This window comes from Delphinapterus leucas, chromosome 13 (assembly GCF_059928025.1).
Source record: "Delphinapterus leucas isolate spDelLeu-1000000601 "Yukka" chromosome 13, BTC_Dleu_Yukka2, whole genome shotgun sequence".
In the NCBI taxonomy this organism is placed as follows: domain Eukaryota; kingdom Metazoa; phylum Chordata; class Mammalia; order Artiodactyla; family Monodontidae; genus Delphinapterus; species Delphinapterus leucas.
The window spans coordinates 17,663,444-17,735,532 of NC_143141.1; positions in this window are offsets into that span (position 1 = coordinate 17,663,444).

The following is a 72,089-nucleotide window of genomic DNA, read 5'->3' on the forward strand; positions in this document are numbered from 1 at the left end:
ACATAATTTGCCTTTCTTTTAGTCCCTATTACATTTTAATAACTCTCATGGTACTTACTTTACTTCATTTTGTAATCTTTGTGTTTACTGTTCACACCTCATTAATTTTTTTTTTTATTGTCGACTCTAATATCTAAACATCTCAATAGTGTTTTGGACCAAGTGTTGAAAGCATATTAACTGAAATATATTAAAGTGCAGTCTAAACCTCACATGGTATGCTTTGTATTAAGCTGCCTCTGACTTCACAGAATGAAATTACAGTATGATATTAGTGTATAATAATGTTCATAGAACGTAGGATCTAATACAAACTGAAACTGTGAACAAGCCTTTAGTAATGCATGCAGAACCTCCAAGAACAGTTAAATAATCTGGGTTTGACTGCATGGAAAATCAGCCTGCTAGATGGTCTCAAGGAACCTTGCCTTTTGCCCTTTGTGTAACTTCTCACGTTGAACAGGATTAATGTTTGTAAACAATAAGGTATTGCAGATATGACAGAACGTGAAGCTATAAAAAGAAGTCAGGAAAAAACTTTACGGATTCTGTCTTCTCTCACTGTATTGTTTATTCTGAAGAAGCCCTATGGAGAGTGCCATGAGAAGAGGGACAAAGCCTTTCACCAAGAGCCAGCAAACAAGTCAATCCCTCCTGCCAACAGACACATGAGTGCACTCTATTGGAAGTTGATCTCTGGCCCAAGTCAAGCTTTAAATGACTGCAGCCCTGGCCACCATCTTGACCGTGACTCCTGACAAACCCTGAGACAGAACCATCTAGCTAAGCCACTTCGGCATTCCTGATCCTCAAAAACTATGTGAGATAAACATTTGTTGTTTTAAAATGCTAAATTGTGGGATAATTTGTAATACTGCCATATATAAGTATTATGACATTTGATCTATCAATCAGTATAACTAAATACTGAGTGTTTATGATGGGCTAAGTGCTAAGCTAAGCACTTCCTTTGCCTTGTATCATTTATCCTTCACAAAATAAAAATCTATCTGGTATTAATCATATTTTACAGATAAAAATTATAAACACTTATAATTTCACCTGAATATTATGCCCCCCAAAAGCTGTTAAATGATGGAGATAAAGTATAAACATGGTTAATTCTTGTCCTAAGCTCTAACTGTAGGAAAGGTATTTTCTTTGGGGTAGCAGATGATGAAAATGTTTATATGGTGTCATCTCTGATTTAAATGTATAATTCATTAGGAAGATAGCAGAGTTATTGATGAGCATTTAGTAAAACATAAATGCCAAAATGAACGTTTGAGTTCTATATGATTTCATAACTATGAGAGATAAATATATGCTGGAAATATTCGTGAAATTTCATTAGAAAGAATAATTTTTGCTGAGAAAACTTGTGATAAGACAGAGGAGGATCCAGATTCATATTTCACAAATAGTTATTTGTTTTGGTATCAGGAATAATAATTGCTTATATGAGAGAAAGAGGATTTCAAAGTGTGTGTTCAAAAGTAGTGACAAGACAAGATGGAAAAGGTAATTTGAAGTAAGGATTTAGAAAGCACCAAATAACAGTTTAAGTATTTTATCTTACACTCAATAAAAAGTTGAATATTTCTCATCAGAAGAGTTATTTGATAAAAAGGAAATTTTAAGATCAGTGCAGATATGCATGTGAATGCACAGAGAAAATTAAATTGGAGAAAATAAACATAAGTGTGTATACAAAATATATTTTACCCGCTATATATAAAGGACTCATCTGAGAAAGAAGGAAGTGGAACATAAATGATGACCAAAGAATGAATTAGTAATTCAGTAAATGATTAAATGACCTAATAAATAAATGAGCAAGTTGGGTTGTCATCACTGAAGTATTTGGGCATGAAAGAAATACATCTCTTCAGTACTTAAATACTTCAAAACAGGTAAGATTCAATCCTAAAATAGCATTGATAAAATTGACCTGTTTCAAGGTAGGAACAGAAAATCAAAATAATTACATGTGCCTATGATAATTTGTTTTCTAAAGGAAAACGTATTTGTTTAATCATACATAAAGATTTTACCCATTAATTCAAGTATTCTGTTACAAACATAAGTACAAATTTCAAATGTGTCTACAATGGAAAATGTGGTATTGTGTTATGACATCACCAATATGTCACATATTATCTGTTTACTAGTTGGAGATTAATGACTCCACAGAACAAAAATTAATCTTACATAGCCATTTATTTTATCTAGCTACCTGCCTCTACATGTGTATGCCTACAAAAGTGATAAAATATTCTGTTCTTAATCATTGTAAGAAGACAAGGATCAATTTATTTCACTGAACAAAAGAACTAGAAATTCTAAGATTTATGTTTTCTGTAATGTTATTCCTAGTAAAATGAAAGCAATTTACAATTTTTCAAGATATTGCTAAAGATGGAATTGTAAATTTCAGCTTAACTAGTCTTATTAGTTCAAGATTAATTTTGAATATGAGGAGGTTTGACCCACCAGGGACTGTCTATGAGGTTTCTTTCTTTTATGGTTTCTTCTGTGTCAGGTCTATATATCATCAAACTCTGTGATTACTACAAAGAGTCTTGGGTAATATTACTAATTTTATGCAAACGCTCATTCCCAGAGAGTTCTTTGGGCCACTCAGGTGGCCCAAAGATGTGTAAAGTATGAAATATAATTTTTATGGAATTGTTTTAACAGTTAATAATGAGACTATCATGGTCATAGCTGGCAATATCCTTAATTAAAATGTTCTGATAGTTCAAATTAAATACCTCCCATAAGTGCCTAGTTAAATAAATGATTTATTTACCTTTTCAGTGAATCAGGCCTCAGATTCCTAAATGCAGTAAATGGAAAATTATAAATGTAGCTAAGTTGGTTGTTTCTCAACTATTTGCCAAATAACTTGCACAAAATTGGTGGTTCTCTCTGACTTTGTCAGAAGTGACCCAGAAATGACACACAACCATTTATTCCCTTGTATATCTGTTCCACAAGACAAAAAGTAAAAGTAAATAAATAAAATAGAGAGAAGTAGAAAATATGAGAATTTTAAACAAAATATATATTTACTGGTGTTACCAAATTCTAAAACTATCTCTGTCAGAATTTTCTTCATAAATTTCTACAAAGAAGTATAATTTTTATTTAATATGAAGAACTATGTAGCTTCAAATCCTTACTCTCCTCTACCTCTACTTTCATTTACATATATCAAAAGATATTTAATATCATTTGTAAAACAAAGAACTTGTCATTCCTAGTAGTTCAACTCATTTTGAAGATAGATGTGTTTTCATTTTGAGTTTATATGTTTTTCTTCTAAATATTCATTTACCTATGGCTCATCATTTCCAGTTCTGATTATATATGCCAGGGGAACTCTGATCTGCAAAAGGACATCTACATGGCAATTCATCAAAACCTTCTTTGTGTAATGAGGAACTGGAGACAAACTAGGTCACTGGTATAAAAATGGATAAATGAAATATGGCAGGTACCTACCATGGAATGCCATGCAGGGCTTAGAAGCAAAGGAATAGATATGTGAAAAACAGTTTCTAAGGTGGTTCCCAGTACCCTCTGTCTCCTGGTGTTTATGTCTTTATATAATCTCTTCCTCTTCAGTGGGGTTGAATTCTTTTCTGTCTTAGGGTGTGTGTCTCACTCACACACTCTGGGGAATGCAACTGCCATGTTGTAATTAACCACATGGAGAGGCCTATGTAGCAAAGAACTGGTATCTCTCCAGAAGCCAATGCGAACTTGAGAACTGTCAAGAGCCCCATGTGAGTTTGAAATTCGATCTTCTGAAGCCTGCCAAGAGCCATGTGAGTGAGCTTGGAATAGAAATTCCCAGAGTTTAGCTTTGCAATTACTGTAACCTAGGACATCATCTTGATTGCAGCCTTGTTAGAGACCTAAGTCACACCTTGATTCTCAATTCACAGAAATGTAAGATAACAGGTATTTTAAATTTGAGAGGTTAACTTGTTACATTGTAGTTGATAGCTGTGTAGATACACGGTATAATCTACCAAACTGAAGGAACTTGTAAACTTTGCTTGTGAGTGTTGATGTTAGTGAGATTTTTTGTTTGTTTGTTTTGTTTACCACTTCACTACTATTACACATGTGACAATCAGGGGAAAAAACATATATTTTTTTTAAATGTAAATAACAATAACAGAGATATGGATGTCTTCTAAGAAAAGTGAGGTTTGAACTGAATATTGATTTAACCTTGATCAAATATCTGAGGGATTAAATATGCTAATATATTATTTTCTTGGTGCAGACAGATGGAAAAATGTACTTTACATTCTATCACTAAGGACTTTATACTCAATAAAAGAGACAGAGAGAGAGACAAACAGCTGTTAAAACACACAAAAATATTGGCGTTAAATAAAAGTACAGCATTCATTCTCCAGACACTAAGAATTTCTTAGAGTTGATACAAATAAAATCCAAATTGATATATGTTATACAGGTATTTTATGTTAGAAAAATTGTGCAAGAAAACATAAAGATGAAGAAATGAGCTTATAATAAAGGGAATGAGAAGTGAGAGCTGCCTTGATAAAATCAGGACATGGGTATTAAAGAAAAGTGAAAGAAAGCTGGAATTAGAAGGGTGTTCCATTTCTCCTATGTGCTAAATTCATTTTTATTTTACTGATTGTAGAAGTGCACTATAGAGAAACAGCATGGCAGCAGTTACATTAATAGCTCTGCATAGCATGAGCCCAAATTGAAGAGCTTTTTTGTTTTTTTTAGGAGCTAGAAAATATTTTGCTAAAGATTATTATATGTAAAGTAAGAGGAAGTGTCATCATTTTTGTAATTGAAAGAGCTGCCAGAAACCTCATTTTGTTTTGGGGGTAAGTCTATGGGGTGTGTGTGTGCATGTGCATATGCGTGCACTCCTGTGTGTGTATTTGTAGTCAGACGGGTAGTTTTACAGGAAAGAAGAGAAAAATCACAAAACGCAGAAACATTTTGTTTTTGTATCTAACACTTCTATACATTAACTTAGAACACAAACATGCAAAATAAAACCATGCTAAGACAACACCACTTTTTTTACTGGTAACATGTTATGACTTTATATTAATACTCTTCTTTTCCTGGATAAGATTTTGATGAAGAATAAAATAATATAAATAAAATGATAATAAAGCACATACTTAGCCAAAAATATAGTTAAATTTTTTAATTATTGCTGGAGGGAGGCAATGTCATCAACATAAACATTTTCTGGATAACGTTGAGATCAAAACTGTCCAATTACCAAAAAAAGACCAAGTAGAAGTGATAAATCCAGACATTCTAAACATACGTCAGATAATTTATTCAGTTAAAAGGGAAATCGGAAATCACTTCAACAACATAAAAGATTATGAGCAGGGCAACTCACGTGATGAGTGAAGCAAAAATGACTTGACCTGAAAAGCTAAGAGATAGTAAATTGATCAATAATGAATCAAGTGAGGTCCCAGCAAATTAGAAGAGTTACTGTGGTCCAGTCAGGTCCTACCTGAGACCATCAAAAACTAGTCCAGTGGAACCAGCTCAAGCCCTGCTAAAACTAGGGTAGTCTTTTGAAGTAAGCACCCTTTACTGCCTAATCTGGCATGTTATTTCACCTAGTTATAAAGGAACACCACACCTGTATAATGGATAAAATATATATATATAACAGCTGGTGATTGGCTATTGAGCATTTTAAAAACAAAACCTTAATCCAGTGTGTCTTAAACTAAGATATAAGTATCTCTGGTGGCTGATAGATATGTCATTGCATAAAGCAAATCCTAAGAATTTTTAAATTGGGGATTTGCATTTCAGTAATACTTCAAGCATGCTCTAAATAATTTGTTTTACTACATTATACATAAGTAGTACTTTACTTGCATTGACTTTATTTGCTTTTAGATTTTATGATGTTTGGCCATAATCATTTATAGGGAAGATTTTAAAATTTTAATGCCATGTTCCTCACATTGGTGTTAATACAGCCCTGGAAGTCTATAAATACAGTCTCAAAGTTTATAATTTCTCAAGTTTGAGAAACTCTCAATTAGACCTATTAAAAGGAAATGTTAAAGAAGCTTACTGTACTTTAGGAACAATCATTAAAATCTGTGAGTTTGTTCTGTAAACATATCCACAATCACCTCTGATAGGATCACAGACTGTCAAGTCTGAGAAGTTTTCTCTATTAACCTTAGAGTAAAAGCTGAACACACAGGAATAGAAAATCACTTACACACTTTTCAGTATCCCAGCCTACATGCCTGTCTCTACCTGACCAATTCTTCCAGCTATCTGATATAGACCTGCGAAAATTCCTCTTCTTCCATGAAGTGTGTCCTAACAAAATCATCACCACTGAGTAATTGCTTTCTCCTTTTAATTTAAAACAATTGTAACCCATATTCTTCTAGAAATTATATCCTTGGTTTTCTGACCTAGAAATAAGATTAGTTATAATTTCTGTATCCCCCAAAGCAAACCATGAAGCAAGAAGATGATTGCAAGTAGAACATTTGACAGTAATCCTATGAAGCACAAGGATGGCAATGGGGTAGAGAGAGATGGAATATAATAAAATGTGCATTATCTAAAACGTTACCATGATAGGAAAATAGGCCTTAGTAACCCCTGGGGAATTCTAAGAGATAACCTAAAGCTATCTGTAAAACATGATTCAGAGTTATCTCAAGCAAAGGCAAGAGAGCTGAGGTATTTCTCCAAATCCCCTTCTGTCATTAATAGACATCTTCTTATGCAGACAGATGGTCTCCAACATTTCAGGTTTGTTCTGCTAGAGGGACAAACTTGCAGCCTTGTGAAAAGATTAGACCTCAAGCAGAGTCTCAGGGTGTTGCTGGAAACAATCCTGGGCTTGTGGTTGCCTAGAGGATATGAATAGGACATGCATGGTGTCCGTACAATAACTCACATGGATAACAGTACACAATAGGTTACTAACTATAGGTCTTGACTAATGTTCATTGTGTATGTTTTGTTCCTCCACTAGATTAAGTGAGTCTTCCCCATGAATTCATGACATTGATTTGAAATGTATTATGAATTATGCATACACAATAATATGAAGAGTTCTTAAAAACATGTTAGGAAAAAGAATAAGAAACATAACATATTGCCATTTCATTAATAAAAAATTTTACATGTAAATGTAACACTAATTTGTAAGAACACTCACAAGTTAAAATGTACATATTAACTTCAGTAGAATATTTGCCAAAAGAGAAGTTGTGACATATAAATCTATATCTACATATCAATATTATGTGTATATGCACACACATACATATATAAAACCTAACAAGGGATAATGACGGCATTGTGTTCTAAACTGAGTAGTAAGATTTATTCATACAGATGCACCCAAAGTCAAACAATAAAATAGACAAATATGATATATTTGCCAATAACATTACAAAGGAAGTGAGTGGGAAGAATACAGTATTGAGCTAAGGAAATGACATCATTTTAACTAAAATCTACAGGAACAAATGAAGAGAACCAAAACATTTTAAATAAGAAGGTTAATATAATAAACTTTAAAATATATATTTGTTTTCTTCTCTTGGCTTTGTTAAAAACCATAAAATCATATAAAGTGATAAAATGATGCTTATAACAATGTATTGTTTACATATACACACATATGTATATATATATGCAGCACACATGTACATATATATGTATAATATAATATGTATAACAATAATTCCCCCAAAAGAGAGAGGGAATAGCATGGATTAGCATTTGTTTTTCTAACTGGAATTAGTATAAATCTAAAATAGATTCTATGTTAGGATGTATATGATAAGTCCTAGAGCAATCACTGAAGAAACAACACAAAAATATCATAAACTTAAAATTTCATTAGAAAATATTCACTTAATGGAATATAATATAGTAAAGAGAAATAGAGGAACATAATAAGACAGGATATATAGAGAAAACAAAAAGCAAAATGGCAAATGTAAAGGCAGCCGTGTTAATAATAGAATTATATATTGATAGATTTAAAACTCAAAGGCTGTGTGACGTTTTGTATGGCTGAATAAAAACCAGATCAAAACATGTGCTGTCTATAGGACACCCATTTTACATTTAAAGATACAGATAGATTAAAATAACAGTATAGAAAAAGGTGCAAACAGCAACCATAATTTCTATTGGAATGGCTATGTAATATCAGACAAAAAAATATATATATATATATATTAGAGATAAAGAGGCAAGCTTTATAATGAGGAAAAGATCAATTTATCAGGAAGATATACCAATCATAAAGATATATAAAGTTGCAAAGAGATCATCAAAATACATGAAGCAAAAACTGATGGAAAAGAAGGCAAAAATAGACCATTCAACAATAACAGCTACAGACTTAAATACCTCACTATCAACAATGGGTAGAAAAACTAGACAAAGCATCAATAAGGAAATAGAAGTTTTGACAGGCCAACCAACAAAAGCAGAATATAAATTACTCTTGAGTATATATAGACCATTATTCAGGATAGAGCATATACCAGGATATAAAGCAAAGGATATTCTCTGAACACAATGGAATGATATTAGAAAGCAGTAACAAAAATAATGTGAGAAAATCAAACTGAAAATAAAACAACACATTCTTAAATAACAAATGCATTAAAAAATCACAAGAGGAATAAGAAAATGCTTAGAGGTGAATGAAAATAAAAATACAATATACCAAAACTTATGGGAAGCAGATAGAGCAATACTTACTTGGAAATTTATAGATGAAAACACCTCTATTAACAAAAAGAAACATCTCAAATCAGTAATTTAACCTCTCACCTTATGAAACTAGAAAAGAAAGAGCAAAATAAAACACAAACATACAGAAAGATGGAAATAATATGGATTGGAAAAAAAACTACTGTATAATAGAAAATAGAAAAAAAAATAGAATAATAAGTACAGCCAGAATTTGTTCTTTGAAAATATTGTCAAAATTGACAAATCTTTATCTATATTGATTTAAAAAAATAGAAAGAGAAAAGGGTAAAACTGCTAAAATCCTAAATGAAATAAGGAATACTTCTTCTGAACTTACAGAAATAAATATAAATAATAAGGGTGTGCAATGAACAGACAACTTAGATAAAATGGACAAATTCCTAGAAAGACACAAAATACTGAAACAACATAAGAACAAATATAAACTCTGAATGTCCCCATGAAAACTAAAGAGATAGAATTTTTAAAAACAAATAAAATGCTTCCAACAAAGACTACTCATAAAAAGAAAAGCCCAGGAACATATAGCTCCACCAGTGAATTCTACTGAACTTTGAAAGGAGAAATAATAACAGTCCTCCACAAACACTTCCACAAAGTAGAAGAGGAAAGATTGCTTCACAACTCACTCTAAGAAGTCAGTTTTACTCTGATACCAAAAAAAAAAAAAAAGAAAAGAAAGACTTCACAACAAAAGAAAATCACAGGCCAATATCTGTCATGAATATATGCATGAAAAATACACATAAAAATGTTATCAGGTCAAATCCAGAAACATATAAAACAGACTATACCATAACCAAGTGGGATTTATCCCAGGAATATAAGGTTGGTTTAGCGTCCAAAAATCACTTCTAATACAGTCTAATCAGTCTAATACACCATATAAACAGAAAAAAGCAAAAAACAAAATTATTTTAATAGATGTAGAAAAAGCATTTGATAAAATCCAACACTCTTTCATGACAAAAACTCTTAACAAACATAGATAAAGGACATCTATGAAAACCCACCATTACGAGCATATTTAATAGTGAAATACTTGGCAGTGGTTCTATGCATACTCTCAAATGTAATATTCCAGTCAAAGCTTTGGTAAATTACAACTAAGGTAAAAATAAAAACACCATTTTTATAATCTTTTATTAAGAGCAGATGAAAAATTGGAGAAATTTTGTGATTTTAACAGAGAGAAAATTAAACTTTAGATTTTTTTATCAATACATTACTAAGCTTATGTTAAACAACCCTTATAAATAAATCTTTTCAATTTCAGCAAGCTTTGACCTCACAACATAAACTTTCTTTTCCACAAAACTTCTGCAATTTTCTGTATCCATTTATGTTTTGTCTTACTCATTTTCTTTTCTTATTCTGGAATAACCAGTCATTTTATTTTAGAAGACATTATTCTTTTTTTCCTTAACAAAAATGCATCCCATTTTCCTTGCATATTCTTCATATAAAAACATATCCCATTTTCTTCCAAAACTTTTTATATAAAATTGTTTCTCTTCTTATTTCTAGTGTTTTTATTTTTACATGTTGTTTATACATTTTAACTATTAGTAACTTTTACTTTCCAGTGAAAACTAGGAAACAGGCAAATGTTAACTGTATAATATGTTACCATCCTGTAGTAGATTAGCAAATTTATAAAAACATCAGTATAAAAAAACATACTTTTTATGTTTTCTATAGCATAACTTTTCATGTGTCAAGACATTAACAGACCTATTATGTTTTGTCTCTCTGTGAAAAATTAAGCCAAAAGTAGATAAACTTACAGTTATGTTTAGCAATTAATGTTTCATTGTATTACCTATTTGGAAATGATTTACATATTTAATGAATAACCATTATTTAGTTTAACTTAGTATTAACTTTTATCTTACATACTTCTACTTAAATTATTAGTTTTTAATAATTATGCTTGGATTAGACATTAAGCAGCTAACCATCATCTTAAGTTTCTTTTCTTGCCTACTAAGCTTGTAACATAGAGATAACATGAGCTAATTTGACTCCCAGGCAGAAAAAGTTTATGTCTGCATTACATTAATATTGATAATTCTGAAGAAAGACATGCCTATTTTTATTAAACAAAAAAACTTAATTAGCTTTTACTTATCAAAGTTTATCCCAGGTCATATGAAACTGTAAAGCATTTGATTTAGTTTCTATATTTCCAACAGTTTTGGAAATAATTTATATAAGCACTTATTTTCTTTAAGCTGACTAAGTATAATATACTTACATAGATATACATAAACATACAGACAGACACAAACAGAGACATTATAGCTTTTATTTTAAAATTTTATTCATGTCTCAAGTACAATAATAAAAATAATTCAAAAGATTATCTGGATCCAAATTGTGTTTCTGGCAGATGGGCTAAGTTAATTTTATCTGCTCAGAAGGCCAGAGTTTTACTAAAGATTTTTTTTTTTTTATTTGCATGTTGTAAAGTTTCCTTTAGAGAAGCTATTTTTGGTGTCATTTTGTCTTCTGGAAGCTTCTGCATACCAATCAAAGAATGCATTTTATTATCTCTGAGAGTTTTGGGACTCTCTCTTTTTCAAGAGTGTGAATTAAGGTGAACTATCTTATCTAAGTTAAAGGGCTCTCCAAAGTGGCTATTACAGTTCCAAATTAACCAAAACCTCACCGATTTCCCAAAACGACACAAGACCATGGTCCATAAGGGGTATACATATAGGAAACAAGAGTTTTTTGAGGACATAGAGAAAGAGATTTAAGCCTGGTAGAACCATCTTTGCCTTTAGATTCCCTAAGATTTTTTAAATCTGAGGGACCCTGTTTCTTAACAGCTGTTCCTAAGCACAGGGAATCACATGTTTTCTCCCCTTTTGCACAGGATCAGGTGAATTACCAAGACGCTTCGACAAATAAAATACAAGTGTGTACAGTAAAGTTGGAGAGCTCCAAAGGCAAAGAGAGTAGAGCTTGGATCCAAGAGACACTTACCCGTGAACTCCATGGTAAGGGAGAAAGCAGTGAGCTCAATAAACTAGCACCTGGTTTGCTCATCAGCCTCAGAGTCATTGCAGGTCTTCTTCTGAATCCCAGTTTAGATGCCAAAAACTGTCAAAAATTCCAAAAGAGTAAAATTATAATTGCCAGATTAATAAATACCATTTAGTCAGAGTTTACTGTGTATATAAGAACAGTTGGGAAATGGAAGTATTCAAATTCAAAGACTAATCTGCAGCTCAGGGCATGATGTTATAGGATCAATTCAAAGAGAAAATGAGGAAGTTGTTTAACCTACACAATGATTGTTTATTAAAATGGGGGTTTCCACAAGACAAGGGACTGGTTAAAAGTGATTATCTTATACAATTTTCGAAAGATGAGTTGTCTCTTTTATGATTACCACAGGCATTTACAAGAAGTGGCCTAAGTTAAGCTTCTCTTGTCTTTCAGAATAAGCTAAATTAAGTTTCACTACATGGCTTAAAGGGTTTTATCAACTCAGGGAATTTTTCTAATCTGGTCTCCATTTTGTATTTAATTTTAACAGTACCTTGGGCTCAACATCCTGGTCACTGCTCTGGAGAAAGAGCAAAACTCTTTATCAGATTAGTGCACATCACACAATAAGTAGAGGAAAAAGAAAAGAAGAAGAAGAAGAAACAAATGCACACACATAGAAGAAACACACATATGCACACACATAGAACACTCAGGCAACCACACACATCCTTGGGGCCAGTTATTCCTCCCAGTGCTGTGAGGCGTCTAGAATTCATACCAGGAGACTATCACTGCCTGTTTCTCCAGCCTCTCCAGTGAAGAACAATTTCAGGACATCGCTGTCTCTCTGATCCAATCCAACTGCCAGTACCCTGTGATGGGGGAGCTGGCCCCTTCACTCAGGTTCATCAGGAGAAATTCTCCTTTGAACAACATTGAGGACCCCAGTGGGTGGAGTGCAGAGTTTCCCAGGAAGGCAATCAGGGCACATTTGGAGCTTGCAGGATGATCTACGCAACTTTGTGTATGTGGGTGGAGTAAGGCCATGTCTTGATGGAGGGGCAGAGGGAGGATGAGCTGGAATGCACTGGGCATTAAGGGAGGCTCAGAGAATGATGGGATTCTGAGGTGCTACAGCCATAGCTACTCTTTCCAGAGAAGCCCAATCTCATGGGATCCTGGGAGTTCTCTGGGGGCTAAGAGGGGAATTCTGAGATGAGAAAAACCTGGGAGCTCCCATGTCTAAGGCCTCTCATCTCAGACTCCTTCTTAAAGGGTCAGGCTCAAACCACGTATCATGCAAGTCCCAAACCTCTTGGACATTTATCTCACCACATTCAGGGTCACAGTGCTGAGATGCTTGCCCCAGGGCCCCGGCAAAGTGCTAGGGAGGGGAAAGGGCTCTAGCCTAAAGGCTGAACATGGTGGGGGACCATCCTAGGCCAGAGTATAATGCACATGTTCATGCTGCATATCTATAGCCTTCCAGAAACCATATGGGTTAGCAACACAGGCAGCAACACAGGCTTCTGGGGCAGAACCCAGCCTCAACCCACTGTCTGCCAAGACATGAACAAGACAAGGATATTCATTCTTACCACTTCTGTTTCACATTATACTGGAGATTCTAGCCAGGGCAATTAGGCAAAGAAGTGAAATAAAAGATATTCATATTAGAAAGCAATCTGGATCTCTATTCATATGTCAATGACATGATATCATATACAGAAAATCCTAATGAATCTGTTATAAACTTATTCAAATTAGTAAACAAGTTCAACATGTTTGCAGGTGATGAGATTAATGTATTTAATCGATTGTATTTGTATATGCTTGCAATGAGCAATCTGAAAATGAATTTAAGAAAACCACTTTATTTAAAATAACCACTAAGAATAAAATTATTAGGAATAAATTTAATGAAGATATATAAAACTCAAACCCTAGAAACTACAAACTACCGTTAAGATGAATTAAGAGCAAATAAGTGGAAATACACCCCACATTTTTGAATTGGAAGAAAATATTGTTAAGATGGTTGTACTACAAGACCTGATGCCTTGTCAATTCAATCCCTATTAGAATCACAGTTGTCTTTTTTGACAGCTCATTCCTAAAATTCATATGGAAACTTGAGACCCAAAAAGAGCCAAAATATCTTATAATAGAAGAATAAATCTGGAGAACTCAGACTTCCCAATTTCAAAATTTACTATAAATTTTCAGTAATCAAGACAGTATGATACTGGCTTAAGGATGTATATATAAACCAATGGAATAAAGTGGAGCATCCTGAAATAAACCCACATATCAGAGTCAATTCATTCTTGACAAGGTGACAAGATCACTCAAAGAGAAAAGAACAGACTTGAACAAATGGTACTGGGGTAACTGTATACCCACATGCCAAAAAAAAAAAATCAATCAATCAATCAATTTGCACTTCTACTTCATCCTGTACACAAAAATTAAATCAAAATGAATCAAAGACCTAAATATAGAAGCATTTTAAAACTAAAAAATACATAAGAAAAATTTTGAATAAAACTTTATGACCTGGGATTTGAAAATGATTTCTTATATATGATATAAAAGCTAAAATCTTATCAAATTTTTAAAAAAATGTATAAGTTGGACATCATCAAAATTAAGATTTTTTTCTGATTCAGAGTACTTCTTCTGAGGAAAGACATTAAAAGCTTTTGTTCCAGACTATCTTTTCCAGGAAGTTGTATTGCAAACATCTTGGAAGATTATATTAGTATCTCCCTTTGGAGTGGAGGGAAAATTTGTTTTCTATGAAGTACAAAAATGATAATGTCTCCCTTTGGGCTCTGTTGGACAAATTTGCTAATAGCCCGTTTTTAAAACATAGTGGTTTTCTAAGCTTGAAATTCATCAACTGTGAGTCAAAGCCACAAGGAACATAACATTCACCAGAGTTACTCTGCATCATTCTGTGGGACATGGAGGGAAGGGGAAACATATGCAGACGTGAACTTCATGCAGCCTGTTGAGCTGTAATAAAGTCGTTTTTCTCTGAATCAGAAATATTTTATAAAAATATATTTATTTGGCTGTGCTGGGTCTTACTTGCGGCAAGCAGGATCTAGTTCCCTGATCAGGAATCAAACCCAGGCCCCCTGCATGGGGAGCATGGAATCTTAACAACTGGATCACCAGGGGAGTCCCCTGAAATCTTTTCTCTAATTAATTTTTATTGGAGTATAGTTGATTTACAATGTTGTGTTAGTTTCTGCTGTACAGCAAAGTGAATCAGTTATACATATACATATATCCACCCTTTTTTAGGTTCTATTCCCATACGGGTCATTAGAGTATTGAGTAGAGTTCCCTGAGCTATACAGTAGGTTCTTACTAGTTATCTATTTTGTATATAGTAGTGTATATATGTCAATCCCAACCTCCTGATTTATCCCTCCCCACTCCAAACCAGAAATCTTTGCCTTCTGCCAGCATCCAATAAACTGCACTGGCTAACTTATTAACATGCTGGCTTGTAAACAGAGTAAAATCCTTTTGTGGTCCTTGACAAGGGGAAGACAGACTTTATGAGTAAATAAAAAGTAAGTTGATAGAATCAGGAAGGTGACACAGTAGTCATGAAATGGGAAAAACTGGAGTGGTATAAAGAAGCAAGATAGACAAGGAGACACCTGTGGAAGCTATTACAAAAGAATGTCAGTGAATGATTGAAAAAGACCTAAGATTATTATAATATCATTATAATATTCTGTCAGGCAAACCAATTCAAATGTGGTTCTATTTTGCAAGCTGTCAAGGAGTCTGACACGGAAAAAAAATAACAAAAACATAAATCTGTCATTAAAGAATTGGCTCTAGATAGTTAGTATCTCTTGATAGCTGATAACAGACCACTATGGAGGAAAGCATGTTCAGGGAGGATTATGCAGTTTTGGCACCATGCACATGTGGCAAGAGGCATGAAGGGCAACAAAATGAAGGCAGATGCTTTTAAAAGAAGATCCAATAGAAGAATGTCAGCTTTGGGAAGTATATTGGACTGGATGAGATATGAAACAACTCACAGATTTGGAATTTAATGACCTTTTAAGTATTTTAAGTGTTTGAAGACATTCTTAATATATTTTTCCCTAAAGAAAAGCCATTCCATTTGCAACTTGATAATCTGTAATGACATAGGGAGAAACATGCACAGACACAAACACACACACACATACACACACACACACAATCTCCCAGTTCAGTACAATAAACATTTTAGTTGCAATATCTTTTATTCCATAGGTATAGAGGTGAAACTAAAGGAAGGGAGACTTGCTACCAGACTCAATGAGGGAGACATGGGTTGTGCCATTCATTTATTGAGAGTGGCATTAGAGGAATGAGTGCTGGGTGATAAAAGTACTTCTACCTAGAGATCAAGGACAGATGGAAGATGAGAATCTCTGAGAGATGTGAACTCCATAGAGATATACTATTTGTGAAACTAATCTATGTCCTCAAGAAACTGTAGAATGGGAGTGATTGCCTGGATGAAGGTGGCTATGATCATATGGGAAGGGGTGGAATCTGTGAGATCAGATGAGAAATTAATTGCTTTTGGCTACAGGTGTTCATGAATATATTGTTTTGTTCATGGGAAAATGTATAGAAATATTTAAATGAATTAATCAATATGAAATACAATCAACATTGAAAATCATAGCTGAAAGGGATTGACAAATGCTAAATTCCATATTCAGATACAATCTCTACTGTTCATTTAGAATCAACTTAAACACTTCAATGTACAAAGGCATGCTAGTATATTGTAACTTACACTTAATTAATCTAACAATTAGAGGAAGAGAGACTAAATAAAGTCGATAGTTAACTCTATTTAGCAATTAATTTAAATCAAGTCTTTGAACACATCTTAAGAAATCGTAAATAGAAATAATAAATCTCATCTTTTTTAATCATGCAGTGCTTTAGAATATATTAATTAATGGAATGGAGACATTTAAGAACAATATAAAACAAAGATCATGGGAAATCTATTTTGGAAATTAAGCCTTTGTCAGTTGCTTTGTTTGCAAATATTTTCTCCAATTCTGACGGTTGTCTTTTTGTCTTGTATATGGTTTCCTTTGTTGTGCAAAAGCTTTTAAGTTTCATTAGGTCCCATTTGTTTATTTTTGTTTTTATTTCCATTTCTCTAGGAGGTGGATCAAAAAGGATCTTGCTGTGATTTATGTCATAGAGTGCTCTGCCTATGTTTTCCTCTAAGAGTTTTATAATGTCTGGCCTTACATTTAGGTCTTTAATCCATTTTGAGTTTATTTTTCTGTAGGGCATTAGGGAGTGTTCTAATTTCATTCTTTTATTTTTATTATTTATTTATTTTTTTGTGGTATGCAGCACTCTCACTGTTGTGGCCTCTCCTGTTGTAGAGCATAGGCTCCGGACACGCAGGCTTAGCAGCCATGGTGCATGGGCCTAGCCGCTCCATGGCATGTGGGATCTTCCCAGACCAGGGCACGAACCCATGTCCCCTGCATTGGCAGGCAGACTCTCAACCACTGTGCCACCAGGGAAGCCCTAATTTCATTCTTTTAAATGTAGCTGTCCAGTTGTCCCAGCACCACTTATTGAAGAGGCTATCTTTCTCCATTGTATATTCTTGCTTCCTTTATCAAAAATAAGGAGGCCATGTTGCGTGGGTTTATCTCTGGGTTTTCTATCCTGTTCAATTGATCTATATTTCTGTTTTTGTGCCAGTACCATACTGTCTTAATTAATGTAGCTTTGTAGGATAGTCTGAAGTCAGAGAGTCTGATTCCTCCAGCTCAGTTTTTCTTTCTTAAGATTACTTTGGCTATTCAGGGTCTTCTGTGTTTCCATACAAATTGTGAAATTGTTTGTTCTAGTTCTGTGGAAAATGCCATTGGTAGTTTGATAGGGATTGCATTGAATCTGTAGATTGCTTTGGGTACCATAGTCATTTTCACAATGTTGATTCTTCCAATCCAAGAACATGGTATACCTCTCCATTTGTTTATATCATCTTTAATTTCTTTCATCAGTGTCTTATAGTTTTCTGCATAGAGAAAAATTTTGTCTCCGTAGGTATATGTATTCCTAAGTATTTTATTCTTTTTGTTGCAATGGTAAATGGGAGTGTTTCCTTAATTTCACTTTCAGATTTTTCATTATTAATGTATAGGAATGCAAGAGAATTCTGTGCATTAATTTTTTATCCTGCTACTTTAACAAATTCATTGATTAGCTCTAGTAGTTTTCTGGTAGAGTCTTTAGGATTCATTATGTACAGTGTCATGTCATCTGAATAGTGAGAGCTTTACTTCTTTTTTTCCAATTTGATTTCCTTTTATTTCTTTTTCTTCTCTGATTGCTGTGGCTAAAACTTCCAAAACTATGTTGAATAAGAGTGGTGAGAGTGGGCAACCTTGTCTTGTTCCTGATCTTAGTGGAAATGGTTTCAGTTTTTCACCATTGAGAATGATGTTGGCTGTGTGTTTGTCATATATGGCCTTTATTATGTTGAGATGAGTTCTCTCTATGCCTACTTTCTGGAGGGTTTTTATCGTAAATGGGTGTTGAATTTTGTTGAAAGCTTTCTCTGTATCTATTAAGTTGATCATATGGTTATTATCTTTCTATTGGTAAATATGGTGTATCACATTGATTTGCGTATATTGAAGAATCCTTGCAATACTGGGATAAACCCCACTGGATCATGGTGTATGATCCTTTTAATGGGCTGTTGGATTCTGTTTTCTAAAATTTTGTTGAGGATATTTGCATCTATGTTCATCAGTGATATTGAGCTGTAGGTTTCTTTTTTTGTGACATCTTTGTCTGGTTTTGGTATCAGGGTGATGGTGGTCTTGTAGAATGAAATTTGGAGTGTTCCTCCCTCTGATATATTTTGGAAGAGTTTGAGAAGGATGTGAGTTAGCTCTTCTCTAAATGTTTGGTAGAATTCTCCTTAGAAGGTGTCTGGTCCTGGGCTTTTTTTTGTTGGCAGATTTTTAATCACAGTTTCAATTTCAGTGCTTGTGATTGGTCTGTTTATATTTTCTATTTCTTCCTGGTTCAGTCTCAGAAGGTTGTGCTTTCTAAGAATTTGTCCATTTCTTCCAGATTGCCCGTTTTATTGGTATATAGTTGCTTGTATTAATTTCTTATGATCCTTTGTATTTCTGCAGTGTCAGTTATTATTTCTCCTTTTCAATTTCTAATTCTATTGACTTGAGTCTTCTCCCTTTTTTTCTTGATGAGCCTGGTTAATGGTTTATCAATTTTGTTTGTCTTCACAAAAAACCACCTTTTGGTTTTATTGATTTTTGCTATTGTTTCCTTCATTACTTTTTCATTTATTTCTGATCTGATCTTTATGATTTCTTTCCTTCTGCTAACTTCAGGGGTTTTTTTGTTCTTCTTTCTCTAATTGCTTTAGGTGCAATGTTAGCTTGCTTATTTGAGATGTTTCCTGTTTCTTAAGGTAGGCTTGTATAGCTGTAAACTTCCCTCTTAGAACTGCTTTGGCTGCATCCCATAGGTTTTGAGTTGTCGTGTTTTCATTGTCATTTGTTTCTAGGTATTTTTTGGTATCCTCTTTGATTTCTTCAGTGATCTGTTGGTTATTAAGTACTGTATTGTTTAGCCTCAATGTGTTTGTATTTTTAACAGATTTTTCTCCTGTAATTGATATATAGTCTCATAGCATTGTGGTAGGAAAAGATACTTGTTATGATTTCAATTTTCTTAAATTTACCAAGGCTTTTTCTGTGACCCAAGATATGATCTATCCTGAGGAATATTCCATGAGCACTTGAGAAGAAAGAGTATTCTGTTGTTTTTGGATGGAATGTCCTATAAATATCGATTAAGTCCCTCTTGCTTAATGTATCATTTAAAGCTTATGTTTCCTTATTTATTTTCTGTTTGGATGATCTGTCCATTGGTGTAAGTGAAGTGTTAAAGTCCCCTACTATGATTGTGTTACTCTTGATTTCCCATTTTATGGCTGTTCGCATTTGCCTTTTGTATTGAGGTGCTACTATGTTGGGTGCATAAATATTTATTGCTGTATCTTCTTCTTGGATTGATCCTTTGATCATTATGTAGTGTCCTTCATTGTCTCTTGTAATAGTTTTTATTTAAAGTCTAATTTGTCTGTTATGAGAATTGCTACTCCAGCTTTCTTTTGCTTTCCATTTGCATGGAATATCTTTTTCCATCCCCTCACTTTCAGTCTGTATGTATCCCTAGGTCTGAAGTGGGTCTCTTGTAGAGAGTATATAAATGAGTCTTGTTGTTGTATCCATTCAGCCAGTCTATATCTTTTGATTGGAGCATTTAATCCATTTACATTTATGGTAATTGTTGATATGAATATTCCTATTACCATTTTCTTAATTGTTTGGGGTTTGTTACTGAAGGTCTTTTCCTTCTTTTGTGTTTCTTTCCTAGAGAAGTCCCTTTAGCATTTGTTGTAAAGCTGGTTTGGTGGTGCTGAATTCTCTCAGCTTTTGCTTGTCTGTAAAGGTTTTAATTTCTCTGTTGAATCTGAATGAGGTCCTTGCTCGGTAGAGTAATCTTAGTTGTAGGTTTTTCCCTTTCATTATTTTAAATATGTCCTGCCACTCCCTTCTGGCTTGCAGAGTTTCTGCTGAGAAATCAGCTATTAACCTTATGGGGATTCCCTTGTATGTTATCTGTTGTTTTTCCCTTGCTGCTTTTAATATTTTTTCTTTGTATTTATTTTTTGATAGTTTGATTAATATGTGTCTTGGCATGTTTCTCCTTGGATTTATCTTGTATGGGACTCTCTTCACTTCCTGGGACTCTCTTCACTTCCTGGACTTGATTGACTATTTCCTTTCCCATATTAGGGAAGTTTTCAACTATAATCTCTTCAAATATTTTCTTAGTCACTTTCTTTTTCTCTTCTTCTTCTGGGACCCTATCATTTGAATGTTGGTGCATTTAATGTTGCCCCAGTGGTCTCTGAGACTGTCCTCTATTCTTTTCATTGTTTTTTCTTTATTCTGCTCTGCAGTAGTTATTTCCACTATTTTATCTTCCAGTTCACTTATCTATTCTTCTTCCTCAGTTATTCTGCTATTGATTCTTTCCAGACAATTTTTAATTTCATTTATTTTGTTGTTCATTTTTGCTTGTTTGCTCTTTAATTCTTCTAGGTCCTTGTTAAATGTTTCTTGTATTTTCTCCATTCTATTTCCAAGATTTTGGATCATCTTTACTCTCAGTACTCTGAATTCTTTGTTAGGTAGACTGCCTATTTTCTCTTCATTTGTTTGTTCTGGTGGGTTTTTAGTTGGCTCCTTCATCTGCTGTGTATTTCTCTGTCTTCTCATTTTGCTTAACTTACTGCATTTGGGGTCTCCTGTTTGCAGGCTGCAGGTTCATAGTTCCCATTGTTTTTGGCATCTGCTCCCAGTGGGAAGTTTGGTTCAGTGGCTTGTGTAGGCTTCCTGGTGGAGGGGAGTGGTGCCTGTGGTCTGGTATATGAGCCTGGATCTTGTCTTTCTGGTTGGCAAGACCACGTCCACTGTTGTGTTTTGGGGTGGCTGTGAACTTATTTTGATTTTAGGCAGCCTCTCTGCTAATGCGTGGGGTTGTGTTCCTTTCTTGCTAGTTGTTTGGTATGGGGTGTCTAGCACTGTATGTTGCTGGTCCTTGAGTGGAGATGAGTCTTAACATTGAGATGGAGATCTCTGGGAGAGCTTTCACCTTTTGATATTACGTGAGTCTGGGAGGTCTCTGGTGGTCACATGTCCTGAACTCGGCTCTCCCACCTAAGAAGCTCAGGTCTGACACCAGGTCGGAGCACCAACACCCTGTCAGCTGCACAGCTCAGAAGAAAATGGAGAAACAAAAGAAAGAAAGAAAGAAATATAATAATAAAATAAATAAACTTATTAAAATAAAAAATAAAGGACTATTATTAAAGTAAAAAAAATAATTTAAATAATATTTTTTTTAAAAAAAGAACAAAAGAAGAGAGCACCCAAACCAATAAATAAATGCACCAATGATAACAAGCTCTAAAAACTATAGTTAAAACAAAGAAACAAAAAAAAGGAGACAGAACCCTAGGACAGATGGTAAAAGCAAAGCTATACAGACAAAACCACACAAAGAATCATACTTATACACACTCACAAAAAGAGAAAAAGGAAAAAAAAAATATATATATATACATAAAAGAAAAGGAAGAGAGCAACCAAAGCAATAACAAATCTGCCCATGATAATAAGCTCTTAAGACTAAACTAAAACAAACATAAATTTGTTTTAAAACATAAAACAAATTAGATGCAGAAAGAAAACCCCAAGTCTACAGTTGCTTCCAAAGTCCACCACCTCAATTTTGAGATGACTTATTGTCCATGCAGGTATTCCACAGATGCAGGGTACATCAAGTTGATTGTGGAGATTTAGTTCCCAGCTCCTGAGGCTGCTGGGAGTGATTTCCCTTTCTCTTCTTTGTTCACACAGCTCCTGGGGTTCAGCTTTGGATTTGGCCCCACCTCTGCATGTAGGTTGCCTGAGGGCATCTGTTCCCTGCCCAGGCAGGAAACGACAGGGTTAAAGTAGCAGCTGATTAGGGGGCTTTGGCTCACTCAGGACGTGAGGAGGGAGGGGTACAGAATGTGGGGTGAGCCTGAGGTGGCTGAGGCTGGCATGACATTTCAACAGCCTGAGGTGTGCTGTATTTTCCCCTGGGGAAATTGTCTCTGGGCCACGGGACTCTGGCAGTGGTGGGCTGCACAGGCTCCTGGGAGGAGAGGTAGTGACCTGTGCTTGCAGGCAGGCTTCTTGGTGGCTGCAGCAGCAGCCTTAGCATTTCATGTGCATCTCTGGTGTCTGCTCTGATAGCCGTGTCTCATGTCTCTCTCTGAAGCTTGTTTAAGCAGTGCTCTGAATCCCCTCTCCTCACACTCTCTGAAACAATGGTGTCTTGCCTTTTAGGCAGCTCCAGATATTTTCCTGGACTCTTTCCTCGCTACCTGTGGGGTACTTGCCCCCTTCAGGCTGTGTTCACTCAGCCAACCCCAGTCCTCTCCCTGGGATCCGACCTCTGAAGCCTGAGCCTCAGCTCCCAGCCCTTGCCTTCTGTGGCGGCTGAGCAGACAAGCCTCGCAGGCTGGTGAATGCTGGTCGGCACCAATACTCTGTGCGGGAATCTCTCCGCTTTGCCCTCCGCACCCCTGTTGCTGTGCTCTCCTCTGTGGCTCCGAAGCTTCCCCACTCTGCCACCTGCAGTCTCCACCTGCAAAGGGCTTCCTAGTGTGTGGAAACTTTTCCTCCTTCACAGCTCCCTCCCAGGTGTGCACGTCCCTTCCTTATTCTTTTGTCCGTGTTTTTTCTTTTTTCTTTTGCCCTACGCAGGTACGTGGGGAGTTTCTTGTCTTTTGGGAAGTCTGAGGTCTTCTGCCACCGTTCAGTAGGTGTTCTGTAGGAGGTGTTCCACTTGTAGATGTAGATGTATTTTTGATGTATTTGTGGGGAGGTAGGTGATCGCCACGTCTTACTCCTCCACCATCTTGAAAGTCCTCTAGGGATTTTTTTAATAGAATGATTCACATGGTCTTTTATTCCTTTGATCTTTTTGATTTTTAGTTATACACTATTACATATTCTGGATAAAAGTCCCATTTTTAACTTTAAATTATTAAGTAAATTAGGTGGTTTACTGATGATAAACTGAATTTAATTTAAACAATGATTTTCAGCAATCAGTGAAAATAATGACAACCACGACACTAGATCTCTATTGTGTCAGAAAATCTACTGTTTGTTTTATGTATCTTGTATCACTTAATTTCCAAAAGCATGTGTCCTGGGTACAATTTTTATCCTCATTTTCCAAATAAAGAAAACTGAGGCTTTAAAAGATTAAGTGATTTGCTAGGGATACATATGGGTAAGTTCCTGGGCTGGGATTCAGCATGCCAGTCTGCCTCCAGAGTCCACAGTCCTCACGCCAAGTGACTGAGTAATTTTGTGAGTCCTTAAAATTTATTGCAAATAGTAGAAAATTACATTGCCACAGAGCAATACAAAACAGTTTTTGAGGTTTCAGCAAAGATAAATATTTTGTATCCTTGTAGAGGATATCATTTAAAGGTGAGTGTTGAAGGATATCTATAGTTTGGGTAGGGAATAGTGGGTAAAAGAGAAATGAGTAGGTACCCTTGAATTGTGAGCAGATGGCATGGCTTTCATTCAGGGGCATCTTGCAATCATCTAAATTAGCCCAAGATGAATCTTATTTCATTTTTGTAGACTGATAAAGTCAATGGAGTTTTCATAGCCTGAATTACACGTGGTCAATTTCATACATCCCAAACACCAAAATGGGGCTCCTTCAGACCAAAACCCCTTTTATATCAACAATGAATGTAGAGTTTACAATGTTTCTCAATCAATATTTTTGCTTGAGCAGCAGGGTAATCATTCCTCCCTGGAATCAATAGAGTCAGGCTCTTGAGTATGCATTGGCTTTGCCAATTGACTGTATTCAGAGAAGTGATGGGGATCCTTTATATCTATAGCATTAGGTCAAACCAGAGGGTTTTTTGACCTGCTCCTGGTTTTGAGCTCAGTTTTCCAGCAGTGCAGTATAATAGATTCTAGAAAACAAAACATATTGCCCAGAATCATATTGTATTAAAAGGAATCTCTGAGGGTCTTCAAAAAGCAATTGCCAGGCTTCCCTGGTGGCACAGTGGTTAAGAATCTTCCTGCCAATGCAGGAGACACAGGTTCGAGCCCTGGTCCAGGAAGATCCCACATGCCACAGAGCAAGTGAACCCACGTGCCACAACTACTGAACCTGCACTCTAGAGCCTGCGAGCCACAACTACTGAGCCTGCGAGCCACAACTACTGAAGCCCGTGCACCTAGAGCCTGTGCTCCACAACAAGAGAAGCCACCACAATGAGAAGCCTGTGCACTGCAACAAAGAGTAACCCCCACTTGCCCTACTACGGAGAGCCCATGCACAGCAACAAAGACCCAACACAGACAAAAATAAATAAATAAAATAAATTAAAAAAAAAAAAAAAAGCAATTGCCCATGGCAGCCTTATTCTAGCCAGAAATGGAGGCTGAAAGCAGTGCAACCCCAAGCAGGAAGCTGCTGCTTTCTCTGTATTTGTCCCTTTTGTTCAGGTGGGTGGATGCTTGCTCTTAAAAGATGTCTCCCTGTGATCTGAAATCAATTTAATAGGATCAATCCTCCAAAATGCATAACATGACCCACAAGAATAGACATGGCTAAAGCTACAGGCTTCCTAAATAAAAAGGAGCTAAGGATTTGGTTTGTGTGTTCTTAAATTAATCATTAATTTGTATACTAATTCACCAATGGTAATCCATCCCAAATACATTTTATTACTCCAATCTGATGGGATTTTGCAGATGTAAGTTATGGAAAATCAGAAGTTACTGGGTCCCAAAACCAAAGGCAAAAATGTCCCTGCTTCTTAAAATCTGCTTCATTTCAATCATTTCAAAATCTGCTTCAGTTCTGAACAAAAGCAAGGTACAAATTACAGAAAATCAGAGAGGTTCAGTCTGAGTTCAATTCACAATGAAAACGCCCAGTAAAGTTATGCTCCTCTCTTGGTTGAAGATGGATCTTACATTTGCATGTGAAAGAAAAGTTATAGCTATTTATTCTCACAGTGGTATCCAGTGAGATATGTTTTCATTCTTCCAAGGAAGCAGTTTCAAAAAGGAGGAAGACAGACTCCTTCTCCCACATAGGGGACCTTCCACAATAGGTTGATTATGAAAAGCAGAGTGAATAATGATTATAATACAACAATGGCAAACATCTTCAAAGCATCATTGGATCAGTGAGTAGAGGTGAATTTAGGTCTCTATATTCATTCTATGATAAAAAAGGAAAATATGATAAGAAGCATGCAAAAGTCTAATTTTAAGGTCCAATTTCGGTCCTAGGTTTTCCATAATGCTTTTCTTTGTTAGTACATTGAAGAAGATCATCTACTGTTTCTTCACAGGACATTTGACTAATACTATTCAATTTAGTACTTATTCTCATGTGATAATACTTCTTGGATACAGAATCACAAGAGCTGTTACCTATGAGCTAATCTTTTAGAGTATGGAAACTATATTTAGTAGTATTTAAAATTTTCTGTTTTAACTCAGTTAAATAAAAATATTTCTAAAATTATTAGAATTCTTCTAGGAATTTAATTTAAACTTTTCTTAATAGCCCCAAGTTTTTAGAAGTTATATTTTCTGGAAATTATTAAGCATTGGTGTTCTTTGCCCTCTCATTATATCCTTTAAGTCTACAGTGTTTATCTATATGTCTACCATTTTAATTTTTATATTTAAATATTTGTTTTAAGTTTTGCTTTATCAACTGCTCTCCATGTTTTTCTAAGCCTAACCAGTGTTCTCTATTTACTTTTATAGTACATGTGAGTTGATCTTCTAAAATTTAAAATCAGTTGTCCAATTAATAAATATCTAGGTTTTTGTTTTGTTGTTGTTGCTATTGTTGTTAATGTATTTTATCCTCACCGTGAGGCAGGAGGTAAATGGGCATACACCGCCCTCCCCCCCAGGTAAAGTAATTGGATATTCGTTCCCTGTGGACCAATACTCCAAGATGAGAATAGCTGGACAATTGAGAGAGAAGGCTGGGCCCTGCACAGATAAGAGATAAAAAAAACACATATTTCTCATTCTTGAAGTTAGGAGACCTTCCTGACTACACATGTGCAGAAAGGCTCCTTGGAGGTCAAAAGGGAGAGGGCACCACACCATAGTAAGTGATGCTAACTACCCATAGGCATCTTCAGCGGAATCCATCTTGGCTAAGAGCAGTGAGCACACACATGAGAGGATCCTGAAATATACCAAATATAGACTCTGAACCAGGCAAATCAAAATGATTGGCCAAAGGAAACCCAGAAGAAAGGCCCCATATAAGTGATTTAAACTACCACGAGAGTGCGACTCTCTCTGAGTTCGCCCATGTGTATATCCACACGTACTCTACTCTTTTTTTCTCCTAATAAACACTTTATTTGTTTCACTACATTCCGTCTTTGTGGGGATTCTTTTCTGCAAAGCCAAGGGTCCAGGGCCTTGTCACTGACCACTGGTCTAGTGGCTAGGATTCGGCACTCTCACTGTTTCGACCAGACCTTGATCTCTGACCAGGAACTGAAACCCTGCTTCAAGCCGCTGCAGGCTGAGGCCACCCGAGATCAACCAAATTATGTTTTCTACATATAAGGCTAAATTGAGTAGCTTATATAAGGCTGTTTCATATATTAAGTTTGTATGCCTCATAAATAAGTTTATCTGTAAGCTGGATATTTGCACTAAAAACCTTGAGAGTACCAGAATAATGAAAATATTCATTAATATTATAATAACAATAATTTTCATAGGGTATTTACTAAATTCTAAACCTTAAGATAAATTAATTTATTATTTCATTTAATTTCCTCAAAAATCCATTGAAATACTTACTGCCATTACTTTCTTTTATAGGGTACTGACCTATTGGCCTTAACAGTCCCCTCAGCTGACTAAGGTTTAGATAGACTTCTTCCTGATTTTAGGCCCCAGACTCCCTTATCTTGGAGTATTTACTATAGAGAGGTTATAATTGTATTTTCTTCCTCTGCCTCTTTGAGTTGTAAATCTTTAAAAAATCTTCTTGCCAGTTTTAAAACCCAAGAATGTCTTTTTCAAGGACCTGGGACCCATCCCTTTGAAATGTAACCATCAAAAAAGGTAGTATCTCTTATCTCCCAGTCTTTGAGGGAAAGTTGGAACCTAAGGGCATTAATTAGCAAATATAGATGGTCTCATCACAGAGAAAACCATTTGAAAATTCAGGAATAACTCAATGTGCACAGCAAATCCCATTGATCAATTTCTCTGCTAATGTCCTACAGCATTTTCCCCAGACCTTTGTTTCAGCAGAGTTGATTTCACACTGAATTATTTCTTCTCTCTTCCATTGCAATAGCCTTGAATACAGTCTTCATTGCCCATTTAGCTTTTTCCAATGTAATTTTTGCTATGACAGAATTAAGAATGAGAGAAGTCAATTAATTTGAATAAAGCAATTCAACTTGAAATTGGAGGAATCAGGCTCTTATACAGTCTTTCTGAGTCCTGAAAATTCTGCCATTTTAGTTTATTGATATTTTTGATAGGAGAAGTTACAGATGTAACCTTAGAATTCCATGTTTTTCTAACTAGCAATAACAGTAACAATAACAACAATAACAATAATGATTAGTTATTAGCAAGGGTAACAGTATTAAAAATAAAACTCACATTTTCTGAATATTCTTCTGAGTGGCCATTTGATTAGAGATATCTATGGTGCTATTTTTTTTCCTTTTTTGCCTCATTATCAAGATGTTGGGTGTAAGCAGGAAAAAAAAAGATGTAGGATTAACATGTAAACAATGCATTGACATGAAAGAATAACCTGCCACACAGTATGAACTGCAGTTTTTCAGTAGCCTACAGAAGAAAACAGTAGAAGAAACAGAGCATCACATGGCACAAATTCTTGCGGCTTATAGAATTTAAAAGAAAAGTAATGCAATCTAAGTGTCATTAAATACACTGAAATTAGAAAATTAATATTGGTAATGTGAAATTATTGGTTCCATAGTATGGCTTGAGTATAATATAAATGGGTATATATGAATATAAGAGGTACATGAATAAATGAATTAAATTTGTATGTGTGTGTTTTTAAATAAGGTTTGATGAAATTTTTAATTTATGTCAAACAGCCATTTTCAGTTTTAAGGAATAACAGTGCATCTACTCAAGCTTGAGGTATATTATGCTAAGGAACACAGGAAAGGGCAAGTGTCATCTTAGAAAAAGATCAAACATAGAAATATTAGAATGGTGGTCATCTCAGCTTTATAGATCAGTAAATAAAATGTTTTCAATGATAAATAGATTGAAAAATCTATAAGACATTTTAGAAGATTAATTTGATATTAAGATAGAAAGAAGAAAGAAAAAAAGGAAGAAACAAACTAACATATGAACAAAAGAAGGAAATGATGGTACAATATTCCTCTAATCCTGGAATATTGCATTATTCCTTTACCAAATTTCTATTTTTTTCACTTGCATGACTTTTTTTTTTTTTTAAGAACTAATTCAGGAGGTTAGATAGAGGTGGCTGAGTAGGACGACCCTGAGCTGACTTTCCCCAAGAACACATCAAAACTACAACTACATATAGAGCAACTCTTGCTGAGAATGACCTAAGTCTAGCAGAACAGCACTTTTCTGACAAAGGCTGTAAAGAAACAACCATATGGAGTCTGATAGAAGGGAAGGAGAAGAGATATATTCAGGATCCACACCCCTAGTAAGTGATTCAGAAGAGGAGAGGCATATCACAAGCTTGAGGATCCTCCCTAAGGAGCAAGAGGTTTGAGCCCCATATTAAGAAACCCCACCCTGGGGTCCAGCATCAAGATGAACCCTCTTAGCTGCTTTGAAAGTGAATGGGGCTTTTACTGGAGGGGTGCTGAAACTGAGACTCCACTCCTTGAAGAGAATGCACATGAGCTTGTTTGCTTCTAGTCCCAACACAGGAGCAGCAGATTGAAAATTGCCTGGTCCTCTGGCTTTCCTGCCAGGAAAACCACAGTATGCCTGCCTGCCCACACCAAACTCCTGCTCTAGCCCTTCCTGCTCTGAAATTGCTCCCCACTATGACAGAAATTGGCATTGCTATCCCTGGCATTCACCAGGGAAAAAGAGGAACAATCTTAGAAGTGGAGCTCCTACCCCTCAGGCTCCAACCCTACCTGTCACCAAGGTGAAGACCACCATTGCCATCACGTTCTCATGCATGGGGAAGAAACTTGAGCCAGATCAGAAATACTACTGCAAGTCTTTGCCTTGGGCCCCAGCCATGTGCTGAAACAAGGCAGAGTCTGCCATCACACCAGAGAAAATCCCAAATACCTCAGGGCTCTTGCCCCAGCCTCTCTAGCCTTGGTCTTATGCCCCTGATAAGGTGACTGTCATTGAGACTGGGAGAAGCCCTGGTTCACAGCTGGCTCCTGCTCTTTCCCCTCTGACTTTAGCCCTAGCTTCCACCAATACAGTGGCCACTAGCTAACCCAAGGAGAAGACATAGCCTATGATTACTTCAGATCCAGCAATCCCACCAAAGCCAATAGGCACACACAGACTATGATGGGAAGCTCCCACACAAGAACATGCCTTCAAGACTAGGATAGAACACTGTTCCACCTAATTTCATAGAGACAAGCAGAAAAGAAAAACAAAATGAGATGACAGAAGAATATGTTTCAAAAGAAAGAACAAGGTAAAACCACAGGAAATAAAAACCCCTAAGGCAATGGAATTAAATAATTTTCCTGATAAAGAGTTAAAAGCAATTGTAATAAAAATGCTCACTAAACTCAGGAAAATAATAGAGAAACACAGTTAGGATTTTGAAAATATATTAACCTGTACCCAATATGCATAAGTGAAAAGGATCTAAGAATATTGTTTATTTCTTATCCAGGTTTACTCATCTCTTCTAATGATTTCACATAAGTTAGATTTAAACCACTCAGTCCGGATATTAAACAACACACTATAATCTCAATTTCTTCACATTTGTTTTTGCCCATTTCTCAGATTCTCTATGGTTTTTTACAAAGAATTTCTCCCTAGCTCTAAAAATTGGAATTTTAGAATGGTGTGTCAGTCTTGGTCTATCTTTTCCACGTGAGATTAATTCCATTTTCACCTCTGCCAGTAGTTCCCCAATTTCCATTGAAAACAAAACTAAAACCTAAAACAGCAAAGTAAATACCTGAAAAAATTGGGCAGTATGAGAAAGCTGTTTCAAACACTGAAAGTGTGGCTGATATCTGGGTGCCCCACATCTTGCATGGATGAGCAGCTCACAAGAGGTTGGCATTGGAGGAGAAAAAATAAAACTACTTTTTATTATCAAAAGAAGGGGTCGGGCTTCCCTGGTGGCACAGTGGTTGGGAGTACGCCTGCTGATGCAGGGGACATGGGTTTGTGCCCCAGTCCGTGAAGGTCCCACATGCCGTGGAGCGGCTCGGCCCGTGAGCCATGGCTGCTGAGCCTGTGCGTCTGAAGCCTGTGCTCCATAGTGGGAGAGGCCACAGCAGTGAGAGGCCTGCGTACCGCAAAAAAAAAAAAAAAAAAAAAGAAGGGGTCATTCTGAAAGGTTAATAATCACTACTGCTCAGAGCTAGGAACAGATTTTGATTGAGTACAAAATAAAAATGCCAGGACACTTTGTTTTTTGTTTATATATTTATTTATTTTTTCTTAAGAAATATAACTTTATTTTCCTACTCACACATTTTTAAACTATTAATGTATCGTGCACATAATTAAATTTTTGAAGGAGGTGAACTTTCTCCATTTTTCTATTTTTTAATATTTTTTTTTTTTTAGATAAACAAGGACTTACTGTATAGCACAGTGAACTATGCTCAGTATTTTGTAATAACCTATATGGGAAAATAATCTGAAAAATTATATATATATATATATATATATATATATATATATATATATATATAAAATGCTGAATCACTTTGCTGTACACCTGAAACTAACACAACATTGTAAGTCAACTATACTTCAATAAAAAAAAAGTTTTTAAAGAGTTATAAAGAAAGGACCCCTTTTTAAAATGGAAAGAAAATGTTTTCTTTCTTGACCTCTCCTTTCTCCTGATGTTTTATATTTGCTATTCAATCTTGCACTCCCTTGGGCATGGGGATTATCATGGGCCAAGTGCAGGTCCTCATAGGTACCCTGAGTTCCACCCTGTGGTTCAGTGGGTGCTCAGGGCTGCCCCCTAGTGCTCTAGTTGTGGTGAGTGGGGGCTACTCTTCGTTGCAGTGCACGGGCTTCTCATTGTGGTGGCTTCTCTTGTTGTGGAGCATGGTCTCTAGGCACATGGGCTTCAGTAGTTACAGCACGTGGGCTCAGTAGTTGTGTCTCACGGGCTCTAGAGCACAGGTTCAGTAGTTATGGCGCACAGGCTTAGTTGCTCTGAGCCATGTGGGATCTTCCCACACCAGGGCTCGAACCCATGTTCCCTGCATTGGCAGGCAGACTCTCAACCACTGTGCCACCAGGGAGCACCTATAGATTTTTTTGATGATGATCATTCTGACCTGTGTGAGGTGATACCTCATTGTACATCTGATTTGCATTTCTCTGATAATTAGCAATGTTGAGCACCATTTCATGTGTCTCCTGGCCATCTGTATGTCTTCTTTAGAGAAATGTCTATTTAGGTCTTCTGCTCATTTTTTGATTGGGTTGTTTGGTTTTTAGAAATTGAGCTGCATGAACTGTTCATAAATGTTGGAGATTAATCCCTTGTCAGTCACGTTATTTGCAAATATTTTCTCCCATTCTGTGGGTTGTCTTTTTATTTTGTTTATGGTTTCCTTTGCTGTGCAAAAGCTTCCAAGTTTATTGGGTCCCATTTGTTTATTTTAGTTTTATTTCCATTACTCTAGGAGACAAATTGAAAAAAATATTGCTGCGATTTATGTCAAAGAGTGTCCTGCCTATGTTTTCCTCTAAGAGTTTTATAATCTTACATTTAGGTTTTTAATCCATTTTGAGTTTCTTTTTGTGTATGGTGTTAAAGAATGTTCTAATTTCATTTTTTTTTACATGTAGCTGTCCAGTTTTCCTAGCACCATTTATTGAAGAGACTGTCTTTTTTCCATTTTATAGTCTTGCTTACTTTGCCGTAGATTAATTGACCATAGGTGTATGGGTTTATTTCTGGGCTTTCTATCTTGTTCTATTTGCCCCTTCATTGTATTTCTACTGTACTTAAAGTAGGTCAGGCCCTCTTTATCTATCAGTTAGAATACTGGCACAGACATCTAACGTATGTTTGACTTTGTGCTTTGCATTTTATGTAGCATAGTAATTCAAGGCAGGGTAGTCAAGTTCCTCTTATATATCACTGTCTTTGAGAAGTCTAAAGACTGCTATCTTACTACTGCTTTTCAGAGTCTCTACGGCGTTTGCACATATAATTCATTTTCTCCTTTACCCCACCGCCCACTGTATTTTGTATGATAATTTTTGCCTTTTTCATTTCTTAACAATCTTGATTATTTGACAGTGGATGCTTTGCAGCATATATATATATATATATATATATATATATATATACCTGGCCTTTACACAATGTGCTAATAACACCTAAATTTTACTAAGGACCTACCAAGCATCAGGCACACTTACTTTTTTTTTTAACATGTTTATTGGAGTATAAGTGCTTTACAATGGTGTGTTAGTTTCTGCTTTATAACAAAGTGAATCAGTTATACATATACATATGTTCCCATATCTCTTCCTTCTTGAGTCTCCATCCCTGCCACCCTCCCTATCCCACCCCTCTAGGTGGTCACAAAGCACAGAGCTGCTTTCCCTGTGCTATGTGGATGCTTCCTACTAGCTATCTATTTTACGTTTGGTAGTGTATATATGTCCATGCCACTCTCTCACTTTGTCACAGTTTACCCTTCCCCCTCCCCATATCCTCAAGGTCTATGTCTTTATTCCCGCCTAAACCCTAGGTTCTTCATGACCTTTTTTTTTTTTTTCCTTAGATTCCATACGTATGTGTTAGCATACAGTATTTGTTTTTCTCTTTCTGACTTACTTCACTCTGTATGAAAGACTCTAGATCCATCACACCTCACTACAAATAACTCAATTTCGTTTCTTTTTACAGCGGGGTAATATTCCATTGTGTATATTTGCCACATCTTTATCCATTCATCTGTTGATGGACACTTCGGTTGCTTCTATGTCTTGGCTATTGTAAATAGGGCTGCAATGAACATTTTGGTACATGACTATTTTAGAATTCTGTTTTTCTCAGGATATATACCAAGTAGTGGGATTGCTGGGTCGTATGGTAATTTTATTTGTAGTTTTTTTAAGGAACCTCCATACTGTTCTCCATAGTGGCTGTATCAATTTACATTCCCACCAAGAGTGCAAGAATGTTCCCTTTTCTCCACACCCTCTCCAGCATTTATTGTTTCTAGATTTTTTGAGGATGGCCATTCTGACTGGTGTGAGATGATATCTCATTGTAGTTTTGATTTGCATTTCTCTAATGATTAATGATGTTGAGCATTCTTTCATGTGTTTGTTGGCATTCTGTATATCTTCTTTGGAGAAATGTCTATTTAGGTCTTCTGCGTATTTTTGGATTGGGTTGTTTGTTTTTTTGTTATTGAGCTACATGTGTTGCTTGTAAATTTTGGAGATTAATCTTTTGTCAGTTATTTTATTTGCAAATATTTTCACCCATTCTGAAGGTTGTCTTTTGGTCTCGTTTATGGTTTCCTTTGCTATGCAAAAGCTTTTAAGTTTCATTAGGTCCCATTTGTTTATTTTTGTTTTTATTTCCATTTCTCTAGGAGGTGGGTCAAAAAGGATCTTGCTGTGATTTATGTCTTAGAGTGTTCTGCCTATGTTTTTCTCTAAGAGTTTGATAGTTTCTGGCCTTACATTTAGGTCTTCAATCCATTTTGAGTTTATTTTTGTGTATGGTGTTAGGGAGTTTTCTAATTTCATACTTTTACATGTACCTGTCCAGTTTTCCCAGCACCACTTATTGAAGAGGCTGTCATTTCTCCACTGTATATTCTTGCCTCCTTTATCAAAGGTAAGGTGACCATATGTGTGCGGGTTTATCTCTGCGCTTTCTATCCTGTTCAATTGATCTATATTTCGGTTTTTGTGCAAGTACCATACTGTCTTGATTACTGTAGCTTTGTAGTATAATCTGAAGTCAGGGAGCCTGATTCCTCCAGCTCCGTTTTCCGTTCTCAAGATTGCTTTGGCTATTTGGGGTCTTTTATGTTTCCCTACAAATTGTGAAGTTTTTTGCTCTAGTTCTGTGAAAAATGCCAGTGGTAGTTTGATAGGGATTGCCTTGAATCTGTAGATAGCTTTGGGTAGTAGAGGCATTTTCACAATGTTGATTCTTCCAATCCAAGAACATGGCATATCTCTCCATCTATTTGTATCATCTTTAATTTCTTTAATCAGTGTCTTATAATTTTCTGCATACAGGTCTTTTGTCTCCTTAGGTAGATTTATTCCTAGATAATTTATTCTTTCTGTTGCAGTGGCAAATGGCAAAGTTTTCTTAATTTCATTTTCAGATCTTTCATCACTAGTGTATAGGAATGCCAGAGATTTCTGTGCATTAATTTTGTAACCTGCTACTTTACCAAATTCATTGATTAGCTCTAGTAGTTTTCTGGTAGCATCTTTAGGATTTTCTATGCATACTATCATGTCATCTGCAAACAGTGACAGCTTTACTGCTCTTTTCCAGTTTGGACTTCTTTTATTTCTTTTTAATCTCTGATTGCTGTGGCTACACCTTCCAAAACTATGTTGAATAATAGTGGTGAGAGTGAGCAACTTTGTCTTGTTCCTGATCTTAGTGGAAATGCTTTCAGTTTTTCACTATTGAGGATGATGTTGGCTGTGGGTTTGTCATATATGGAAAGTTCCCTCTATGCCAACTTTCTGCAGGCTTTTTATCATAAATGGGTGTTGAATTTTGTCAAAAGCTTTCTCTGCATCTATTGAAAGGATCATATGGTTTTTCTCCTTCAATTTGTTAATATGGTGTATCACGTTGATTGATTTGTGTATATTGAAGAATCTTTGCATTCCTGGAAAACAAAAAACCCTTGATCATGGTGTATGATCCTTTTAATGTGCTGTTGGATTCTGTTTGCTAGTATATTGTTGAGGATTTTTGCATCTATGTTCATCAGTGATATTGGCCTGTAGTTTTCTTTCTTTGTGACATCTTTGTCTGGTTTTGGTATCAGGGCGATGGTGGCCTCATAGAATGAGCTTGTGAGTGTTCCTCCCTATGCTATATTTTGGAAGAGTTTGAGAAGGATAGGTGTTAGCTCTTCTCTAAATGTTTGATAGAATTCACCTGTGAAGCCATCTTGTCCTGGGCTTTTGTTTGTTGGAAGATTTTGCATCAGTTTCAATTTCAGTGCTTGTGATCGATCTGTTCATATTTTCTATTTCTTCCTGATTCAGTCTCAGCAGGTTGTGCATTACTAAGAATTTGTCCATTTCTTCCAGGTTGTTAATTTTATTTGCATAGAGTTGCTTGTAGTAATCGCTCATGATCTTTTGTATTTCTGCAGTGTCAGTTGTTACTTCTCCTTTTTCATTTCTAATTCTATTGATTTGAGTCTTCTCCCTTTTTTTCTTGATGAGTCTGGCTAATGGTTTATCAGTTTTGTTTATTTTCTCAAAGAACCAGCTGTTAGTTTTTTTGATCTTTGCTATTTTTTTCCTTCATTTCTTTTTCATTTATTTCTGATCTGATCTTTATGATTTCTTTCCTACTGCTAACTTTGTTATATTTTTGTTCTTCTTTCTCTAATTGCTTTAGATGCAAGGTTAGGTTGTTTATTCGAGATGTTTCCTATTTCTTAAGGTAGGATTCTATTGCTATAAACTTTCCTCTTCGAACTGCTTTTGCTTCATCCCATAGGTTTTGGGTCATCATGTCTCCCTTGTCATTTGTTTCTAGGTATTTTTTGATTTCCTCTTTGATTTTTTCAGTGATCACTTCATTATTAAGTAGTGTACTGTTTAGCCTCCATATGCTTGTATTATTTATTTATTTATTTATTTATTTTCTTTACGCGGGCCTCTCACTGCTGTGTCCTCTCCCGCTGCGGAGCACAGGCTCCGGACGCGCAGGCCCAGCAGCCATGACTCACGGGCCCAGCCGCTCCGCGGCACGCGGGATCCTCCTGGACTGGGGCACGAACCCGCACCCCCCGCATCGGCAGGCGGACTCCCAACCACTGCACCACCAGGGAAGCCTATGTGCTTGTATTTTTTACAGCTCTTTTCTGTAATTGATATCTAGTCTCATAGCATTGGGGTCAGAAAATATACTTGATATGATTTCAATTTTCTTAAATTTACGGAGTTTAGATTTGTGACCCAAGGCATGATCTATCCTGGAGAATGTTCCATGAGCACTTGCGAAAAATGTGTATTCTGTTGTTTTTGGATGGAGTGTCCTATAAATATCAATTAAGTCCATCTTGTTTAATGTATCATTTAAAGCGTTTGTTTCCTTATTTATTTTCATTTTGAATGATCTGTCCATTGGTGAAAGTAGGGTGTTAAATTCCCCTACTATGATTGTGGTACTGTTGATTTCCCCTTTTATGGCTGTTAGTAGTTGCCTTATGTATTGAGTTGCTCCTATGTTGGGTGTATAAATATTTACAATTGCTATATCTTCTCCTTGGTCCGATCCCTTGATCATTATGTAGTGTCCTTCTTTTTGTCTTGTAATAGTCTTTATTTTAAAGTCTATTTTTTCCGATATGAGAATTGATACTTCAGCTTTCCTTTGATTTCCATTTGCATGGAATATCTTTTTTCATCCCCTCACTTTCAGTCTGTAGGTGTCCCTAGGTCTGAAATGGGTCTCTTGTAGACAGGATATATATGGGGCTTGTTTTTGTATCCTTTCAGTGAGTTTGTGTCTTTTGGTGGGAGCATTTATTCCATTTATATTGAAGGTAATTATCGATATGTATGTTCCTATTTCCATTTTCTTAATTGTTTGGATTTCTTATTGTAGGCTTTTTCCTTCACTTGTGTTTCTTTCCTAGAGAAGTTCCTTTAGCATTTGTTGTAAAGCTGGTTTGGTGGTGCTGAACTCTCTCAGCTTTTGCTTGTCTGTAAAGGTTTTAATTTCTCCATCAAATCTGAATGAGATCCTTGCTGGGTAGAGTAATCTTGGTTGTAGGCTATTCTCCTTCATCACTTAAATGTGTCCTGCCAGTCCCTTCTGGCTTGCAGAGTTTCTGCTGAAAGTTCAGCTGTTAACCATATGGGGATTCCCTTGTGTGTTATTTGTTGCTTTTCCCTTGCTGCTTTTAATATGTTTTCTTTGTATTTAATATGTTTTCTTTGTATTTAATTTTTGATAGTTTGATTAATATGTGTCTTGGCATGTTTCTCCTTGTATTTATCCTGTATGGGACTCTCTGTGCTTCCTGGACTTGATTAACTATTTCCTTTCCCATATTAGGGAAGTTTTCAACTATAATCTCTTCAAATATTTTCTCAGTCCCTTTCTTTTTCTCTTCTTCTTCTGGGACCCCTATAATTCGAATGTTGGTGCATTTAATGTTGTCCCAGATGTCTCTGAAACTGTCTTCAGTTCTTTTCATTCTTTTTCCTTTATTCTGCTCTGCAGTGTTTATTTCCACTATTTTTTCTTCCAGGTCACTTATCTGTTCTTCTGCCTCAGTTATTCTGCTATTGATCCCTTCGAGAGTATTTTTAATTTCGTTTATTATGCTGTTCATCATTTTTTGTTTCCTCTTTAGTTCTTTTAGGTCCTTGTTAACTGTTTCTTGCATTCTATTTCCAAGATTTTGGATCATCTTTACTATCATTATTCTGAGTTCTGTTTCAGGTAGACTGCCTATTTCCTCTTCATTTGTTAGGTCTGGTGGGTTTTTACCTTGCTTCTTCATCTGCTGTGTGTTTTTCTGTCTTTTCATTTTGCTTATCTTACTGTGTTTTGGGTCTCCTTTTTGCAGGCTGCAGGTTTGTAGTTTCTGTTGTTTTTTGGTGTCTGTTCCCAGTGGCTAAAGTTGGTTCAGTGGGTTGTGTAGGTTTCCTGGTGGAGTGGACTAGTGCCTGTGTTCTGGTGGAAGAGGCTAGATCTTGTCTTTCTGGTGGGCAGGTCCATGTCTGGTGGTGTGCGTGGGGGTGTCTGTGGCCTTATTATGATTTTAGGCAGCCACTCTGCTAATGGATGGGGCTGTGTTCCTGTCTTGCTAGCTGTTTGGCATAGGGTGTCCAGCACTGTAGCTTGCTGGTCGTTGAGTGAAGCTGGGTGTTGGTGTTGAGATGGAGATGTCTGGAAGATTTTCACCATTTGATATTACATGGAGCTGGGAGGTCTCTTGTGGACTAGTGTCCTGAAGTTGGCTCTCCCACCCTAGTGGCATAGCCCTGACTCCTGGCTGGAGCACCAAGAGACTGTCCTCCACACGGCTTAGAATAAAAGGGAGAAAAAATAGAAAGAAAGAAAGAATGAAAGAAAGAAAGAAAGAAAGAAAGAAAGGAGGATAAAATAAAATAAAGTTATTAAAGTAAATTTATTAAAATAAAAAATAATTATTAAGAAAAATATTTTAAAAATTAAAAAAAAAATCCAAACAAACAAAAAACCAAAAAATACAACCAAACAAAGAAAAGAAAAAAATGGATGGACAGAACCCAAGGACAAATGGTTAACACAAAATTATACAGACAAAATCTCACACAGAAGCATACACATACACACTCACAAAAAGAGGAAAAGGGGAAAAAATAATCTCTTTTGCTCCCAAAGTCTACCTCCTCAATTTGGGATGATTTGTTGTCTGTTCAGTTATTTCACATATGCAGGGTACATCAAGTTGATTGTGGAGCTTTAATCTGCTGCTTCTGAGGCTGCTGGGAGAGACTTCCCTTTCTCTTCTTTATTCTCACAGCTCCCAGGGGCTCCGTTTTGGATTTGGCCCCACCTCTATGTGTAGGTTGCCTGAGGGCGTCTGTTCTTTGCTCAGACAGGACAGGGTTAAAGGAGCCGCTATTCGGGGGCTCCGGCTCACTCAGGCCGAGGGAAGGGAGGGGTATGGATTCAGGGCAAGCCTGTGGTGACTGAGGCCGGCATGACGTTGCAGCAGCCTGAGGCTTGCCATGTGTTCTCCTGGGGAAGTTGTCCCTGGATCATGGGACCCTGGCAGTGGTGGGCTGCACAGGCTCCGGGGAGAGGAGTTGGGGATGGTGACCTGTGCTTGCACACAGGCTTCTTGGTGGCTGTAGCAGCAGCCTTAGCATCTCATGCCCGTCTCTGGAGTCTGCTCTGGTAGCCGAGGCTCACGCCCATCTCTGGAGCCCCTTTAAGCAGTGCTCTTAATCCCCTCTCTTCGCACACCAGGAAACAAAGAGGCAAGAAAAAGTCTCTTGTCTCTTCGGCAGCTCCAGACATTTCCTGGACTCCTTCCTGGTTAGCTGTGGTGCACTAACCCCTTCAGTCTGTGTTCACACCACCAACCTCAGTCCTCTCCCTGGGATCTAAGCTCTGAACCCCAAGCCTCAGCTCCCAGCCCCCGCCTGTCCCAGCGGGTGAGAAGACAAGCATCTCGGGCTGGTGAGTGCTGGTTGGCACTGATCCTCTGTGTGGGAATCTCTCCGCTTTGCCCTCCACACCCCAGTGGCTGTGCTCTCCTCTGTGGTTCTGAGGATTCCCCCCTCCACCACCCACAGTCTCCGCCCACAAAGGAGCTTCTAGTGTGTGGAAACCTTTCCTCCTTCACAGCTCCATCCCACTAGTGTAGGTCCCATCCCTATTCTTTTGTCTCCATTTTTTCTTTTTTCTTTTGTCCTACCCAGATATGTGGGGAGTTTCTTGCGTTTTCAGAGGTCTGAGATCTGCCAGCATTCAGTGTGTGTTCTGTAGGAGCAGTTCCACGTGTAGATGTATTTCTGATGTATCTGTGGGGAGGAAGGTGATCTCCACATCCTACTCTTCTGCCATCTTCTCCTGAATCCTCCCTTGATGTTTTTTAGTTAAGTTAATATTCTTTTGTTTAAGATATTTTATCTTATGCACAATATTTGCTTCAGCTTTTAATTTGTGATCTGTTGTACGTGTAAAAGTGTTGACATTGTTCAGCTTTTATGTAGTTAAGTAATTAAGGATAACTAATAAGAACCTGCTGTATAAAAAAAATAAAATAAAATTCAATAAAAAAAGAAAGAAAAAGGAAAATATGTTAGAGAAGGAGTAAAAACATAAAGAGTCACGTTAACATACAGTTAATCAGTGTTTCTGGAGGAGACCCCAGAGAAATGGGACAGAAACAATAATCAAAAATATGCTTAAAGAAAACTTTCCTAACCTCAGAAAGAGGAGTCTCATGGATCCAGGAAAAAGATAAATGAGTAAAGATCTACCTTAAAGTCTCTATTTTTCCACTCCTTATCAGTTATAGTTTCCTTTTTCTTTCTCCTTATGAGATCTTACAGAACAGTTAAAAATGTTCAAAATCACCACCTTCAGTATCAATTCATTTGTCTAGACTATTTTTAGTTTATTTGTAATCTTTCTTTTTTAATACCCTTTTATCTTTCATATCTAACTTTAAAATAAGTGAGTAAAGACCTAAACCTTACCATTTTTTAAACTCTGAATAAGAAAATCTGTAAGATTTCAAGCAAGCTTAAAAATCCTTACCTACAAAAGAAATTTAAAATATGCCAGTTTTGGTGACATCATCAACAAGGCTGAATAGAGTTTTCTATCATCCCCCCCCACACAAAAAGAAAAAAAAGAAAGTAAGGAAGAAATATAGTTCAACAGTAAAGAATATTACTCAGGGAACAGTGGTTACAAATTAAGGCTGAATGATATTTTTGGCCAAATGCTGTATTATGGATTGAACTGTGTCCTTCCAGAAAAATATGTCCAATTACTAACATCAGTACCTCAGATTGTGATCTTATTTGGAAATAGGATAATTGCAGATGCAATTATTTAAATTAAGATGAGGTCATACTAAAATAGAATGGCCCCTAATCCAATACGGCTGGCATCCTTATAAAAAGATGGCCATGTGAAGACATTGAGCCAAGGGAGAATACCAGGTGACCATGGAGGTGGAGTTTGGAGTTAGGAAGCTATAAACCAAGGAGCACCAAGGATTGCCAGTGACACCAGAAGTAAAAAGGGAGACATGGACAAGATTCTTCCCTACAGCCTTTGTGACAGCATGGCCCTATAGACACTTTGAGTTTATATTTATAGCCTCCAGACCTATAAAGAGAGAATATATAAAGTGAGAGAATACATTTTTATTACATCACCAGACTGTGTTACTTTGTTACAGCAGCAGAAACTAATACAGATTTTGGTACCAGGAAGTATGGTGTTGTTTTAACAAATATATCAATATGTGTAAATGATTTAAAATTGGATAATTGAAAGAGGCTAGAAGAATTTTTAAGTGCGTAATAGAAAAAGCCTAGATTAAACTGAAAAGATTGTTGGTAGGAATAGGGACATTAAATGTGGTATTAGAGATGTGATGGAAATTAGGAGCATGCTATTGGAAACTGGGGGAATCATAAAGTGGCAGAGAACTTTGTTGAATTGTGTTCTGTTAGATGGAAAGAAGAACACTCTGGCAGTGTTTGTGCAAAAATCCTAAAAGTACATGTAAATAGTAGTAACCAGTGTATTATAGTCTTGTTTATTGAAGTTAATGGAACTTGTAAACCTAGGCCAAATCATCAGCTTGACAAACCATTAGCCTTGACTTCCTTGGGAGATCTGTGCTCCAAGTTTGCCAAAAATTAAACCAGCCAAATGACACTAGTTAGTTTTGTGTAAAAAAAAAAATCATGGACCAGCTTACAGATCAGAAATTTGTGCACAGTCATGAAAGACTCTTTAGATTTTATTTTAAAAGTGGTTTTATTTTGTTAATTGAGTTTGTGTAACTCAAAAGCAGCTATAGAAAATTTAAAAATTAGATGAAAAATGTAGAATTGGATTTTCAAAATGAGGTGGCTGAAGTGTCTGTGGTGGATCTTAAAATCAAATATTAAAGATAGTATGGAACTCCTAACAAATAATCACAGCTTATTATAAAAGGTTATTGCTAACACTTACCTTTTAATTTCCACCCCAGAACTGTGATATGGAAGAAGTGATATATTATCATTCTGTAAAATATGTCTCTATCTGTCATATATCTGAAATAATTCATTCGTATCATTTTACCATGCCTTTCTGTGGCTTTTTGCAGGCAATCATCTGTATGTTTTAAAATAACAGCCAGCATGATTGGAGTTGCATGTTCTCCCCAATTTCACTGCCATCATATAATGGGAGATTTTCCTGGGTATTGGGCAGAATGAGTCATCAGCACTCAAAACGTGGCAAGATGTTAAATATGGCTCACCTTATCATAAGAGAAAGCTGAATCAATTTATCAGTGGCACATGCCACTTACTGAAAGGCAAGAGTATACAGAATACCAACATTATGTTATATGTGCGCATGTTATATGAAATGAGTCAGCTGCCCATGAATAAGAAAATCAATTTAACCATTTGAAGTGAATTTCCTAGTCTCTAATAGGTCAATAGTCACTTCCAAATTGCCTAGAAATCCATTATTAAATATCTCAGATAATTATTTTTAATGAATACTATAATACAGGCAAATTCTTCTAAACTGAGAGGTATAGTGTGTGGGGGTGTGCGTGGGGAGGGGTTTTACCAAATTTTGGAAACCCCTTTCCCAGTACTCATACCTTAATCAGAAAAGTATTACCAGCATTGACATTTTTATTTCTAATTAAAACTAATTAAATTTAATTTTGTTTTGAATATCTTAATTGATTTATATATTCAGATTTCAATATTTTTTTCATTTATATTTTATGTCAGTAGACTACATGCTCTTAAACATAATGCTGCATCAAAGCTTTCACTTGAAAAATCTTAGGTCTTACTAAATTTTCTGGACTCCATTTTATTCCTTACTTAAAATTATGTATATAGAGATATTAATCAGTCTTGCCCTCAAAAATGTTATTCTTGTCACCTCTGTACCTATTCAATCATTTCTTATCTCTATATAAATCTGTCTGTTCATCTAACTAATAATTCTAGCTATATTACCTTTCTGAATCCATTTGGTTCATAACACTGCCTTCACCCCTTGCTATATGCCAAAGAGGAAATAGTGTACACTGGAAAGCCCAGGCATTTTCTCTGCTCTCAAAGAGTTCACTGTAAGTGGGGGAAGTAATCACAGAGTCCAGGTATGATTGGTGCTTATTAGTAAAGCAGAATCTGAGACACCGCCTCAGACTTACTGATTCCTAATCTACATTTTAACAAAATCCCCAAGTGACTTGTTTGTATATCAAAGTTTGAGAAATATATTATGAAGCCATGCTACAATGAAAGAACTCATTTAATCCATTGCCAGCAACTTATACAGGTGTTCCAGATAAGTAATGTTTTCCTTAAGGTGGAATACAGTAAGTTAGAGTGGTGACTGTGGAATAAATAAAAAGAGAAGGTCCAGTTGTTCCAAGGGTTCTTCCCTTTATTAAGCTGCATGAAGTTCATCTCCAGATGAGTTAGACAAGGAGAATCAGAATCAGGAAGCCCCTCAGTCTAATTAGTTAGTCTTAGAATGACCACTGATTGTGTTCTTGGTAACTTACTTATTGGAATGAAACATGGGGAAAGTTATGTTCTTCTACTTGGTTTACCTGACCTAGGGTATAAAGTCCATCATTCTAGAATAAGGACTGTATAACACCATTATCCATGGAGATTTAAAAAGATACTCATATCTTTGACTCAACCTTAGGTATTTTCACTTGAGAGATATAGTATAAGACCAAAGTTTATATATTTTTCAGTGTAAAGAGGTTTGAGTAGAGCACCAATGGCTTATTGAATCAGCCGTATTAATTATATTCACTGATATTCCAGTAAAGTTACCAAATCATCAATAAGTAACTTGCTGTTTAATGTTCTGTAGCTTGCACTTTCTCTTAAACTGAATGTTCTTCTGTCTTAAATTTTCTAAATTGGAATGGGTTTTGCCCTATAAAATAATATCTTTACTAAAATATTAATACGCTATTCTGGAAAATTTTTCGTAATAATACAAAGTGAAGAAGGAGGAGGAGGAGAAGGAGGGAAGGAGGTGGAGAAGGACAAGAAGAAAAAAGAGGAGGAAGGGAGAATAAAGAAAAAAAAAGGAAGGAAGGGAGACAGAGAAGGGAAGAAGATTTGAAGAAATAGATGGAGTAAAAAGAAAAAGTAAGAAGAAGAGAAACCAGATGAAGAAAAAATGGAGAAGAGAAAATGAAAGAGAAGAAAAAACATAGAAAAGGACAATAGAAAAGTAAAACAGAGGAATAAGGAAGAAAACTACAACTTCCATTCAATGATTTGTTCATTACCCTCTTATGCCTCAGTTATTACTCAAGAGGAAAATCTTCTACCCCAACTATCTGAGATCTATATCTGTTATTATGCCAGGAAGAAATGACAAGTTCTTTCCCTCTGCCTTTTTTGTATTATTATTGTTTTCAGGGAGTTCAGTAATGTTGGAAATGTGACATTTGTGAATTGACAGTCCAAATCATAAAGTATAAATGTTCAGCTGGTGAAAACATATATGTCCCAGCTGAAATGTTCTGAAGGAGAACGTTTCACAAGAATAAAGTTTTTAGACACAATTTGCCCAAGTGACCCCTGGAGATTTTGCCATAAGTCAGTTCTCAGCACTCTGGGGTCGTGTTGTTCTAGTTCTTAGCTTTATGGCATTTTGTGATTTTATGTTGGCTTCTTTCAGCCTTGTGTTTACCAAAAATAATACAATGATTATTTTATAATAATAATCAAAACTATGATTACACATATGGAAACTAATTTGACTCATCAAATTACCAATAATTTTAAATATTTAGAAATTGATGTTACACACATACACATATGCAATAGCACACAAACACACTCACAGACACAACACACACACACACACACACACACACACACACACACACACACATCTTTCAACTTATGCTGAATGGCCTATCCTATACCACTGTCAAGCCTGGAGAATGAAAATAAAAATTTACATAGCCGTTCTAAAGCCATAAGATTCTAGCCACTAAAGAGTTACAACAATTGTCTGAAACTTTTTAAAATAAAACTGATTTTATTCATTTATATTTTTAATAACTAAAAGATGTGGCTTGTAAAGTCAGCCTTGTGATTAAGCTGAGAAGGCAGTTTCTTGCATATTAGGATATAAATGATCCTGAATATAGCCTTGTTTCTCCCCTAATAGACAATATCAGCAATCACTAATAAAAATGACATTCTGACAATGTGTAATGACTATATGCTCTTTTTAAAAAAAAAAATTGGGTATAGTTGCTTTGCAATGTTGTGTTAGTTTCTGCTGTACAGTGAAGTGAATCAGCTATATGTATACAAATAATCCCCTCTGTTTTGGATTTTCTTACCATTTAGGTCAGCACTGAGTAGAGTTCCCTGTGCTATATAGTAGGTTCTCACTAGTTACCTATTTTAAACCTAGTAGTATATATATATATGTCAATCCCATTCTCCTAATATATGTTCTTGTTTTTCTTTCTTATTTGGTTCACTATTTCCAAATCCAGGAGTTTTATTTTTTTATTTTATTTTATTTTATTTATTTTATTTTATTTTTTTATTTTTTGTGTTACACGGGCCTCTCACTGTTGTGGCCTCTCCCATTGCGAAGCACAGGCTCCAGACGTGCAGGCTCAGTGGCCATGGCTCACGGGCCCAGCCACTCTGTGACATGTGGGATCTTCCTGGACTGGGGCACGAACCTGTGTCCCCTGCATTGGCAGGCGGACTCTCAACCACTGCGCCACCAGGGAAGCCCCAAATCCAGGAGTTTTATTTTAAAATGAGATCAGAGCTCATAAAATTTTAAAAACCACAAAGCTAAATATATAATACATTTCAAATGCAAAAATTTATGTATATATTACAAAATATCAAATAAAATGTAAACTTATAAATGAAGGTAAATTACTATTCTTGCTAGCTCTGCTGCTTCCTTCAATATCAATTCCTTTAGCCCCAAGGCATTTTCTGAGCTTTGTCTCTGATGTAGCTGGTCCCTCTGAGCATCAATATTAGCATCCTATGCTTAGCTCCCAGAGCTCTCCTCTGCCCTGGTCCTGTTCTGCAGGAATTTTTACTTGTCTTTCTTTCAGCCTTGTACTGCCCATGTTTTTTTTTTTTTTTTTTTAACAAATTTATTGAAGTATGATTGCTTTACAATGGTGTGTTAGTTTCTGCTTTAGAACCAAGTGAATCAGCTATACATGTACATATATCTCCATATCTCCTCCCTCTTGCGTCTCCCACCCACCCTCCCTATTTCACCCTTCTAGGTAGTCACAAAACACCAAGCTGATCTCCCTGTGTTATGCGTCTGCTTCCCACTAGCTATCTATTTTACATTTGGTAGTGTATATATGTCCATGCCACTCTCTCACTTTGCCCCAGCTTACCCTTCCCCACCCCCGTATCCTCAAGTCCATTCTGTATGTCTGTGCCTTTATTCTTGTCCTGCCCTTAGTTTCTTCAGAACCATTTTTTTCATTTTTTTTTTTTAGATTCCATATATGTGTTAGCATACAGTATTTGTTTTTCTCTTTCTGACTTACTTCACTCTGTATGACAGTCTCTAGGTCCATCCACCTTACTACAAACAATTCAGTTTTGTTTCTTTTTATGGCTGAGTAATATTCCATTGTATATATGTGCCACATCTTCTTTGTCCATTCATCTGTCGATGGACACTTAGGTTGCTTCCATGTCCTGGCTCCAATATATGCTCTTAATTAAATCCACTCAGAGTTTTTCTTCTTACATTGTAATAACTTCTCCTTTTTTCCTACATTGTAATAACTGTTAATTTGAGAAAAAATATTACATAAAGTTAAATTGTGAATTATAAATCATAAATGCCCTCCAATACCCAGAAATAACTACTAACATTTTATTTTTAAATAAATGTGTAATTAATGTAAAGTTATATAGTATAAAATTTTTATATATTTAGATAGTTTAAAGGATTTTCAACTTTATGAAAACATATTTATATATTAAGCAGCATTCCATAATAAAATATAGATTGCTAAGTTATTTTGAATCACTATTAATTGTATACCTACTATATGTTAGAACTTGTACTAGGCAGTAAGAAGTGATACATAAAAGATAAAATCTCTTCACTTAGACTTACACTGTTGACAAAGAGAGATTAGTAATAAGGAAATTTCTATAAAGCATATTAAATGTTATGAAAATGAAGCAACAGAATGTTCTGGTCTCAGAAAAGACACTGGTTCCATACTGGAAGCTGTGGGAAGACTCCCTGAGTGAAGATAATACCTAACTTGGACTGAAATGCATCTAAGAGAAGAGGAGCAGGAAGAGCAGTTCAGGGTACCCCTAGCAGATGGAAGAATATGTGGAGAACTCTGGAACTCATATTAGAATACGATGTACAAGGTTCATTGTAAATTGTTCCACATTACTTTTGATTTTTTTTTGTGTGTGTGTGGTATGCGGGCCTCTCACTGTTGTGGCCTCTCCCGTTGTGGACCACAGACTCTGGATGCACAGGCTCAGCAGCCATGGCTCACGGGCCCAGCCTCTCTGCGGCATGTGGGATCTTCCCGGACTGGGGCACGAACCCGTGTCCCCCGCATCGGCAGGCGGACTCTCAACCACTGCGCCACCAGGGAAGCCCAACATTTGATATTTTAAGTCTTCAAAGCACATGCTTCTGGATGGGTCAGTGTCTTGGGTAGGAATCTGTCAGTCTTAAGAAAGAGATCTCAGAACTTGGTATGTCTTATATCCAGGAAGTAGGAGAGGAAAGGGAAACCTGCTAAGAAGGGTGCATATCCAGACAGAGACCCTGGAAAGTTGGCTTCAGCCTTATTGGGAGCATAAATTAAAGCTCAGTTTCCATCCTCCTGTACCAGTCAGTAATTGGCTAAGGTCCACCATGGGGACTGTAGCTCCAGGCACTCCAGGCTCTCTTCCAGGTAGGCCAAGTGGTTCCAATAGCCCAGAGCATTCTTCCAGAGAAAGCCTCAGATGCAAGCTGTTAAAGGAAAGGCCTGGAAAAGCTGTGAATCTGTGAAGCATGCTTACATGGATTTCCTTACAGGTGAACACAAATTAAACTATTAAATGGTATTACATCATTGCTAATGGGAAAGCCAGACCACACTGAATATTTTAAAAAAAACATTTTTATTGGAGTATAATTTACATACCATAAAATGCACCCATTTTAAATGTACAATTCAATTATTTTAGTAAATTTACTGAGTTGTAAATTTAGTAAATTTACAACCTTCACCATAACCTCATTCTAAAACATTTCCATTCTTCCAGTAAAATCCCTCATTTCAATTTACAGTTAATCCCCATTCCCACTCTCAGCCCTAGGCAACCACTAAGCTACTTTCTCAATAGATTTGTTTTTTCTGGACATTTCATATATGACTGAGATTGAAGAATAGGAGTTAAATAGGCAAAGAGCAAAAGGGATCAGATAGAAGGAACAAAGCATGCCCCTAGCAAGAGGGAAGATGTTTAATACAAGTAACTGAAAAAACATTTGGAGTTTTGAGAGGGAAGGACCAGGAATGAGATTGAAGAGAAAGGCAGGGGTCAGATTATGTTGAGATTTATTAAACCTCTTAAAAATGTTTGGTCTTTTTTAAGACCAACAGAAAGACATTGAAGTGTTTTAATTTGGGCTGTAGGGGGAAGGTGACTGACATTACAGGATTTTTTGTTTTGTTTTGTTTTTGTGTTTTTAGAAAGACTCATGCTTGATGTTGGGAATTTTTAATTTTTTTATGTTCTCTAAATATATCCTCTAAGTAGAGGAAGGAACACATCTTATTTTCCTTGCTTTAGATGTTTACTTTATGACAAGAAGGTTATTTTAAATGTTATTGCACTTAGCAATTGAATGACAAAACAATCCACTAATGTATATTTCTGGACAAAATATAGTTCACTGCAGCTTTCTCATTCTGATTCAGTAATGGGATAGGCACATCTCATGTGTGTCTGGGCATTGTTCAACAACCATCTATTCTGATTAAATGGTGGGTCTTAATCTCATTCCTGATTTAGCAAATGTTAAATATATCCTTTTGTCCATTATATTGTATGAACTATGTGGGTAACTATATCATACTCTCTTCTCATATTTGCAATTTTCTGTTTTTTAGGCCTAAAAACGAGAAGTCAAAAAGATTTTACTTCTCTAAGTAGCACATAATCTATTTACATGGAAAAATAAAATAGTTAAGGCAATTATACAGATCTTTTGAGCAAAATACTCACTTTGTTGGCCTGAATGATCCAAGTTGTTTAAATGGATCCAATTTACCAGATAATGGCTTTCCAACACATTCCGATATTCCTGAGTAGATAGAAACTGGATGGTTTACTTATGACATATAGTAAGATGAAAAAAGTGTTATACTAAAAATGGAAAACTCATGTTCAATAAATAAGAGAAAATATGTCTGGTGAATATTAAAGTGATCATTATGTTGTCTGGTTTCCAATAATCTTTATAATGGATTTGAGAGAAAATAACATAAATGAAGTAGTGATGATGGAACTTAAATGGAGATGTTAGAAATTTGGAGCTTAAAATATGCACATGCTTAGATACACATGCATGTGCGCCCACACACAGAGACCAGGTTCTGAGAAGCTCAAAACAAATAACCATTTGGAAGTTGTGAAACTGAATGTCTTCATGAAAACACAATGGACACATTTTATTCATTGGAATTATTCTGACTTTGTGACCACAATCAACAATAATTGCTGGTACTTTGCTTATATATATTGCTTAGAGCACTCTAGATGAAGAGCTACCAACAAAATAAACAACTCATATTTTAAATGCATATATTATAATCCCTTTTGTTCTCAGAACCATATGATGTAGGTATGTTATTGCTACTACTTTACAGAAGAAACTGAGAATGAGACCTTTGCCTAAAGCCACACAATCATTAAAGTGATGGATCCAGAAATTAAATTCCAATTTTTTCTGATTCCAGAGTTCCCATAACATTGTTTCTTCTCTCTATAAAATTTTTGCAATTCACAGTTCTACAGTAGTTTTACCTTAAGTGTATTTTCCTCCTTAAAATATCGTATTAACCTTACTTATACCCTGGACAGATGTTTCTATCTTATAAAAACTGTGGTGTGAAGAATTGAAGATTCATTTGTTTAGAAAAATCTTTTTTTCTAATTTCTTTTTAATAATGCAAACTGTTTAAAATGATTGTAATATAGACAGACTTGCATATCAAATAAAACATTTTAATTTTAATAACTGGAACTTGTAGGTAATAAAGAGGATGGGTACATTTTGTGATATAGATCTCCTTCGACTTACAATGGAGTTACTTCCCAATAAACCCATCAAAGTTGAAAATATCATAAGTTGAAATTGCACTTAATACATCTAACTTACTGAACATCACCACGTGGCCTAGCCTACCTTAAACATGCTCAGAACATTTACATTAGCCTACATACAGTTGGGCAATCATCTAACACAAGCCTATTTTATAATAAAGTGTTGACTATTTCATGTAATTTATTGAATACTGTACTGAAAGTGAAAAACAGGATAGTCATTAAGTATATGGTTGTTTACTTTCATGATTGTGTGGCTAACTAAGAGCTGTGGCTCACAGCTTCTGCCCAGCATCACGAAAGAATATGTAACACATACCAATAGCCTGGGAAAAAATCAAAAATCAAAATTGAAGTACAGTTTCTACTGAACTGATGTCACTTTTACACCACTGTAAAGTCAAAAAAAAAAAAAATCATAAGTCAAACTATCCTAAGTCAGCGACCATGGGTGTTCCTAGTTACAAATAAGGTTGGAGAAAATTCAGGCGTCTGGCCATTTGGCCTATTTGTATCATGGCATTCTTTCTATGGGGGAATTGAGACTCTGCTTTACCAACTACTAAGGTCATACCCCAAGCCTGTGTCTATATAATGACCAATTATTTGGTCAACTCATTCAAATGACAGTTTGGCTTTCTAAAAACTGGGAGAAAATAACAGATTAACTGTATGGCTGAAATGAATAGCCTGAAGAGTTGTTTGGGGGGCTCTTTGTTACATTGCACCAAAGGTTCGATTAAGTTCCCACATTCTCTTACAGGGAGATCTGTATCCAGCAATTATATGTAATTCTGCAACATACTGAAGCTGATTTCTAGTAGGTTAGCGAACAGCCTATGTAATTAGCATATTATGTGAATATGCATTGAATTCTAAAAAGTAATTCTCACTGTGGGGATGAAAGTAGCTAAGAAGGAGGGCACATGACAGGGTTGTCTGCAGGAATATCAGGATTTCTCTAAATATTTTTCAAAGTACACCTCTCCCCTCTTCCACCCTGCTCTACTTTCCCCATATGCATATGCACACACACACAAACACACACACACACACACATCAAGTGTTACTGTTTGTATTACCAGCAGAGTGAATTATATGCTTTCTGGGTCTTGAAAATGTAAGGAGGAATGAGAATCAATGAGGTATTAGACATAATGGCAGAGTGGTGTGGGCAGAGAAAGACACCAGATCATGGTAATCTACTATCTATATAAACTGGAGCAAGTTACTTGCACATCTTGCTGTTATGTTCCTTACTTAAAGGATGAAGTGTTAGAACTTAGTGAATTGTAATGGCCTTTCCACCTCCACTGCCTTCTACTACTATGTTCTTTAATACCTCTAAGTCTGTAATTTTAATACAATTCAACAAGCTCAGGTTAAAAATAGCTCTATCCAAGCTATATTTTTTGTTTTATATTCAAACATTTTGGGAAGATATCTTATTCGATCCCCTCCTTAATTCTACCTCATCCTGCTCTGTACCCTAAACCCTTTAATTAGAAAATATTTTACTTTAAATAGCATAATTCATACTCAATTCCTCACTGGCATGTCAGTCATATTCTAAGTGTCATTGTCAGATGTTTGTCTTACTTTTAAATGTATGCTCTTCAAGGTTTTAGTCTATTTACTTCGCTGTCCAGACTTATTTCCCCTGATGAAGTGAACTGTAGTCCTTGTTTGTTTGTATCCAGTGATCAACTTTTTTTCCTCCTAAGCAACATTCTTTCTTAAGCACTACAATGACTGGAGTATTTTGTGTATATTCTGGGCAAAGATCCAGATCCAGCCTTGGAGAAAATAATAGTGTGCTCCAACTAGTTTGACAACTGTGTAGGAGTACTTTTATGGCATAAGCAGTGGTCAGCACATTAAGAGAATTGTTTTGTTCTGGCAGTGTCAAAACTTTCATAACATTGGGATTAGTTTTACTATTTTGTTCAAATTAATTCTCCATTCATTTATCCAAAGTAATGAGTGATAAATTTAAAATCATGATCAAATAAAATCTCTTCCTTCAGATCTGTTGTCATAATGTTAGAAATGCAGCAGAGCTCCTGGATTAAGATTTCAAACGGATGTGTCAGAAGGCCTATTGTCCAATAAAGTACATTCTACTGGCACTGCACCATGCAAATGGACTTTGATTCTTAACAGTGGCTGCTGTTTTAAAAGAAAAAAAAAAAGAAAAACAATTTGCAGAGAAGTAAGCACGTGCAGAGCAAAAGAGCCTGCCTACAGACAGTGCACTAGGCTCACAAAAGTCGCTGGAATTGAGCATAGAAAAAGGGCTTAAACCAATTTTGGTCATTTGATATTTAGGGCATGTCTGCCCTTCAGACTTTCCCTGAAACATACTGAGTTTCTGACCCTGTGGATTCCCATCATGTCTCCGTTTGCTATGCTCTCAGCACACAGAGTTGCTAGAGAAGCCAAGGTCCCAGCCTTGTAATGGTATTCTGCCCTTGGAACACTGTGTGAGCAAGGAGATAATAAGATTGTAGCATCCTAGTGTTTGTGGAAGCCTCTGAGGGTTATATTCTATTTATCCACCCAAAGGAAGAATCCATACTCAAATATCTCTAAAAAATGACCATGCAGTCTCCTCTTGATATTTTCTGTCAAGGAGAGAGAATTATTTGATCATTGGTACTCTCAGTGTTAGTCACTTCTTTGATGTTACCCCAAATATGTCTTCCAAGTCAACCTGTTAGTTGTGTTTCCATTGTCTAGGGCAAACCACAATCTTTCTCATGACTGACTGTATTTAAACAGTTGAAGAATCAAACATGACCCTATTTATTTTTTTGAGTTTTATGTTAAAAAGCCCATTTTCTTTCTACTTCTTTTCAAAGAACCTCATATTCAGATCCCTTAAAAGGATAATCAATTTACATGTGGTGTTGTAAGAAGCTGACTCCAAGATACATGTTGAGACTATAATAATCAAAAGAGAAAGAACAAACTACTCACTGATTTCTCTAACATTTCGGCTACAGAGTCTGTTCTATGGTTATTAGTGTCACTACATGCTGCCATCTTTTCAACTTATCTTTACTCACTGCAAGAAAAGACTACTGATTAGACTGACTTAGTTGACATTCAAGTGCCATTTTAGCTGCCTTCGTGCGTAAACCATGAAGAACTATAAAATAAATAAATGTATCCATAAAGCCAAATAGAACCAATTTGGGAAGCTTACTTCAAGCTTATCCTAATTTAAAATCTCTGTTAAGGTAACACTTACATAAGATTAATGAATGTATGTGATGGTTTTGAGCCAAGTGAACGCCTATACAACTTCTCTTTTATGAAGGTGTAATACTGATTTTAGTAGATGCAAAAACTCTAAAGAGTTAAATTGAGGTTTTTTTATTCCTATCAAACTTCCTATCAAAATGAATTGATGTGTTTTATTTCTATCAAAATAATGTATTCTTATCACAAAGCATTTTGTGATATCTTATCACAAAAATAAGGTATATTTTAAGAAGAAAATACAATATCCAAGCAGACTCAGGTTCATGTAGAAGCACTGCCACTTTCTTTTTTCTTTAATTTATTTTATTGAAGTATAGTTGATTTACAATGTTGTATTAATTTCTACTATAAAACAAAGTGATTTAGTTATACATATGTATACATTCATTTTCATATTCTTTTCCATTATGGTTTATTACAGGATACTGAATATAGTTTCCTGTGCTATACAGTAGGACCTTGTTGTTTATCCATTCTATATATAATAGTTTGCATCTGCTAATCCCAGACTCCCAATCCCTCCCTCCCACCCACCCCCAGCACTGCCACTTTCTAATTATGTAACCTTGGGAATTTTATTTTAGCTTTCCTGCCTTACTTTTCCCAAGTGTAAATTAGCCGTGATAACTATGTGTACCTCATTGTGTTTTTTTAAGTTTCCAATATACAGCACTTAACCTAGTGTATGGTAAACAGTAAGCTTAGACTATTTCATTTTATTCTAAATATGTTGGAGAGTTGATAATGTGAAAATGGTCGTGATGAATCTGAAGGTGGTAATCGTGATACTCATGATGATATTGGTATGTCTAATTAACACAAGGTCAAGAATAGCAGAACTACACAAAAAAGCAATTTGAGATCAGGTGACATTCTTTAGGCTGGGGCTGTGATACACACACACACACACACACACATACACAGAAGGGGAGAGAGAGAGAGAGAGAGAGTCAGAATGATCACTGCATGAATTACATTTCTTTCCCATGCCAAAAATAGTGCAAGACTACTGACTGAGGGTGAAAAATGTGCAAGGTCAGTGTGAAGCTCCACCATGACAATTTAAACACAGTGGAATAACTACATGCATTTACTTCCCTGTGTTATCAGTGAAGATAAAGTGGAACAAAATAACCTCCTCATCCAAAACAAACAACAAACATGAAACAAACACAAATAAAAACAAGAAGTAGCAATGAATAAGAGATCAAACTTTTAATTTTTTTAGAAAGTAAATAGAGGAATAGTAACCATTTTTGTAAATGGAAAAATCATTTCAGTTACCTATAGAACTAGGTGGGCAATTGCAGACTAAGAAAAGTCTTGGGTACCAGGCACCACGAAACATAGTACTGTAACAGAGAAGAACAAATCTGACTCCATATATGATATATTCCTTTAGCTGTAACCCTTGTGCTCTGTTGCCTGTGCTTAGTCATGCTGGCTCTGCACTTTTGCAGAAGAATGTTTCCTATAGCCTGAAATATAAAGGTTAATCTATTCTCAAGGCTCTGACTTTTAAAGATACAACACTTTTCCATTCATATAGAGATAAAAATTTGCAGAACAGAGAATAGTATTTGTCTTGTTGGAGTTTTATAGGAATATTGTGGCCAGACCTACTTGGACAGCTGTAAGAACAAAGGATTCCTACACCAAGTTGCAACAACCAGCCACATCCCCACCCCTTTTAGTAGAAAAGAAGCCTGAGTTCTAACTCAGGTAAGATGGTTCTTTGGGACACTAGTCCATCACCTTCTCAGTCTGCTGGCTTTCCAAATAAAGTCACTATTCTTTGCCTCAGCAACTGGTCTCTCAATTTATTGATCTGTCGTGCTGTGAGCAGTGGGAGATTGGACGTGGTAACAGTACTGAAATGATAGCAGATGTTCTGTTTAAAAGTCAAGATGTAAACACGTTAGATCCCAATTTCCCTCAACAATCCTAGTGACACAGGTTTTCGCAGAAAAAAGAGATTTAATCTCATGTGAAACTGAACCTAACTGGCCTCAAAATGGAGGTGTGGGAAGGATACATGGCTGGGAACAGGAGGAAGAAGGTAAATACCTGTGCATAACCAATATTGAAGCTTAAAAACAATAATAACAATAACAACAGCAGCAGCAGCAAAACCTAGTAAAGGGTATATAGAAACCAAGCAAGTAAAGAGTAAGGATATGTTAATGAGAGGTCAAACCTAGAAATAGGAGGGTTCACAATGAATACAAGGCAGGTTTTTAACACCTAATCTGCTTGTGGACCCTCTTCTGCCTGATTATTAGATAAAAGGTTAACTTTTCCAAGTCTGGATCTCCTTGCTACCCACTGATTTTACATGATGCTAGAGGCACAGATACTGTCTTCTAAACATGTACCATCCTGGGACAATTAACTAAATGGTTGTCAGTTGTGCTTATTCATACTGCTACTTGGACTGTAGTTAAAAATTTATCATTTGACTTATTTTTTCTTCCTCAGTAAAAATGTTGATTTCAAGAAAAAAGCACAACTCCTCTTAAGAGTTAATGCTAAGCAATTTCTGAGTAAATATATGGTATTTTATAAGAATCCCAATGACAACTTTGTCTCTTGGGATATCATTTGTTTTTCAAAATGAAAGAGAATGTGCAAGGGTCAAAATTCATTTTTTCCCTATGGCCCCTCAGTTGTGATTAAGTTCTCAGTAACTTCAGGGGTGTTCCTTTTAAATCACACAAACCATTCAGGTTCAATTACCTTGACCTAAGGTGCTATTTTTTTAAAAGCAACAAAAATGTTTTTTAAAATCTTTTCATTTTTGTCTATTTGTCAGAAAAACTATCCTAGTTATATGGCTTTCCATTATAAGGTAGCATGTTACCAAATTCTATGAAGCACACACACACACACACACACACACACATACACACACACAAATATCCTTGAAGACAGAACTGGCTACATAGTTTGTGGGGCCCAGTGAAAAATGAAAATGTGAGTCTTCTTGTTGTTTTTCTTGTTGGGAAGAAGCTGATTTGTGAAGAGATCTCATGGCATTACTTCATAGTGTCCTACTGTGTTCCCTTGAACTAGCATCAAGTTACCAACCTAAATATTTAAAGAAGGGTAAACGTGGAGATGAACAGAAATGCAATAAAGAATGTTCAGTTTTCACCTGACTTGACCTCCCTGCAATGTCTCAGATGTATACACTCTATTAAACTATGAAACTATTAATTCCTCCATTCTGCAACCCTTTCCACTCTTAGTATCCATAATGTTGTCAACTTTTTCTGTATTACTCATAGAAATGTCACATTCCTTACATATAAAACCAAACTTACATTTTGTTCAAATCTGTATTTTCCTCATTTATCAAGTATCTCAATCCAGAAACCGGGGGCTCATACTTAGCTTGTTTTCCTCCTCACTTCTCGTATTTAATTAAATTCTAGTTCATGTTGATTATATGACTTTGATGTGTTTTGTTTAGCCTTGTTTCTTTCCCTCATCACTACCTTAACATAGTGTTCTATTAATCATTCACTTGTATTAGTACAAAAGTTGTATAGCTGGTATCTTTGCTTCTTTCAAAACCCTAACTCCTCTCACATGCAGTTGATAATTTTCTTGGTTCCAAGAAAGATCTTCCTAAAATATGAACTTATTTTTGTCCATCCCTTTTTAGATCCTTGACTACTCTTCATTTCCTCTAAGATTAATTCTCTAAGACTTAGTCTAAACTACCAAAGGTATCCATAATTAGACCTTCTTACAATATCAGCCTCATGGTTACCATTCATTACTATCAAAAATTATGTTTAATCATAGAGAAGTATGGTGGCTGAAGTTAAGGAGGTCAAAGGCAGCTATAAATTCTCCATAAGGGAATAGTAATTTCAAACTTCAAGAATGAGATTATATGAATATTAGTCATTAGTCGTGGTGGTAACAGAGAGGGATTGGGTCATAATGTGGTAAGAATCATGCATTAGTAACTTTGGCTAGGATCATTTCCTTGTGGTCTACTTGCCTTTGTAAGCCTGCTGGGCCTTGTTCTGTAGTAGCTCCCATGAGACTCCCTGTGCCAGGAACCAGTGGACAAAGTAGCATGGTTTCAGAATTATCCAGAAATGCCATGCACAGTTGGTAGTTCTGGCATCTTGCTATAAATTTGTTCTATCATATCTTGCTAAAGGATAGGTTCTATTGCAAGTTTACCCATCTGAATTCCCAGCATAATGGAAGACAATTAAAAGTACTTAAATCCAGAAAAAAAAAAAAAAAAAAAGGCAAAAGAGGAGGCCAGGAAGACTATGAGATTGTTTGTCAAAACAGAGGTTCCAGAAAGATAAAAAGTAAGAAAATTAATGTCAATTGTAAAAAATAAAGTTTTATTTACTGAAAGGTTTTTCAAAACAATATCTTCAAATATTAGCTCTAAGCTCTGGCTTTCTTATCATGTCTAATCTATCGTCTTCTATAGCAGTCGTTTCAATTCTTAATAGAATCAAAATATCCCAACACATCTAAATATTGGGTTGACCAAAATGTTCATCTGGGTTTTATTCCGTAACATCTTAGGGTATAACTTTTCCAGGTTAATTCAACCAGAAATTCAGAGAAGAGTCACACTCATATCTGTTTTACTTCAAATTCGTTTCTATGCTTTTCCAAATATGTCATCCACTTTCTAGTAACTTTCAGAGAGTTAAGAAAATTGAGAACCAACTATTCCTGTACTCTGCTTTAATTTATATAACATATTACATTTCCATTTTACAGGTGAGAAAATGAGAGATAATGAGTATTAGAGACTTCTCCAAAGTCATAGGAGCAACAACATGAAGGATTTTATACTTTCTACCTCTTCCTTTCCTCCTTTCTTCCTTTTAACCTCTATTATTTCTTTATACAAAGGTTTTTGCCAAAAATCACTGGAGCAGCCCAAGGAGTGATGCCTCATACATCCTCCATAAGTCCAGCTATCCCATCCCCAGACACTCCCAACATTTGTAAAGCTTACTGATTTTGTAGATTTGCTTTCCTACCAGCATCTCGTACATCTGTAAATCTTTGTCTATCCCCATTAGATTTCTCCTACCTACCACATTAACATAGGAATCACAGCTTAGCCTCCTCTGAACTCTGAAAGTGCATTGGTGACTATATTTTAACTGATAAAAATCATACAATCTCTTGTGTTAGATGATAATAAGGTGTTGCTATGTTTTATAGATAATTCATTTGCATATCAACAATGTCCACTAGGATAATGACATTAAAATAAAAAATACCAAAGGACAGAAAGTATTTTCAAAACATAAACATAATAAATATAAACATAATAGCATAAAGTTATTCTATGATGTAAAACACTTTCCAAAATACAGATATCTGCCACTGCAAAAATAAGTCAAAATAAATAAAAGGTAGCACAGTAAGCAAACTTTGAAGCAAAGAATGGTTTTGTCAGAGGTTCCTTTCCTTTTTCTTTTTTCATCTATTTGCCCTCAGTTTAGTTTTATTCTTGTCTTACTTCATTCTTCCTAGCTCCTTTTTTTCTGAATCATTGCCTCTGACTCTTATTTATACAATTATTTATTTATTCAAGCATTGACAATTCTGAAACTTTCCCAGCTCAGCAATCTACAGATCATTCATCAGCACATAAGTGTCTTCGCAGCAGTGACCTTGGCATTCCCAGAACAACATATTATTTTTATCTCTGTCTATCAGGTCAATGTTTATGTTATAGAGCAATTCTAAATCTAGGGAGAAACTTATTTTAAAGGTTACATAATCTTTCTGGGTTACAGTTTTGTAAATTATCTTGCATTAGTAGGAAAATGAAAATAAACATTGAGCAAAAGTTTATGGAAGCAGCAGGAGGTAGTAAGCCACTCTTTATTCTTCCTTCCTTCCTTCATTCCCTTCTTCCTTTCCCTTTCTTTCTTTCTTTCTTTCTTTCTTTCTTTCTTTCTTTCTTTCTTTCTTTCTTCATTGACAAAATTGAGGTTTACTACTCAATTTAGATGAATTTTGTTTTCCCTGAATGATGTAGCTTGTAGTGGAGAAGAGCTGCTCAAGCTGCAAATAGAGTTGCAAACAAAAAAGCTCCAGCCTTCTGATTTAAGCACTTGGTTTGTGATACATAATATATGCCCCTTTGCTAGTATTATTCACTCAGATTGGAAGGTCTTCTTTGCCTTATGAACTCCTTAACTATACAACAAATCTACATTCTCAGGGAAGCCTGCCCTGATCTCTTAAACACTGGGTTGAAAGAATACAGTCTGTGAGCACAGGAAACCCTAGTTTTGAATCTCCTCTTATCAATATTAGTTGCAAGACCTTGTCAGGACCTTTTTCACCTGAACTGCATTTTCCTGAAATTTCTAATATAAATAGTACTTCTCTTGCAGGGTCATTTGAAAAATTATAAATGCTAGATTTAAAGTATTCATCACTCAATAATTGGTAATCTCATTACTGTTTAGTTTTCCCACGTGTTAATTGCTATCTTCCTATCTTTATAATAATTTTTAGCTCCATCGATCCTTTTGCTTCCATGGTTGTGTATTACCCCAGACTCACTAGAAATAAAGTAGGAAAGAAGGATTAATATGCTAATATCTGAGAGGTGCAAGCCCAGAGTGATGAAAGTGAGGGGAAAAGAGTAGTGAAGAAACAAAAGACATAATGCAGTGCAAGGTGATTCCTTCTTATTCTGGTTACCATTTCAAACTGTGCAGTGATGAGATACAGCAGGTGGATCAATGTGCAGGACTTAGGATGGGTTGAGAGAAGCACTGCTTGAGGTAGTCCTCTATGGTAGGGGAGATTTATGCACCTAGATCCTTCCTGCCTCTCTTTCTCATTCGTCTTTGTTTACCACAAGTGGTAACCTGGGTTGCATCATCTGACTGTTTAGTGAATACTCTGTAAGTGGGGTCCCACACTGCAGTGGTGTGTGGTTTATGAAAATCTGAAAAAGGCTGGCCAACTTGGTGAAGTTGGATTCCAATCAAACAAGAAGAAAAGAAGTGATTGGAATCTGAAAAGGCACACTATGTTTATATATCAAGGCAATGTTTCTCCCATCATGCTGGACAATGCTTGAGGACAAGTACTTTTTTCTATTGTTTACTATGTCTAATACTTAATATAGTTAATATAGTTACTGGCAGTGAATATCTACCTGTATGGTAAATAAATGAAGCAACTAAAGAGTACAAGTAATATCATGGTACTCAAATTACTTCGTTCCTTGGAAGATGTAGTAAAACAATTAATGAATGAAATGTAGAGCATCAGCTGATTGAGTTACTGTAATATTAATTACTATTATTAATATTATTATTGTCAAATAATTGCAATGGGTGAACACTTATTGCTATAGAGATTACCAAAATGAAAGAGAAAAATCAAAACAAGGCAATCCAGCAATATTGATATACCTATTGTATATATCCTTTGCATCATCAGAAAGATTGTCTCTCTCCCCTTTGTATGTCTTTCCTTATTTGTACCTTCTGAAATGCTCTTAGAGCTTTTTGCTCCTATTTTTCACATTTATTGTCAAATCATTTTCATGATAAAAAACAGAAAAAAAAAAACCCCAAATATAATACTATATAAAACACACACTCCTTAGCCCTGGGTGTATTTCCTTCATTATTTTCATGTTTTGTTTTTTTTTTAAATTGTTTGTGTTTCATTGTGTACATTTATGTATGTGTGTGCATGTGTGTGCGTGCATCAGAAATCACTGGGAAACAATTCTTTAACTTAAAAATCTACCTAAATGTCACCCTGATTCATTTAGTTTTTTAAGAAAAATGTAATTCTACAGGGTAGCATGGAAAACATCTAAGTTAAAATTGAGGGGAGAAAACCCATAGGAACAATCTTTCAAGTGTTTTTCACCACTTACTGGCTCAGAGAAGTGGAGACTATATTTGTATAAGATATACACAGATGACTTAATTAAATGAAATACCTATTTCAGGAAAAATATATCAGTATCCCTTAAGTCATGCATATGGCTGGCAGTTTCCTTCAGGAGGATCTTTGTCAGATTGGCAAGTATGTGGCACATAAGCCACTACTAGCTACCCACTTCACCCCACCCTTCAGGCATACAGCCATAGCAAGACCTGACCATTGTTCTATGATCCATTCTTTCAGCTTTGAAATTAGAGTCCTAACGTCATTCTTGGATTCTGGTAGTTTAGTTCCCTTTTTGCTACCTTCTCAAGTAGGGCTTGCATTTATTTACTGCTGGTCATAGGGAATTGAATGAGCATTTAAATAACTCATTGCAACATTTTAAAGCTCTGATTTTACCTACATGCTATGTATCAGAAATGCCAACATTGGGGAGACCTTCAAAATGGCAGAGAATTAAGACTTGGAGATCACCTTCCTCCCAACAAATACATCAAAAAACATCTACATGTGGAACAACTCCTAAAGGACACCTACTTAACACTGGCAGAAGACCTCAGACTTCCCAAAAGGCAAGAAACTCCCCACATACCTAGGTAGGGCAAAAGAAAAAAGGAAAAACAGAGACAAAAGAATAGGGATGGAATCTGCACCTCTGGGAGGGAGTTGTGAAGGAGGAAAAGCTTCCATACACTAGGAAACCCCTTCACTGGTGGAGACAGGGAGTGGGAGGGGGGAAGCTTCAGAACAATGGAGGAGAGCACATCAACAGGGGTGCAGATGGCAAAGCGGAGAGATTTCCACACAGAGGATTGGTGCTGACCAGCACTTACCAACCTGAGAGGCTTCACCACTCACCCGCTGGGGTGGGTGATGGCTGCAATCTGAGGCTCAGGCATCACAGGTCAGATTCCAGGGAGAGGACTGGAGATGGCTGTGTGAACACAGCCTGAAGGAAGCTACAGCATCACAGCCAGCCTGGAGGGAGACCAGGAAAATGGCCATAAGAACATATACATGGATAACTAACTTAAATGTAAATGGATTAAATGCTCCAACCAAAAGACATAGACTGGCTGAATGGATCCAAAAACAAGACCCGTATATATGCTGTCTACAAGAAACCCACTTCACACCTAGGGACATAGAGACTGAAAGTGAGTGGATAGAAAAATACATTCCATGCAAATGGAAATCAAAAGAAAGCTGGAATAGCAATTCTCGTACCAGACAATATAGACTTCAAAATTAAAACTATTACAAGAGACAAAGGAGGACACTACATAATGATCAAGGGATCAATCCAAGAAGAAGATATAACAATTGTAAATATTTATGCACCCAACATAGGAGCATTTCAGTATATAAGGAAACGGTTAACAGCCATATAAAGGGAAATTGACAGCAACACAATAAACGTAAACCACGTTAACACCCCAATTTCACCAATGGGCAGATCATCCAAAATGAAAACAAATAAGGAAACAAAAGCTTTAAATGATACATTAAACAAGATGGACTTAACTGATATTCATAGGACATTCCATCTAAAAAACAACAGAAAACACTTTCTCCTCAAGTGCTCATGGAACATTCTCCAGGATAGATCATATTTTGGGTCACAAATCAAGCCTTGGTAAATTTAAGAAAATTGAAATCATATCAAGCATATTTTCCAACCACAAAGCTATGAGACTAGATATCAATTACAGAAAAAAATCAGTAAAAAATACAAGCACATGGAGGCTAAACAATATGCTACTAAATTATCAAGAGATCACTGAAGAAATCAAGAGTAAATCAAATATACCTAGAAACAAATGACAATGAAAACATGATGACTCAAAACCTATGGGATGCAACAAAAGCAGTTCTAAAAGTGAAGTTTATAGCAATACAATCCTACCTCAAGAAACAAGAAACATCTCAAATAAAAACCTTAACCTTACACCTAAACCAATTAGAGAAAGAAGAACAAAATAACCCCAAAGTTAGCAGAAGGAAAGAAATCATAAAAATCAGATCAGAAATAAATGAAAAAGAAATGAAGGAAAAGATCACAAAGATCAATGAAACTAAAAGCTGGTTCTTTGAGAAGATAAACAAAATTGATAAACCATTAGCCAGACTCATCAAGAAAAAAAGGGAGAAGACTCAAATCAACAGAATTAGAAATGATAAAGGAGAAGTAACAAATAACACTGCAGAAATACAAAGGATCATGAGATGACTACAAGCAAACTATATGTCAATAAGATGGACAACCTGGAAGAAATGGACAAATTCTTAGAAAAGCGCAACCTTCCGATACTGAACCAGGAAGAAATAGAAAATATAAACAGACCAATCACAAGCACTGAAATTGAAAATGTGATTAAAAGTCTTCCAACAAACAAAAGCCCAGGACCAGATGGCTTCACAGGTGAAATATATCAAACATTTAGAGAAGAGCTAATACCTAACCTTCTCAAACTGTTCCAAAATATAGCAGAGGGAGGAACGCTCCCAAACTCATTCTACGAGGCCACCATCACTCTTATACCAGAACTAGACAAAGATGTCACAAAGAAAGAAAACCACAGGCCAATATCACTGATGAACATAGATGAAAAAATCCTCAACAAAATACTAGCAAACAAAATCCAACAGCACATTAAAAGGATCATACACCATGATCAAGTGGGGTTTAGCCCAGGAATGCAAGGGTTCTTCAATATACACAAATCAATCAATGTGATAAACCATAATAAAAAATTGAAGGAGAAAAACCATATGATCATCTCGATAGTTGCAGAAAAAGCTTTTGACAAAATTCAATATCAATTTATGGTAAAAACCCTACAAAAAGTAGTCACAGAGGGAACTTAACATAATAAAGGCCATATATGATGAAAAAACAGCCAACATCGTTCTTATTGGTGAAACCATTTCCACTAAGATCAGGAACAAGACAAGGTTGCTCACTCTCACCACTATTATTCAAAATAATTTTGTTAGCTTTTGCCACAGCAATCAGAGAAATAAAAGAAATAAAAGGAATCCAAATCAGTAAAGAAGAAGTAAAACTGTCACTGTTTGCAGATGACATGATACCATACATAGAAAATCCTAAAGATGCTACCAGAAAACTACTAGAGTTAATCAATGAATTCGTTAAAGAAGCAGGATACCAAATTAATGCACAGAAATCTCTTGCATTCCTACATACTTATGATGAATAATCTGAAATAGAAATTAAGGAAACACTCTCATTAACCACTGCAACAAAAAGGATAAAATACATAGGAATAAATTTACCTAAGGACACAAAGACCTGTATGTGGAAAACTATAAGACACTGATGAAAGAAATTAAAGATGATACAAATGCTGGAGAGATATACCATGTTTTGGATTAAAAGAATCAGCAGTGGAAAAATGACTCTACTGCCCAAAGCAATCTACAGATTCAGTGCAATCACTATCAAACTACCAATGGCATTTTTCACAGAACTAGAACAAAATATTTCACATTTTGTATGGAAACACTAGAGGCCTCGAATAGCCAAAGCAATCTTGAGAAAGAAAAATGGAACTGGAAGAATCAGTCTCCCTGACTTCAGACTATACTACAAAGTACAGTAATCAAGACAGTATGGTTCTGGCACAAAACCAGAAATATAGATCAATGGAACAGGATAGGAATCCCAGAGATAAACTGATGCACACAGGTCCCCTTAACTTTGATAAAGGAGGCAAGAATATACAATGGAGAAAAGACAGACTCTTCAAAAATTGGTGCTGGGAAAACTGTATAGCTCCATGTAAAAAATGAAATTAGAACACTCCCTAACACCATACACAAATTTAAACTCAAAATGGATTAAAGACCTAAATGTAACGCCAGACACTGTGAAACTCTTTGAGGAAAACATTGGCAGAACACTCTATGACATAAATAACAGTAAGATCCTTTGACCCACACCTCCTAGAGAAATGGGAATGAAAACAAAAATAAACAAATGGGACTAATGAAGCTTAAAAGCTATTGCACAGCAAAAGAAACCATAAACAAGACAAAAAGACAACCCTCAGAATGGGAGAAAATATTTGCAAATGAAACAACTGACAAAGGTTTAATCTCCAAAATTTACAAGCAGCCCATGCAGCTCAATATCAAATAAACAAACAACCCAATCCAAAAATGGGCAGAAGACCTAAATAAACATTTCTCCGAAGAAGATATACAGATTCCCAACAAACATATGAAGGGATGCTCAACATCACTAATCATTAGAGAAATGCAAATCAAAACTACAGTGAGGTATCACCTCACACTGGTCAGAATGGTCATCATCAAAAATATGCCAACAGTAAATGCTGGAGAGGGTGTGGAGCAAAGCAATCCCTCTTGCACTGTTGGTGGGAATGCAAATTGATAGAGCCACTATGGAGGACACTATGGAGGTTCTTTATAAACTAAAAATAGACTACCTTTTGACCCAGCAACCCCACTACTGGGCGTATACCCTGAGAAAACCATAATTCAAAAAGAGTCATGTACCTCAATATTCATTGCAGCTCTATTTACAATAGCCAGGACATGGAAGAAACCTAAGTGTCCATCGATAGATGAATGGATAAAGAAGATGTGGTACATATATACAGTGGAATGTTGTTCAGCCATAAAAAGAAACGAAATTGAGTTATTGGTAGTGAGGTGGATGGATGTAGAGACTGTCATACAGAGTGATGTAAGCCATAAAGAGAAAAAACATATACCATATGCTAACACATATATATGGAATCAAAAAAATATATGGTTCTGAATAACCTAGGGGCAGAACAGGAATAAAGATGCAGACAGAGAATGGACTTGAGGACATGGGGAGTGGGAAAGGTAAGCTGAGATGAAGTGAGAGAGTGGCATGGACATATTTACACTATCATATGTGAAATAGATAGCTAGTGGGAAGCAGCTGCATAGCACAGGTAGATCAGCTCAGTGCTTTGTGTCCACCTAGAGGGGTGGGATAGGGAGGGTGGGAGTGAGACACAAGAGGGAAGAGATATAGTGATATATGTATATCTACAGCTGATTTACTTTGTTATACAGCAGAAACTAACCATTATAAACAATTATACTCCAATAAGGATGTTAAAAAATTTTAAAGAAGGAAAGAAATGCCATCTTTGAATACACAAAAAAAATCATGAACTCAAAAGTCCTCTGCTACATAGCCAAATTTTCCAGAAACAGAAGTGTAGACCAGCATTTCCCAAACTGAAAATTTATGTGTTACCCTTTAAGTTTATTAGGTTATCAGTTTAGGGAACCACTTTTTGCAACGGTGTAATTTTGGAAACCTGCATACTCTCTCTTCCAGCCTTCTTCCCCCCCCCCACCTATACATTCATAGTCTTTGTGTGCAAATTAGAGCCTCAAAGACGTGCTATGAAGATATCTGGTTTGTGTTGTTTATTTCAGTGCTATCCAACCATCTGTGTTCAAAGAATCCTTGAATCAGAGAATATCTACAAATAGATACTGGGAGAGTAGTGGTTCACAAAACCCACTTTGGGGAACACTGGGGTAGATAAAGTTACAACAGAGAGGGGGTAACTAGTTTTGTACATTCTTCAAGTCTTTTCTCTAGAACAATGCACCAAAGGAGCCATACCACTTTCCTCACTTTTTTGTATATGTGTACATATGTTGAGCTTCTATTAAAACTACCATTATAGTATGCCTTGCCTACAGCCATTCATGATACTTTTATAACATTTATCATTTAGTGTCAGTTACTTTAATAGAATTTATCTGATTTTCATAACAGTCCTTCAATATGGGTGTTAATATTCTACTTACAGATGATGACACTACAGTTCAAGTAGTTTAAAAATTCCCTCAGTTCATTTGGGCAATTGCATTTTTCCCCATCATACTGAGGTGACTCCTTTATGTGTATCCCTCTGTAAGAAGACTCTGAGCTTCTAATGGTCAGAAATTGTCTCAAACTAACATTTGATTTCAACACCCTCTCCACTAGCTGCATGAATTGACTTGGTAATCCCCTAGAATTTTTTCTTTGTGTTTAGGGGTGTGTGTGTGTGAGTGTGTGTGTGTATACATATATATATATATATATATATATATATATATATAATGTTTGCATGTGTGAAATTTGTTATAGACAGATTTAATGATTACCAGAAAAGTTAGTAAAGATAAAGTTTTGAGAAATGTTATCTAAATGGTGGATTTTTTAGCCCCAACAGGTTAACTTTCCATTTCCCTGGGCTGTGGGTATATCACTAGAATAAGTCTCAAATGACCTGGAAATAAGAAAATAGAATATCAGCAGTCTTTCATATGCTATGATCTGATATTTTGAATTATGTTATTAATTCATTGTTCCTCTTTATTCATTTTCTCTTTTTTCTTAAGTTTTTGGACCTAAAATAGGTCATAATTTAACCACTGACAATTTCTAAAATTAAGACAATCGGGCTTCCCTGGTGGCGCAGTGGTTGAGAGTCCGCCTGCCGATGCAGGGGACACGGGTTCATGCCCAAGTCCGGGAAGATCCCACATGCCGCAGAGCGGCTGGGCCCATGAGCCATGGCCGCTGAGCCTGCGTGTCCAGAGCCTGTGCTCCGCAACGGGAGAGGCCACAACAATGAGCGGCCCGAGTACCGCAAAAAAAAAAAAAAAAAAAAAAAGACAATCAACATTTGATACTATATTTATATGCCATGCACCTGGTAACAAAATTTCCATACTTTACACCCATATCATTCTATGAAACACCAAAGTCACTTTTTTAATGACACATACGTAACTATTTTCAATTCAGTATCTCAGATCTGATAAACAGAGTCGAGTAGCTTAAGCAGCGTTGGGTATATCCTTAACGTCTTGCAGCCTCCCATTACTTCTCAGATGGCCTGATCTCTTCACCCCTACACAGTGTGCTATTTTGAACAGAATATTTTCTCTGAAACCTTACCAAAAATGCCCATTCAGTTGCTTAACCTAAGCTTTCTTCATAGAAGCTTTTGAAATTTAATTGAGGACTCTTCAAGAGGTTTAATAATACAAATCATACACATAATAGGAAGAGAACAGATAACTTTAAAGGAATGTGCCTTTTGAAAATTCTTTAGAACATAGTGTATGAACTTACACTGCATTTATTGTTATTATGTGGAGAAACTGGCCATGAGGTGCATTAGAGCTCAGATATAATCCTTTCATCTAGAGATACTCTGTACTCTAGTAGAGAAATGAATTATTGTTCAAGTGAATCCTAAACCAAGAGACATGTACTAGCCAGTAGAGTTGGAAGAGAAGATTGTGGCAAGAGAATCCTTTGGGAGGAGAAAAGTAATTTTTACAGGTGGGAAGAAGGGGAGGTAACAGGGGAAACAAGAACTGAGATTTCAAAACTAACTTCCCTCACCTATATGAGTTGTTAACATTTTTGGAATGACTGTCGCCACTTTTACTTGCAAAGCATATCCAGAAAGCATGTCTTAAAGTGGGTTAATATGAATTGAAATCTTAACTGTGAACATACTTTATCCAGAATGATTGGCTGAGAGCAGAAATAGTAATATAAAGTCCTTATTAGCAGAGTGGAGTTAACGGAGTGATGAAACAAGAAATAGTTAACACGTAGAATTATGAAAAGGTAGTGCCTGGAACATGTGTATGACTGCACTCATTTTTTAAAATGTTCCATTTGTATCTTAACAATTTAGAAAAGTGACAGCCTTTCCCTGGCACACATCAGGTTCGAAAACTGGTGCTACACGTGAAACAACTTCCCTTGAAGGGTTTCTTCAGATATGCTCTCAACGTTAGTATAAGCTCTGAAAATAAGCCATTGAGTGGAAATCACTTGCTGCCTAAATTATTCCTTGTTGCTGAAGTTGGACTATCACTAACACCCAAGTAAAAATATAGTTCTTATAAATACCTACACCCAAGCAAAAGACTACCTCTACCCACAGACAGACTATTGAACCAACTGTTCTAAATATCCAGATGATTTGGCCTCATGGTGCCCTTATACAAATCATTTTGACATGTGACAAAAATGAATGACTGAAGTACACGTGTGCATTTTCCAAGAAGCATTGTATCTTCAAGGTCTTTATTGCAATGTCAACCAAAATCAGCATGACAGTATATAAAAAGCAATTGTTCTGGAAGGATCATGCTATCAGCATTTTGTATTTGTGATGCTAACTTATCTGTCCCTCATTTTAAATTCTGTAACCTACATTGGACACATCATAGATCCTTATGCTGAGGGTGACATGCAGTAAGGGGGAGAATTATGTTTACTTTATTATTTTTTTTTAATTTGAAGTCTTTCATCTGTCAGCAATGAATCACAGGTGAAAAAAGGTGGTGAAATCAGATGGAACCAGAGAAGGAGTGTAATTTTTCTAACAAGGGAGCAGAATTTTTCTAACCAGGGAGAAGAATATGATTGAATTCATTGTGTGGGCTCGCAGTATGTAACCATCAGAGTACCAACAGTCTGAGCAGAGCATCTTTGAGCCAGAATAGCTGAATACACCAATGAAATATCAAGACTGAGGAATGTCAGTGCTATCTTATCAGGAGAGCTGTCTCACAGATGTATGCAGATATGGTGTAGCATATGAAAGAATCACTTCATAGGAAAGGGAAGAAATCTACAAGGAGAAGTAGAAGTGATTAAGGTCTCAGTCCTAGGAAAATTCCTCATAATTCTATTATGAACCATATTTAAACCAAGGGTTCTGAGTATATAAACCTAGGCAGACTTACTTATCCTATCACTTATCTGTCATTAAAAACTTTTTTAAGCATTTTATACTTTGTAAACTGGCATGTGGGACACTAGACAATATGTCCCAAGTTACATCAATATCATGCCAGAGGATTCCAGAAGTATCTATTTACATTTATTCCAGAAGGTTCTAGCTACATTTAATTTCTAATTAGTTCTCATATGTGTCATACACTTCCAAGGTTTTCCAACTTTGATTAGGTTTTTCTTTTTGCCTAAAATTACCTTATCCATTCTGTTTTGGCTCACTTATATCATCTATATGAAGTCTTTAGAAGACTAACCTTAAAATTTTCCTCTTCTGTGATCTCTGCATTGATGATTCCTGTCTCTGTAGTGTCAAAAAAAAAAACTTATCCTTATCTTTTTTAGAATACTTATACAACTTTGCTTTAAAAAGTTGTTTGCATGTGTTCCTTTTATAGTAAACATGTTATTATTTCTAGGTTAAGGATCTTGTACTTTTATCGTTGTGCCCTCAGAGGTCAGAAGTGAGCCTAACACATAGTATAATACATATTATAGTGTTCAATAAATATGTATTGAATAAATACAAGAACACATTAATCTCACTTCCAGCCCTAATTTGTATCAGTACTTGAGGAATTCCTAATCATTTCCTTATTGCATTCTCCTGGAATATGAAAGGTCAGGTTGTATAGTAGAAAGTAAAATGTTTAGGCAGACAGGCTTATGTTGAGTTCTGACTGAGAGGTAGTTATTACATGCTATGCAACCTGAAGAAAATCACAATACTTCTAGTCTCAGAGGGAGTTGGACCTTTTAAGACCTCTCCAGTTAGAAACCTTTACATTCTTTTGAGTATGTGATCCATTTGACTTGGGCTACCAATTTTAGACTCACAAATGATTAACTTGTCAGTATGTTAATGAAAACCTTTTAGACAAACTCACAGTATATAAACTACATAACTAAATGCCATGGAAATTCACTCTAGGTTG